The 71731-nt window shown below is 42.0% G+C and overlaps 1 protein-coding gene across 2 annotated transcripts; it reads left to right on the top strand.

The window, feature by feature from the left end:
• Window positions 1–19515: 19515 nt before the first annotated feature.
• On the top strand, window positions 19516–65009 carry LOC126267841 (trypsin-1-like). Of its 2 annotated transcripts, XM_049973146.1 has the most exons (7): window positions 19516–19609; window positions 24024–24097; window positions 26019–26110; window positions 36312–36453; window positions 49774–49887; window positions 60634–60783; window positions 64722–65009. In XM_049973146.1, the coding sequence occupies exons 1-7, from the start codon at window positions 19558–19560 to the stop codon at window positions 64899–64901; spliced, it is 804 nt and encodes a 267-aa protein (XP_049829103.1). In that variant the 5' UTR covers window positions 19516–19557; the 3' UTR covers window positions 64902–65009. The 2 variants fall into 2 exon arrangements, with proteins under 2 accessions (XP_049829103.1, XP_049829104.1); XM_049973147.1 differs by lacking the exon at window positions 49774–49887 and having other exon boundaries at window positions 19537–19609.
• Window positions 65010–71731: the final 6722 nt, after the last annotated feature.

Below are 71731 nucleotides of genomic sequence, written 5' to 3'. Positions count from 1 at the left end.
TTTATTTGAATTAATTATTGTCTACAGGAAGATCAGTATTCCACTACTTCGCAAGAATTATTCTTCCATAATTCTAAATATATGGGATTTAGCATTACAGTTCAGAAAGATGAAAGAGCTAAATATGAACCTATACTACATAGTGCACATTCAACATTATTTTGTTTTTTGTTTGCAAGTCATACATAGTACTACTATCATGAACCCGGATTATTTCCACGTATTTTATACTGTCAGTAGAACTTCTGTGTTTATACTGAACTCGGAAATAATATAATCAATATTTAATAGCATTAACTGCGCGAGAAATTTGTAGATTGTTGTAAAACTGCTATTCCATATTTACTACAAGAGGAGGGAGAATTTTCTATAACACGCAACGTAGAAGGCTCAGTGCCACTGCTGTCAGAGTGTTATTCAGCGAATCCAGCGCTAATGAAGATGCATGAACATTCCACCACAAATCCCTGAATCTTATGCTCAGCCCTTCCATTTGTCCCTCTTTGTGTAGTACTTTGAAGATGCCAATTACGTTGTGTGTTCCGCGGCCTTACCAATTTCCAAACAAGTATGGCTCATTCAAGATACTGAACACGTCAGATATTCATTTCCTATCTTAAAGTAGCGTCGGCTTAAGCTGATTTACTGCCTGTCTAATTTCGATCCTTTGGGTTTCTGACGCTTTGTTTACGAGCTCTAAGGTTGACCTCTCACTTTGTTGTGACGCCGCCACGTGCTATAACTACGATCCTCAATCGTTGTGGCAGACACGAGATCATGAAGGATATGCTCATGGGAACAGTGATGAAGCTCCACCCTACTGACTGACATATGCCATTTGACGTTTTTTTAAGGAGGACCCTGGACGCTGAAATCTCCATTGCGTTAAGATTTCCTCACTACATAGCAACCAAACACATATTTTGTCCAATGGTACTCAATACCACAGCCGCATTTGTTCGCTATTCCGCTGTCGCACTGCGATTAATATAGTGACTTATAACATGTATGAGGTCGTTGTAGTAGATCTCATAGAATAGGGTTCGTCTGAAACCACTCAGTATTCAAGGCGTCTCAAAGAGCATTTAAGTGATCCTTTTAATTCGAGGTTTTAGTGATTTCTGAATAACTGTAGCCTCAAGCAACGGCATGAACGACACCAATCCAACGTGCAGCACCTTGAACCATGAATGGAAACAGATGTAACATCAACTGATGTATGAACTTGTAACGGGTAGAAAGAATTTATAGTATTTGGCGTCACGGTAATAAACTAAGACAAAAAATAGACGCACCACGAAGGAATTATCAGATTAGGACGGAAGTAGGTAAATGTGATGTGTGTGTGTGTAGACAAACAAATGACTACGATTTAAGAAAAGTTAGATGATTAATTCAAGAGAAAGACCTTCAAAATTGGGTAACTTAGTAACGTGATGGTCCTATTCTGGCCCTTGTGCATGCTATTATTCTGCATGGAATTGATTGACAGAGTTGTTGGATGGGATACAGTGCTAAATTCTGAGCAACGGGTGCGTTAGATCGTCAGAATTTCGAGCTGGTTTTAGGGTCCTGCCCTCCAAACCTTCTCCACTGGTGAGAGATGTGTCGACTTCGTTGACCAAAGGAGGGTATGACAAGCACGAAAACAAGCAATAGAAACTGTCGTCGTCTGTAGGTCAGCATTACGTCCCCGAAAAGTTAGCGGAGGATGACTTGAGATGAACGCTAACAGCTGCCGGTGTGGCCGTGCGGTTCTAGCCGCTTCAGACTGGAACCTCGTGACCGCTACGGTCGAAGATTCGAATCCTGCCTCGGGCTTGGATGTGTGTGACATCCTTAGGTTAGTTAGGTTTAAGTAGTTCTAAGTTCTAGGGGACTGATGACCTCAGAAGTTACGTCCAATAGTGCTCGGAGCCATTTGAACCATTTTTGAACGGTAACAAGTTTCGGCCTAAAATGTCGTCGACGTACCGCTGTGTTGCTATGGTGCCGTCGATATAACCAATGAGTCTTCTTGTGAAAACAAATGGCACTCCAGACCATCGCTGTTGCTTGCCGGACCCTGTGGCGCTGCCGGCCTGGGTGACCGAACGGTTCTAGGAACTACAATCTGGAACCTCGCAGCCGCTACGGTCCCCGGCTGGAATCCTGCCTCGCGCATGGATGTGTGTGATGTCCTTAGGTTAGTTAGGTTTAAGTAGTTCTAAGTTCTAGGGGACTGACGACCAGAAGTTAAGTCACATAGTGCTCAGAGCCTTTTGAACCATTTTGAACATGTGGCGCGCCACGGTGACGTTGGTATCGCACGATTGTGCAGGGTGTCTCCAGACACGTCTTCGATCTGGAATCTCATTTACTGGAGTAGAATTGTCTTCAGTGATGATTCCCGCTTCGAACTGAGGCCCGATGACCAGCGTTAAGCCGTTTGTTCCTACTTCAAAGAGATACTTAGTGCGATTTTCCACTGTGAAACGGTTTTGGGAAAAGGCGTTTGATATTTTCGGATTTGGTTTTTGTCATCCTTCGTTTCAATGCCATTATGATCACAGAGTGTCTGGACAGATCGTTTTCATCCTTTCACTGATTTAATTTTTCAGTTTTTTCTGTCATCGACGGACAGAGTTTTTAGTTCGAGTTCGTTAAAAGCGCCAAACATGACCCTCTTTATGCTGATTTTGGCATCCTCTACTTTTTGTTTGTCTATGAGGCTTTGGCTTCGTTCAGATTAGATTTGAAGTTCTCTTTGTACTCAAAGTAATATTCTGACACTACTTTCGAACGACGGTTTTCCATACCTCATAACCTAGCTCAGCATATATCTGTGAAAAGCATATTGTACGATGCTCTTGAACTTTGTTCATTGATACTCATCATTGTTAGGATGACAGTATCTGAAACTGAGTCCGCCTTGATGCAAAACACGTAGTTATTTATTTTCCCACACTAGTTTCGGCGACAAATATCACCATCATCATAATATAGTAACACATTATTAGATTCTGACTGTTCGTTTTTTGAAATATAGTCTTCTACGGATAATATGGAATCATGCCATAACTTACAATAAATAAGGTAATATTACCTTATTTATTGTAAATAAGTAAATTATTTATTGACATTATTTATTGTAAGTAAGTAAATAAGGTAATATTACCTTATTTATTGTAAGTTATGTCATGATTTTACGAATTATTCTCGCTGTTTTTCGCCTATTTTCTGTGCTTCTTTCTGTTGCCGTTTTTTATCAGCGTACATCATGTCGTCTGCAACTGTGTGAGCGGCTGTTAGTAAAAAAATACTAAACGGGAACTTAATATTTCGGCATATACACTTATGGTTGTGGTAATATTGTGGAATCCAGTTTCGGTGTGTACTGGGCTGTTAATTAGTCATTCGTGTACTCACTTCCTTTGGATGGCATGTAGCTGCACACAGAGAACCAAACTTTCGCACTCTGTTTCTGATCCAGAACATTACGCCATCTTGCTGTTCGCGTGGGTCACAAGAGGTGTATCGCATGTGGCGAGAAAGGCTGTAGCGGGAATTAAGACGACTTCTGTTCCTTATTTATGTCTCTGCAAGTGTGATGAGGCAGTGGTTCTTTTGCTTGGGTCTGCTTTCTATTATGTGTCCTTGGTCAGTTCTCTCACAGCGGTAAAAAGTGTTTTGTTGCAAAGTGTTGTGTTTTTGTTTATTACATTCTTTCCTTTCACTATGGCCTTTTGTATGTAGTAATTTTCTTCTATTGTTAGTTGTCGGTGTAGATTGTTGCTGCTTTTCAGAATGTGTAGATCGTTTTCGATATTAGTGGGCTGGTTCAATTGGCTCTGAGCACTATGGGATTTAACTTCTGAGGTCATCAGTCCCCTAGAACTTAGAACTACTTAAACCTAAGAACATCACACACATCCATGCCCGAGGCAGGATTCGAACCTGCGACCGTAGCGGTCACGAAGTTCCAGACTGTAGCGCCTAGAATCACTCGGCCACTCCGGCCGGCATATTAGTGGGGTTTTGGTTTTTGTTCATTACATGATCTGCAAAAGTTGAATGTATGCTGTCACTCTTTAGAGCTCTCATGTGCTCTGTGTGCCTCTTTCGGAAGTTTCTGCTTGTTTGTCCTATGTATTGGGCCTGACAGGAGTTGCAAGTGAGTTGATATATTCCAGCGTTGCTGAACTTGACTGAGGTTTTTCTGATTGGTCTTAGCCTTCTCTGAACTGACCAAGGACACAGAACAGAAAGCACACACAAGCAAAAGAACCACTGCCTCATCATACACAGAGACTGATGACCTCAGTTAAGTCCCACTTTGGGTGGCTGGATGTATGTTTACAGAAAAACATACCCATACGGAAACAACAGAAGTCCCAAAAACACAGGAGACAAGCGCAGATGTTACGCCTCATTAAACACAACACAGTAATGTTACGAGGCGGGTCGGCAATGCGAGGTGTGGAAACAACTGACACGACGTTACCTAAGCGAAAGAGGGTGGAAGCCGTTCCACACCGGCCACCGTGGAAGTGTTCAACATACGTGTCGAAAGGCACAGAAAACCTTAAGTAAGCGCAGCCCGAAAGCGTATAAATACTTAGCTGTTTTGTACTAAAATCACTTGTGTTAGTATCGCAGTTCTACAACTACAGGTATGTGACGGTCGCGGCGTCATCCGGAATGCTGCCCGAAGTCCACAGTTCGACTCGGTGACCGGTTAGCCCTGTGGTGAACCACTGCAAGAAGCCGTAAAGAAGTTATTTTGGAACTTCAGGCTGTTTGTGTGGCATTGCGTGGCTCCCCCTGCCCCCTGTGGCTCCGGACAACTTCCAAGAACGTCGCTCGATGTGACGACCATCTGCATCCACGACATCCCGGAACAGCACTAGAGAGACCATTTCACAGTTGTTTGCAGCACAGGTTGACCACGGAATGTTCAGCTGTTATGACGTAGTTTATGCACTGCATCAAGTTAACGCATTGCGCCCGCATTCTCAGCGGTGGAAACAGTAACTCATTCAACAATTTTTGGAGAAATTCCAAAATCTCAAGAATTCGAAACTCGTTTTTCAGCCCCAGCGTCGATATTGGCGAAGAGCAACAGCACTATTTCAGATGTTCTGATAAAACAGCTTTATGACTGAATCTGTGCTCCCCTCATCCACTCTTGTGTTGACTGTCCCATATGTAATGCATGCTGATGCTTTTGTTTCAATCCTACGTTGCTGTACCAGCACCGTCACCTAACAGCAACACATGGCACTAACACTACTAACAACGTAAGACTTGTACCGCACATTCCGAACATCGTTCCAAAAACGTTTGATATCTATACGGCAAATAATTTTCCGTCCACACTGGCTCAAGTAGCGTAAGTTTAATTATAACCATCCTGCATGCAAATCTTCAAATAATTGATATAGAAGGTTGTACATTTGAAGACTTTCAAGTCCTATTTTAATTTCAAATGCAGAAATTTCTATCTGTCCTTGTAACCACGTCGTTGCAGTTAAGTTGTAGGAAAAGAACCGTAGGTGGAGAGCATTACATTGGCAGACTGTTTTGAGAAGGATGTGGAACTGAAAACACGAAGAAGGGCGTACAATTAAACTTTGGAAAAAACCGTCAGATCTCTCGGTGTATTTGGTTGATAAAGTGAGGTGTCGTTGCGATAATGTGCTGAGGTTGGGAAGGGGCATGGAGGAGGTGCATATTGATACGAGCGCGGCAGATTCTGAGGTTACATTCTTAAGGATTGGTAGTTGGTGTCAATTTGTAGAAGGTATAGATAGTATAGAACAGGAGAGGGGGCTGGGGGGAGAGTTAACTGACATTGAAGGCAAGGAGGAGTGCGTGGTGTTTCAATATGTGGAAGGAGTGACAGAGTTTTGCAACAGTGTAAATAATGTCGACAATTACATACTAAATGATGGGTCGAATTATGACACTTTACGTGTGGAGTGTAGTGAAACGTTGCAAACCACATAACGGCCAGTTAATAGTAGTTTAATCAATTGCGGAATTTTTCCTTGCCCGATTATTAAGTGCGGTTTCCACGTTAGTTTACGTTGAGGGCTAGTGTGAGGTATTTCAGTTTGTTCATCAATTTGACAGAGCGGCTGTAGGTTCCATAGAATTGTTGGAATGGAACCTTTGGGTGGTTCGTCCTAAAATTATTGCATGGGCATGGGGAATAGTTGAACTTCAGTTTACATGGTTGTACCACGAGGTAAATTGCCTAAACGAAGTTCTGGGGATATTTGGAATTTATGGAGGGTGGAGCAGATGTTAGAGACGTGGTATTGTCGGTTTACTGCAGGAGGTGGGCAAGGGGATGTGGTTTAGGAACGTAGGGAATATATAGGAGGGGAGATAGGACAGACTTTTAGGAAGACTTGCAGCGGAATAATGGAAGTTACTTGTAGCTGATACAAGACCCGACGCCTCCTTCTGCCGGGGCAGCCAGCTTATAGCGTACAAAAGAAACAGACAAATAACTAATTGATGCGTCGCAGAAATGACATCATAGTTGATAGCGAACTGGTAGAGCACAAGATACAGTATCTTCGGCCACTTTTCTGAATAACAGTAATAATAATAATCACCACGCACAACTTCGCACATAATTTTCAGTCACTACTTATTGCAATGGCGAGCAACACTGTTACGTATCTGAGTTTGCCAACGAGCGTAAACATTCCATAGTGGCCCAAAATCTGTCGATTTTCATCGATCGGGAAGGGGCCACCGCATAGTATGCGACCGATGTCATTTATTTGCCTGCAGCCGATATACCGTAACTTTCTTCCACGTCATCTATTCACTTTTCGGTGACTTTACAAAATGGTTACCTCAAGAGAGCCGTAGAGAACTCTGCTCTGTATTATGATCAATCAATTTGTAAATATAATAGAACGATATTACAAATATCATGAACATGTCGTTAGAGCTGAGACAGTCTAAAACTCTTGTAAACTGAAGTTCATCACAATAACTGGCATTTCAAAAAGTAAGTATCCACCTGAAATTATAAAAATTGATCAAATAGTTCCAGTTTGAGGGCCTTGCTGTAGCGTATATGCAAAGTCGCGCAAATCCGAAGCGGGTATATAACCACCTACTTGTAGGCAAGGGATTATTGTGGCGTTCGTGTCTTTACGACGTGCGTGTCATAAATGAGGAAACGTGAACTATGGCAACATTATTACCAAATGCATTCAGGCAGGATAAACGTGCTGATTCTCTTCTTGCCTGCGAAGGACAAACATCGGTAGTCATCCATCTGAGAATGTGGAATGTGTATGGGGGCAGTGTTGTCACTCATCGTCCCAACGTCGCAAGAAGCTGCTGGAAAAGTGGTGCTCACCCTGTTCTTTGATTACCGTGGCCCATTGCTTATTGATTTCAGGGAACCTGCTGTCTCCATGACTGGGAAGGGCACCCATGTGATTAGCATGCCTTTGGTCGCTTAAAAATGGTCGACGGTTGTTGTCTCACGAGGATGTGTAGCAAGCAGTTACTGACTTTTTCACATATCAGGGGGCGAGGGCATGGTGTTTTATCAGACACGACGAGTACCTTGAACCTGGTACGACGGTGGGATGCTTGCCTCAGTGCTCAAGGTAATATTCTGTGACAAATTTTAATATGAGTCAAATCGTAATTCATAATTTTAAGAAGGTTGTACGTTTCAGAGTTTAGTTATAAAGAATTGCACAAATATTTTGTCTGTTGACTGCAATCGTCTCTACGTATCTATTAGACCTATACTTTATCAGAGGATAAGCTGAATCATAAATAAATAAAAATTTCGGTTACGAAAACTATTCCAAAAATTAAAAGTGAAGATGTAACAATTTGATTCCAGTTAGTACATTAATGTGTAGAAATGGATAGGTCCAGTATCTCGGCGAATATATAATTCAAAATAGGAAAAAATTTGGTCCTCATCAAACATGTATTAGTGGATTAAATGGTACCAGAATTTCGAGCAGCACCCTATAAAATCTTGTGCATCTTTTTTTTTAAATTACGGTTTCTCTATACATCATTATGTCAGATTGCCCAAAATGTTTGCAAATTGTTTAGAAAGTATTACGTAATAACTGTGATAAACTGGAAAACAGTGAAACATATACAAAGAAAATAGCGTGTGAAAGAAGTGGGCTGTAGTAATAAACGTCTATTGGTTTGTAGCTGCTCTAGTCATCAATCAAGTTGTAAGAGGTGTCTAGGAGACGATGGTAATGGTCGTCAGTACCGGTCTCGTCTCGTGGGTAGCGATACTGCCAGTGTTACCCTCACCTTGATGTTTTCATACGCTATGGCGGGTTGCATAGGTGACAAAACAAGTATCTCAGTCGGTGTGCTTAGCGCTGTGCAGAGACCAGCAGCAGAGGACCGCCTTGTTGCTGTGTGTGGCCGGAGAAGGTGGTAGGACTTGGCAACTAACAGTGTTACATTAAAAGCACTGAGTATCCACAAAGTCAGAAATGGCTACAGTTGAACTACAGAGTATATAATGATATATTTGGTATCAGCAGAAGCCGTAGAACTCAATAAAACTGTCATCATTTCTGGTTTACAATTTTTTTAAATTAAACATTTGTAGTAATGTTAGTAATATGTAGATACATAAACAAAAGATCATGATTGCAGCTACATGAGTGGCAAGCTTGGTTTTGCGTTCTGTACTAAATTAAGCAAATTATTTATAATATTTAATTCAGCAGCGATGAAAACAAAGAATTCTGCACATGCATACTATCACTTACCTTCTACATGTTGACAATGCAGTAGCGACCATGATGTAATAATTTATTTAAACACCATTTGTTATGGTCGTGCGAATTAAGAAACGTACGTCGGGACACATAACACCGCAACAGGAGTAGGTTTGGTGACATCCGGTCACAAAATATTAAAAGTAATGAATTAAAAGGGTAAAAGATAAATATTTAGATATGGGGCAGGATCAAGATATAAAAAAACTTTGATTTATGAAAACATTTATTAATCATATAAGATGCATACAAATCATTTTAAAGACACAAAGGAATTAAAGACATTAGCTGGCAGTGGGCACTGATGTATATCAGTTCGGTAAGCTGAAAATATGTGCTGGACTGGGATTCAAACCCGGGTCTCCTCCTGACTAGGTAGATGCGCTGTCCGCCAGGCCATCAACAAAACAGTGGTCACCACAACTGCACGGACTGCCCTAGAACGCCTCCCATCAGGACCAAATTCTTAGTCTCCACCACATACTACTGATGCAGTGCCCCTGCTCATTAGCCACATTACTCCCCTCACCTCGCCGCTCCCTGTAAGAAACCGACCTTGTCCAAAACGACAGACAGCATATATGTATGATAAAGGCGATGATTCCTTCAGCGCGGAGCTTGAACTCTTACGGGAATAAGACACATGTCCCGCAATTCATCGAGGCATGTTCGGTTCCAAGCTGGCACATCTCGGACTACGATCGTAGTACTGCCGAGTTCGCTGAATTGGTGCGCCACACACTGTCCGACACTGACCCGGCGTCCTAAGTGATACACAGTCAGTTTCGGTGAAATGATTCCAGCAATTAATAAAATCATTTGAATGCATGGTGTCTGTTCCTTCGAAAGAACGGAAACCACGCAGATCCAACAGCTGTGAAACTCTGCTGATAGCAGTGATCCCCTTTCAATGCACATACAGTTAATCAAAGTTCGTCTTCGGGGTTGTCTTGGATTGCAATATTTATCCCTGAATTATAACAGCGGATTTGGGTTCACGAAACTATAACAACATTGTGCAAGCTCTGCACCATTATACGACATCATGATCACTGTTGTAATAATCCATTTGCGCATACCATTTAGTGAAAACGACAGGAACTGTTAGTGTTAGGCTGGACTAAAACTTGAAAGATATACTACATACAGTAATGTATCAAACATTTCTGTAAATTGTGGCTAGATGATAATAGTGAATGAAGGTAACGTGGCATGAGGCAACGCAGTTATTTCTTTGATGTGGAATTTATGGCTATGTGATGCAAATTATTCAACTTCTTTACTAAACATACAGCGTCACTTTTTTTTCTTTTTTCATCGAAACAGCGCAACATGTAACAGTTACGTAAATTTTACAGTATTTCGAGACGTGTGCGTTTTCGACTCCATCTGTACACGAAAATATTTTCCAAAGATATGGCTTAGCACGCATTGTTACTCTGTACTATGACACACTCTTTTAGCATATGGTACCTCAGTGTCTGTTTAGTTGTTTATATCGATGGATGACATTTTTTCTGAATTGTATATAACTAGATACAACCAAAAATTAACTTCTACTGAATTCTGTAGAACTAATCTGCCTTTTCTTCGACTAACAGATAAATTTTAGATATATATGATGCGATATAATAACAATACTGTCCATCAGCCTTGTGTCTGCGAAATTTTCGAAGTGAAAATGAAACTCATGACTCGGGAAATGTGACACGAATAAACATGTACCTAGAATAAAAGAAAAATGCCACCAGAGAAATGAGATACAGGAAATATGTGGGATACTAATAATGAATTTTCTACTTTTCAGTTTTATTCTTTTTGCCATGGCATAGGATAAGATTCTTTTGTGTATATTTTTCTACTAATATGTGTGACATTGCGGACTAATTGTTTTCTTGTATTTACATATTATGCAACATAATAACACGCATTGCCTTAGCTTAAGGAATTTTCATGTTGAATTTGCCTATTACACTCATGTTATATATTGAATTTCCTTAGAATGCATATTTGCTGTATAAATTCTTACTAGAGGATGTGGCACAATTACTATAAAAGCTATGTAAAATATAGCACTGTAGTGAGCTCTCATAAGTCATAAAAGGTCTGTAACAAGTCATGAAAGACGTGCAAGGAAGATGCAAAGAGAATAAAGTAAGAAAGGAAGGTGTACAAAATACACATGAGCGAAAAATTGGTGACAAAGTTGAATTTGAAATGTAATGTTTAGGTAGGTCAAATGCGAGAAATGATTAGATAGGGCGAATATGAGAAATGATTAGATAGAGCAAAGATTTCAAATGGTTAGGTAGGGCAGTAGAGCCAAATAATATGAACCTATAAGAATGTATGAAATATATGACAGAAAGAAGCAAAGAAATAAGGGGAATAGTTGAATTTGTTGGACGTTTGATGAAATTATGAGTAAACTGATTAAGAGGTGCACAAACTAAAGGATCAAGATAGCATGCTAATTACTGACCATGTTAGGTATAATGCCGACTGTTGTTTGACTGACTGCATAAAATGTTCATTGATGGGAACCTTGGTTACTCCCAAATCCATATTTTCCTAATTATATATTTGTGTTCTCCTTATCTGTGTGTGTGACCACTATGTTTGTGTGTTTATTTCTTGTGTGTGATCACCATCCTTCTAAGTCTCTTTGTACCTTACACCCTGTACTTTTACTTATATTACTGATGAACACATGCTTATGTATTCATCTGAAAAGATTTTGAATTTTCTATAGGTCTTTCTGTACACATATAATAACTGTTTCTCACCATACCTATTTCTGTACAGTTTCAAATGATTTATTTGTCTCATATTTCTGTAATTTATTATTGTACTTGCCTTTTTTATCGACGTAGAAATCTGCTGTTACCATTACTCTACATATGCAGTCCATAAGCACTACTATGTAAAATGTTATTACACTTGTCTTAACATAGGTAACTGTATCTTTTATTGTAACGAATTGTAAACGATTGATCATTCACCACAAATTAATGAGAATTTTCAGGGCAGATGAAATATGTTTAATGATTATATACTGAAAACCTCTGTGCCAAATGTTGACATATTTCACCGATACAAGCTGTAATTGACATTTATAAGGTACTCTTCGGTACTACAAGATGGCTTTGAAGTTATCAATGGAACTGCAGTCTGCTTCAAGTAGATACTACCACATATTTTACTGTTTGTGCATGTGTGATGTTGTCAACTGAGAACTGTGCTTAGTGTCACTGAGTCGTGAATTTTGTAAATAATTTTTGTTTGTAGTTCCTTAACACGTATTCTTGTAACTCTTTTTTCCTCTTTGCACTTGTAACATGTTTTGTATGTTTCTATCCATAATGTTTAGAATTTTGTCCTCGCCCCATTTGGTTGGCATGGTTATTTTGAGTTTTGTAAGTTATCGATGTGCACGTCAGAGAGAGAGAGTGCAAGTTATGTTACTGTTAAACAGTCTTTGGTCTTGTTGTGGCACAGTCTTTGCCTCTGCGCATCTTATACCTTCTTAGTTGAAGTGTGGAAAGTGACAGACGTATTCAGTGGTGCTCTGTTGGCTTGTGACTGCATGTGTTAGATGAAGTAAGATTTATTGTAAAGGACAGCAAGGATGAACATGATGTGGATATTGCAACACGAAGAAATATAAAGTTTGAGTCATGTTATTACTTTTGAAGAGGAGAAGTTTGAGGTTAGACTGCAGCACTGCACAGCTAGTTTGTTGGAATGATTATCGTTAGCCGGTTAACTTCCTCAGAGCTAAGAGAAAAACCACCCCACTTCCCTGAGTCATGCATTAAGATATCAAGTGATTAAGCTGTTTGGTTCTTGTAGAAAAACTTTGTTAACATTGTACCCTTTTCAAATCACTGTTCACTTTGTTAAGCATAGCATTGTTCAGATTAATGTTATGTGTAGGGACGACGCGAAATTTTACTACTCTTTTGACTACATGCTTCATTCTAAAATCGTTGTCTAGGAATATCATTTCATAGAAATAGTTACTCTCCCCGTACCACTGTTTAAAGAAGGTCTATCATTGATCACTACCACATTGCACAATGTAATATGCAACAGTTTGAATATCGTTTGGAAATTTTATTTAAAAAGAGAAACCTAACTTCGTCACTGTCTGTTGCTGCTTGCTGTTGTGCTTCCGAGAAATGTGCTAGCGTTGTCAAGATGTGTGGTAGGTAATAGTTTTGAATAGGGTCAGTTAGTTACTTCTGTTGCATATTTAATGTAAAGACAAATTATCTTCACACCAGTTACGGTTCGTTTCAAATTAGGTTCTATTTAGTCAAAGGTTAGCTTACGAGTCTAAGGTGGATAACAGTTTGTGGGTACATAATTTTGGTAATATGTAGATTTTTTTATGGAGTGGGAGGTACATTTGGGCTAAGATTCAAACAGAAAAATGTAGTGGTGCTTAATCTTTCTTACAATTCAGCTGTGTAAAAACCGAATCAAGTATTTAAAATTGTTTCAAAATATATTAGTTGAAAATTTTAGCAGATTCACGCTTCGATTTAAAACACATAAAACAGAATTGGGGGATTTTACAGATAACACAAGAGTTATATCATTAATCTGAATAGAGAAGCAGCAACAGGAGAAAATGTTAATAATGTTTTTCAAAGAGTTAGCAATTGCTTTTTCGAAATAGATTCTCCATTACTTTCGAAAAAATATAAATTCAGATCTGTTCAGGAAACGCAATAACTCAAGAGTTACGGCAGCACATGGAGTCTGTGAATGGGCTAGAATGCTCAATATATTTGCTAGTGCATGATGATGAGAAGTTGAGTAGGAAGAAACACGTGATTGCTGGAACTTGCATGTTACTGAAATCAAATGGCTAGTATTAATGTCATTTCCTGAGAGTGGCAAAATGGGACAGTCAACTGTGAAACAGGAATAGACTCCCAATAAAAACAACACTATAATTTTTAACAGGATAGTTAGAGAGAAACTAGATTCGTACCAATCCTAAAGTCGTTGCTTCAAGAAGTAAAATGGACAATTGACACTTAACAACCAAGAAACCCGCAGAAAACTTTACAAATATTTCAGTGAGCTTTTGTACTGTCCAAGTTTACAGAAGGATTCACACCATAAACTCTCCTAAAATCACTCCGGATTCAAATGCTTCCAATGAATAGGAAATGCTGGCAAATTAAACGCTTAATAACAGAACATTGTCATAGAACTCCCGAAATCAGCTGTCTCAGAAGTATTAAAAATATCGTATTGACCATTCAAAAGATTTGGTACTCCGAAGAAATTACGGATTAGCGGAAAACAGCATTGGTACAACCAATTAAGAAAGACGGAATTATAGAAGGATTATTCTCCCTATTGTATAAACAAAATTCTGACACATAGACACTCTCTTCAGCACCGAGCACAGCAACAACATGAACGCAAAATTTGTCAGTGTAAAGAAGGTTTTGTATCAAATACATCTTGCACAGAACCAATTTTTTTCTTGAAACCCAAAAAATTTAGAATAAAGAATTAGTTTGTACTTTTACGTATTTTAGAAGAGATTTCAAATTCTACAAGAACAGGTTCTGTACATCAAAATACTGCAATTATTGCTGAAACTTTAAATGATACAAAAAATAAGGTGCAATTCAGGGAAGATATTTCAGAACATTTAAAAGCTAAAACGGGAATGAGACAATGTGATGTACTCTCTTCATTAGCTCCAACTGCGTCTTTGGAAATGTGAAACAAGATTTACATAAGCTAAAATTGACGAAAGAATCAAATGAGGAAGAACCAATATTATGATAGACTGCACAGTTTTGCAGGCGATCTAATGATTATATGGCTGGACACTCAAACAGCACAAAACAAATAGAATGTGGGGAAACCGGCACAGAAGAAAATCGAAACATTTCGAATGTGGTGCTACAGACGAATGTTGAAAATTAGGCGAACTGCTAAGGTAAGGAATGAGGAGGTTCTGTGAAGAAACGTAAAGGAACTTGTGGAAAACGCTGACAAGGAGAAGGGACAAGATGATAGGACGTCTGTTAAGACGTCAAGGAATGGCTTCCATAATATAGGGTGCAGAGGGCAAAGATTGTACAGGAGATTGGAATGCATCCATCAAATAATTGAGCATTGAGACCAAAAGGTTGACAGAGAAGAGGAATTCGTGGCGGGCCGCATCAAACCATTCAGAAGACAGATGACTAAAAAAAAAATCTACAGTTGCAGTAGAGCTATCGTACCAGAATGTCTTTCTAGGGCTAAAACACCGATTTTAAACAGAAAATGGACATTGAAGAGATGAAAAGGAGAGAATGTAAAGGAATCAGGAAGATGTTAGGTCTGAATTATAATGCAGGAGCAACATACATACTAAGGGTAAATAAATAAATTTGAAAGTATATAAAAATTTTGAAGATATACAGCGTATCACAGCGGTCTTAAAAATGCACCATCTATATTCGACGAGCATGTCCAAAATTTGTAGAAGATTTTAGAAATTTCAGAACATGAAAACACACTTGGCCCAATTGACAGGGGGCTCCAATTAGTTGACAGTGGATGCATAACATCCACTGAATCCTACTTTAGTACTAGTGCAAACACTGATGCCATCAACATTTGACGCCACAAAAAAAAAAAAATCTGCAACAGATCATAAACGTGAATAACGGATACTCATTTCAGCTTTTGAATCAACCACCTTGCATGATACCCCATAAAGATATGACAAATATCTACGCTTGTGTAGCCTAATTGCAGTTTTGTTACACACAGTGTCATTTTAGAGCCAGTTTAGATTTAAATTAACTCAGGTGGCGAAAGTCATGGGATGTCTCCCAAAATCGTGTCGGATCTCCTTTTGCCCAGCGTACTGCAGTAACTCTACGTGGCATAGGCTCAACAAGCCGGTGGAGATCCCATGCAGAAATATTGAGCCATGCTGCAGTTGTCGCCGTCCGTAACTGCAGAAGTACTCCTGATCCACGACTATTTGCAGAATGTTCTTCAAACCAATGCCGAACAACTGCGGCCCAGTGACAATGAGCATTGTTATCCACCAATAACTCCGTCGTCGTTTTGGAACGAGAAGTCCATGAACGACTGCAACTGATCAAGTAGCCGAACATACCATAGGACCCAGTCGATTCTATGTAAACACGTCATCAGGTTGTACAGTGCTTTGCTGACAACTTGGATCCATGGCTTCCTGCGGTCTGCGCCATACTCGAACCCTATCGTGAGCTCTTCCCAACAGAAAACGGGACTCATTCGATCAGGCCACGACTTTCCAGTCGCTTAGTGTCCAACCGATATGGTCACTACAGCAGGAGAGGCGCTGCAAGCCATATAGTGCTGTTAACAAAGGCACTCGCTTGGGTCGTCTGCTGCCATAGCCCATTAACGCCAAATTTCGCCGCACTGACCTAACGGATACGTTCGTCGTGTGTCCTACTTCAGTTCTGCGTCTATTTAATGCAGTATTGCTTCAGTGTTGACACTGTCAACTCTACGCTAATACCGCTGCTTTCGGTAGTTATGTGAAGGCTGTCGGCCACTGCGTTGTCTGTGGTGAAAGTTAATGCTTTAAATTTGGTATTCGCGGCACACTTTTTACACTGTGGATCTCGGACTTTGGATTTCCCTAACGATTTCTGAAATGGAATGTACCCTGCGTCCAGTTCCAACTACTATTTCGTGTTCAGAGTTTGTTAATCCCCGCCATGAGGCCATAATCACGTCGAACACTTTTTCGTATGAATCACTGAAGTACAAATGACTGCTCCGAAAACGTGCTACCCCTTATACCTAGTGTATGCGATACTACCGCCATCTGCATATGTGTATATCGCTACCCCATGAATTTTGACGCCTCAGTTTATATGTCTCACACTAGAATAAGGGATATATGCGCTGTAGAGATTGCAATTGATAGCATCGTCACCTTCAGACCACATTAACAATAGATTACGCTATTTTTTTCTGTCTTGTTTATTACCTGTGCAAGAAGCAACAGCAGCAGTGATGACATTCTTCAGTACTGTGACTGTGGATTCTTTAAAGTATATATGCTGTGCTTGCTCTGTTGGAAGAGCATTGCGTGCTTAGTACAATACCCAAGCTCGATCTTTCGTAATTACATAGCGAATCAATTGTGAAGTTGTCGCCTCAAGCATTTCGTTCCTCCAGCATTGTGGGCTAGTAGTCCAACAGTGTTGTGAAGAAGTTTCTGCGGAGATTGAAAGGAATTCACAGGAATCAGTTTGACATTACTACCGGTGAGACCACAGTGAGCCGTTTGCCTTTTAGAATAGTAATTTGGATTGAAAGTATCGTTTGTCGGTAAAACTACAGTCAAAAACATTATTCTACCACTATTCGCCTATAAGCACATTTAAATCTGAGGGCACCAAGACGCTTGGACGTATAAATCGCTTCATATAACACTCAAGTCAAAGTTTACGAGCACATCGTGCATCGAAGTGTGCCTAATTTTGATTCTGGTTATTTAACGATGATATTTCAGAGTAACTCTATTTGCTGATTTAAAATATGGGTAATATTTAGTAATTCACATTTAATTATTAGTGTCACAAATTAATGCAGAAAACCCAGAGAGATTGTGGTCATACATAAAGCACACCAGTGGAAAGAAGCAACAGGGAAGTCACTGATGACAGTGCCACTAAAGCAGAGTAATTAAACACGGTTTTCCGAAACACCTTCACCAAAGAATATGAAGCAAATACTCCTGAATTCCAATCAAGAACAACTGCCAAAATGAGAAACATAGAAGTAGATACCCTCGGTGTAACAAAGCAGCTTAAATCACTTAATAAAGGCAAGGCCTCCGGTCCAGATTGTATACGAGTCAGGTTCCTCTCAGAGTGTGCTGATAAAATAACTCCATATTTAGCAATTACATACAACCACTCGCTCACAGAAAGGTCCGTACCTAAAGACTGGAAAATTGTTCAAGTCACACCAATACCCAAAAAGGGAAGTAGGAGTAATCAGCTGAATTACAGGCCTATATCACTAGCGTCGATTTGCATTAGGGTTTTAGAACATATACTGTATTCCAACATTATGAAGTACCTCGAAGAAAACGATTTATTGACATATAGTCAGCACGCATTCACAAAATATCGTTCTTGTGAAACACAACTAGCTCTTTATACTCGTGAAGTAATAAGTGCTATCGACAGGGGCTGTCAAATTGACTCCATATTTTTAGATTTCCAGAAGGCTTTCGACATCGTTCCTCACAAGCGTCTTCTAACCAAACTACGGAGTATCGCCTCAGTTGTGCGACTGGATTCGTGATTCCCTGTCAAAAAAGGTCACAGTTCGTAGTAATAGACGGAAAGTCATCGAGTATAACAGAAAAAATATCCGGCGTACCCCAAGGAAGTGTTATAGGACCTCTTTTGTTCCTGATCTATATTAACGACATAGGAGACAATCTGAGTAGCCGTCTTAGATTGCTTGCAGATGATGCTGTCATTTACCGTCTTGTAAAGCCATCAGATGATCAAAACGACTTGCAAAATAATTTAGATAAGATACCTGAATGGAGTGAAAAGTGACAATTAACCCTTAAAAAGAAAAGTGTGAAGTTATTCACATGAGTACTAACAGAAATCAGCTAAATTTCGATTATGCGATAAGGGCTGTAAATTCAACTAAATACTTAAGGATTACAATTACAAATAACCTAAATTGGAACGATCACATAGATAATATTGTAGGTAGAGCAAATCAAATACTGCGATTCATTGGCAGAACAATTAGAAGGTGGAACTGGTCTACCAAAGAGATTGCTTACACTACGCTTGTCCGCCCTATTCTGGAGTATTGCGGTGCGGTGTGGGATCCGCATCAGGTGGGACTGACGGATGTCATCGAAAAAGTACGAAGAAGGGCAGCTTGTTTTGTATCATCGCGAAATAGGGGAGATAGTGTCACAGATATGATGCGTGAATTGGAGTGGCAATCATTAAAACAAAGGCGTTTTTTGTAGCGACGGTGCCTTCTCATGAAATTTCAATCACCAGTTCTTTTTTTTCCTCCGATTGCGGAAACATTGTGTTGGCACTCACCTACATAGGGAGAAATGATCATCACTATAAAATAAGAGAAATCAGGACTCGCACACAAAATTTTAAGTGCTCGTTTTTCCCGCGTGCCGTTCGAGAATGGAACGGTAGAGAGACAGCAGGAAGGTGGTTCATTGAACTCTTTGCCAGGCCCTTTATTGTGAATAGCAGAGGAATCACGTAGATGTAGAAATAAAACTGCAGTGATAAAGCCTACAATCAGATGTCTCTTATCTGCATTAGGCCTCCAAGACATCTATGGACGTAACCGCGAAGGAAAGATGTAGGAACCTCTTCTGTGAGGTTGGTTCCTTATCTCTGAAGACGTTCATGAACTTCGGAGCCAGATGGCTTCATATATAGAGATATAGGAAAATGATAACCTCTTTTTTTAACATGTCTGTATTGCCTTAAGGCTATTACTAGGATAATAATCTTAGCGTGACGAAAGAAGTCCATACAGACCTCATTAATTGATGTTGATGGAAGAACAAAGATATGATTACTCGCTTTTATTAGCGAAAATACGTTCTTGTTTGCGTCATTTCTTGGTTGTTATTTAGAAGTATGGATAAGATAAAGCTCATATATTAATGAGCACGTATAATTTTAATTCGTTAGTTTCATAGAAACGGCCGACCACAGAAGCAGATAGCATGACTCCTTTGTTTCTGTTCCTTTTGTCGTCGCTGGTAGCTACCACTTGCGGTATGTAGAACTGGTGGTAATAAAGGTATTTCCTGTGTTCTGGTAATATGTTTGCCTAAATTAGCGATGTGGAACGGTTCTGTCTTCCAGCTGAGATTATGTGTGGAGAGATTCCCTGCAGATTTTCATTCTATCTTTCGCTGTTTCTTTCTAGGTTTTATTTGTACATTTGCCATACATACTCTTTCCTTTCAGGGTCTGTCTCTCCATTTACGTTCCTCTGTGGTTCTTAAAATTTTAAGCGCTGTCCTCGTAGCACTTCCTTCAAGTTTCATATGTTAAATTCGTAAGTTACCTCCTTATAATAACAGTGATTCTTTCCGTGTTTTATTGAATTTACGCTTGTTAGTGAGTCCTTCTCGCAGTCATAAGTAAATTGAAATCCTTCATTATGAGTATTTTGTAGTTACAATCGGTCTAAAAACGAGTTTCATGCAGTCTTCAACGCTTAATTAGCGTTTCTGTTTCGGTACAGAGACTGTAACCTTTTCAACTTTCGCCATATTTACATTATTTTGAAAAAATGAAGTTAAAATGGCAATACCGGAAAATAATTGACGTAAAGTAAATTTCTGGAATACATATGTCTATGTAAAATATTTAAAGGTTAACACTGCAAGATTACAGGTTAATGTAAGTATGAGATAAGCCATTGCGTATGTGAAACTACGGTGTATTAATAGCCGATGTAACCGCCAGAAAGTTGAATGCAAAAGTGCATGGATTGTGTAGTACAGGTGCCGGATGTCAGTTTGTAGGATGGAATTCGATGCCCGTTGCACTTGGTCGCTCAATACAGCGCCGGTTAATGCTAGTTGTGGATAACGCTGGAGCTGTAGTCCGATGATGTCCCATATGTGTTTGATTGGAGACGGATCTGGTGATCGGACGGATCTGGTGATCGAGCAGGCGAAGCCGACATGTAGATTCTCTGTAGAGCATATCGGGTGACAACAGCGATACGTGGCGGAGCATTATCCTCTTAGAGAACACCCCCTGCAATGCTCTTCGTGAATGGCTGCATAACGTATCAAATCAACAGACTGACATACAAATTTGCAATCAGGTTGCGTGAGATCAGTTCCTTGTGTTGCGATTTTTTTCTGTCAGTGTATTTGCATTCTACGTTAACAGTTTATCAGGAAAGTTTTTCTTCCTATTGCCTGCCTTCGTTTTATATCCTCTTCACTGCCATAGTTATTTATTTCCCCACCAAATTACCTGAAGTCATCTGCTAGTTATATTATCTCACTAGCTGAAAAAGAATCGCTTTTGTTGGTCTTCATATTCATTTATTTTCTGAGAATGTTTCACATCACTCGACTGCTTCGTAAATGTGAACATTAAAAGAATCTTTAAAATGTTAGCATATCAGGCTTTATAATTCTCTCGAATGCTCAAAAATGACCTCAAACATACTTAAATTTATGTAAGTATTGACAATACCCCTCTGCGATGGACTTCATCTACATAAAAACAAGATAATAGAACCTTCTTAATGAGTCAGAAATGTACGCGTCCATGCAACACTCATGGGACTACGGGAGTTGGTTATATAGGGTGTTAGAAATACAAGAACAAATTTTTTGATAGTTGAAAACTTAATGTGTACCCTCTTCAATGTGTTAGTTGTTTTTCCTTCGTATCTAACAGTCCCCACTTCAGCATTTAACCTGCTGACCAGGGGAAAATAGGTTTAATGGCTTGCTCTTGCCACACATACTTATAGATACAGAGCAACCTAAAAACATGCTGCTCCTGATAGCTACAAGTATCATACGTGTTAGTCTGCAAATGAAATAAGTACTGATGTAATGTTGTTCAGGTCACCAATTATACCACACACTATATAGTAATTGTAGGGACAAATTAATGATGTAGAAACGGAAGTGTTGGTAGGAGAATATTTGTATTTCCATGACTTTGGGTTGGCATCACTGTAATGAGCAGAGAACGGGAGATGGATAAGTTAAAAACCGGATAAATTATTTTCTGGAATGATTTTACAGCATGGTCAAAGTTGTATGAATCGCGGAAAACTGCATAAGTTGGTAGGGCAACACAAAAACAGTCGAGCCTTAGTGACTGGCGAGCAACGTCCTGGCCGGCCAGGTGAAGGGTCAATCCCTTCGCTTGGAACCCGCATTGATGTCATTATTCGTGAACTCCGACATTTTACAGTTGAAAATATAGAAAATACATTTGCAGTAAGTGTCGGCATAGCGTAGTTAGTAACAACCTCAAATAAAGCAAAACAAGAAAAAGGTGCGTCCCGAGAGACTCAGAGCTTGTACATACTTTAAACAAAGTTATGATCATATTTTAACGTGTGGAGAAGTTTAGGTTACCCATTTTAATCAATGTCCAAAGGACAAATAATTTGTATGATAATGGTTCAAACAAGAAAATAAAGACCTCTTTGCATCAGATAAAGAAAACCTAGTTCGTCATTGGTAGGAGAGTATTAATACTAGTGTGGATAATGTTGAGAAGTAGTAAAAATCTCATTTCTTAAAAATTCACAATGTTAGTTCTACATTAGTTGTCTCTTTTATTACTGCTTGTCCTTCGTATATATAGATATTTCCCATCCTAATTCCCTCAACATCCCATGACCTAATGCTACTACCATCTTTGCCATTGTTTTATTTTTGTTAGTCATCTTATAACCTCTTCTCACGATACTCTCCATGCCGTTCAGCTGATCTACCAAGTAATATGCCCACTCTGACAATATTACAATGCCAGTGGCAAACCTCAAAACTTTCATTTCTTCTCTCTGACTATCATTGTTTTTCCAAAGTTCTCCCTCGCTTCCTTAACCGCTTTCTCTGTGTATAGTTTGAATAACATGGATGATAGTGTTGTATCTTATTTCAGGCGTTTCCCAACTGCTGGTTTCATGTCATTCGGCTCTTAACATTGGAGTCTGATTTTTGTAAAAGTTGTAGATAACCTTTCGCTCACCACTTTTTATTCTTGCTACCTTCCGAACTTCAAAGAATGTAATGATGTCATCATTCTCAAAAGAGTTTTGTAATTCGCAGTTGTTTCACATGTAGGTTTGTCATTTTTCAGTCTACCTTGTAAGTTAAGTCATAGGATCAATATTACATGTTACTGGAATGCAATCTGATCTTCTCCCAGGCCAGTTTCTCCCACTCGCTCCATTCTATAGATAATACAAGTTATTTGATACCCACGACTAATGCTTGGTAATATTCACACCTTCCAGGTCACGGCTTGTTATTGGTAACTGTCTTAGATTTGATATAAAAAACGAAAACTCTTTGTACTCATATTTTATTTAGATTATAGCTAAGACCTCACACTATTCTTAGCAATCTGTGATCATTAAATTAGACTGTATAATCAAATCTTCACCCTTTTCTTTCCCCACCTGCAAATGACGTGCCGACGAGGTGCAACAACTGCGATATTGATATGAAATTTTTAGAAATATAATGGAATCCTAGGAGGTGATTTTATCCATTTTCTTTCCTAAAGAGATGGGAACCGCCAGTCTTCACTTTTGCATCACTCATTCGATGCACAGATGGGAGAAAGACAGTAGTAAACCACTTAAACAGCTCTGGCAGAAATGCATGAAGAAAGCAGTGCAATATTAAAATGACTTTGTTAATGATATTTACTTTTTACTTAACATTTTTTCTGCCTCTTGCTGTGTCGGAGTTTTTTGATTGCGCCATCACAAATATTTATGTAATAGCATATTTGGTATACCATTTCTAATTCACTTCGGATTAGCCAAATGAGCAAGTGTGGATATTGGATTCACCAGTGGGTAGTAAAAGCAGAGCAATATTGAATCTTAGTATGGATCAGTGCTTCCTTAGCATGAAAATACGAGTACCATATATATACCTGTTTAATGCTCTCCAATTAGTTGTATATTTTCTTTTGAGACGGTATTTTACCTTCAAAAATAGTGAGAAAAGCAAAAGCAGCCACTTTTTTTTAAATACGTGGTGGTATAATGTGAGATAAACTATTGAGTATTTAAATTACAGATAACTCCCTAATACCATATGGCATTCTATAACCTTGATGATGCGGACGCTAAGAAGGGGGAATAAGAACATGTCTGCTATCCATATTTTATACACATTATTGATCAGATGAATATTTTTTGTTTAAATTTATAATTTTTTACACTTATACACATTTTTGTTTCCTTAAGAATAAGAATTACTCTCGCAGAAATGATATATCCTTGCAGCATATGCCTTATATCCTCAACTTATAAGTCAAATGCACGAAATGAATTAAGAGTCCAATGCTTTTAATTGGAAACATCTTCATGCAGTCATTTGTTCATGTGCGGATCTGTTGATCATTATAATCTGATTGCGCAGAGAATAAGAAAATAAGGTCGTGTGTTTTACTGTTACAGGATTACCTCCAGGAGATCATCAGTCAAGAATAGTGAATGGCACAGACGCTGCAGACGGCGAATTTCCTTTCGTGGTAAATTAATATCGAAATTCTCAAATACAAGATTTGTAACGGCACATTTATTAGCATCGCTGAATTCCATTGTAACTACGGAGACGGAACAAAATCGCAACACCAAGGAGTTGTGCGACATTAACGAAAGTTGGCGCGTGTTTTTCTATTTACGAAAGATTATATCTACTCAGATTTCGCATCAGAGTGGTGCTAGTAGCGCCACTATGTAAACACAAATCAATTTTGCTGTAAATACACACCGTAGCGGCCGTGAGCGTTAGTTACCTATGAATTTGAGGTGATGAGTTAATGTTAGTCAAGAATGCCTTTAAAGTGACAAAGACACCATTATCAACACATTACTGAGATTGAACGACGTCGTGTAATAGGGCTACGAGAAGCTGGATGTTCCTTCCGCGATATTGCGGAAAGACTTGGCAGGAATGTGGCGACTGTACATATTTTCTGGCATTTTAGGTTATGAGAATGTACGGTGGGAAGAAGACTACCGAGAGAGGAGACCATCGTCTTCGGCGTGTGTGTCTGGCACTTCGTACTCTATCTGTACCAGCAATCTGAGCAGCAGTTGGCACCATTGTGACATAACGAACTGTTACAAATCGGTTACTTCCACCGCTCCGAGCAATAAGCCCTGTAGCGTGCATTCCACTGACACTGACCACTTCAGTGAAAGCTGATTGGAGAGGAGCGTGGAGTTCTGTTGTATTTTTGATGAAAGCCGGCTATGGCTCGGTGCCAGTGATGGCCGTGAGTTGGTTAGAAGAAGGGCCTGCAGACAACCTGCCTGCGTGCTAGATACACCTAGATTATGCTCTGGTGTGTGATTTCGTATGACAACAGGAGCACTCTCGTGGTTATAGCTTCCATCCTGACTGCAAAGTTGTGCGTCAATATGGCGACTGAACTGTTGTGCTGCCATTCATGAACAGCAATCCAGGGGGTGTTTTCTAGCAGCATAAAGCTCGCCCACATACGGTTGTTGTAACCCAACATGCTCTACAGAGTCTCGACCTATTTGCTTGGTCTGCTCGATCATCAGATCTGTCTCCAGTCGAGCTTATATAGTACATCATCGGTCGACAACTCCAGCGTCGTCCGCAAACAGCATATACTGACGGATCAAGTGGGAAAGCCATAGAACTCTGTCCCAGAAACTAACATCCGGAACCTGTACAACACAATGAACGCTCGTTTGCATGCTTGCATTAGCCATATTAATGTACCAGCATTGCTCATTTGGAGTTGCTTATCTCATGTGTACAATAACTGGTGCTTGCAACGTTAATCACTTAAATATGTTACCTATAAGTACGTATTCCCAAAATTTCATTACTGTTCGTTAATTATTTTGTGGTGTTGCGATTCTTTTCCGTCAGTGTCTTAAGCAAGTAGAGAGTATGATAAAGAAAAAACATTCTATTTAATTTTTCCGTGGGTACATACTCATACAAAGGCCTTAGTAGTGCCCAGTGTAAACTGCAACAAATTTCTAGGTGTTCGTAACCATATTCTGCTTTTCTTTCTCAGAGTGAGCAGGTCACTAATCATGAGCAATAACAGATGCATTTCATTTCGTTTGATTTCTGCATCAAAGCATTTTAGATGGTGTTGTACTACAAAATTTTTACCGTATGATTATTTTTTTAAATTTTTTGTTGATGGAATTAAGGCAGTTCGCTGGACATACACATCGTTCATTTAGTATTTACGCCCCACATATTTCTGCCGAACTTGAGTTACATAGTAAGTGTGACATATGCATAGATGGAGCTAGTCTTGAATTCAGCAATGGTAATGAAACTCTTGAGCGGAATCCAGTTCAGTACAGTACAGCACGTCGATACGGGGTATGAACTAGTTGAATAAATTCTGACAGCTGAATCGTAGAGAGCAGCTAAAAGCTTTTCATCTGTTGCAGGTTCAGTACGTTTATCTGCTTGGGTCACCGGAATGCGGCGCCTCTGTCATCAATGAGTACTGGGTGATGACTGCAGCCCACTGTGTATACCTGTAAGCAACTGAAAAACTATATGCATGTTTAAACTGTAATTAGTGAAAACTGGCATTTTAACCGCGTTCATCGTGGCAGTTACTTTTCAAAAATATTCAGTAAACTAATTAATAGTTCTCCAAAGTCTAGTCATGTAGCAGTGTTAAGATACCACGATGTTTTTTTTTAAATTTTTTTTAAGTCCTTAGAACCAGCAATGCTGTTAACCAGTCGCTTTCTGAATTATTAACACACGTGCAAACACTAACAGTCCCAACTTCTCACTTATTGTGCATATACGATGACCAACAGAAACGTGTTCAGTGAAATGAAACTTAATTTGAAGAACTGGTGTCTATAAAATTATAAATTTACAACATAAGAATACAATTACAAAGGTACAATATACATAATTAAAGAACATAACAATACAGATAACATTTGTAGTAATACAGGCTTTACAAAAGAATAAAAATAAACATATACATCAGTGTTATAGGAATTATGACATAAGTAAATACATAAAAGATCAGAATAACTTTCGTAACATAAATTTCACATATGGGCATTAAACGAAAACAGAATAAATAATGTCTAAACATCTTTACAAAGTAAATAACATATTATAAATGCATATTATGTTTGAGGATAACAGTATTCCTCATCATAGTGAATTTAGCTAAGTATTAGAAAAATTCTATAACATAAGTCTTATCAGATAAACATATAAAGACAGGAAGAACACAAATACACAAGGTAAACAGACACATAGTGGAATAACACAAAGGGCAGGTCAGGGTTTGTTTTCACTGTGACATTTGGTACTGCAAAACTTCATTTCATAGCTGTTTCCTCTTATTTCACTTTTTAAAAATACATTGTCAATGCATTTCTTCCAATTCATGACAACTCATTCTCTTATATAACCTACCCCCTCTTAAGCTAACTTAAATCTACTGAGCTCGGATGCTAAACTAAAGGACGGGTCAATGCAGCAGCACAAAACAATTAACACAAACAGCAATGACGAAAAATGAAAATTGGCAAAGCAAGCAGCAATAAATATAAATTAGCACAGCAAATGCCTTAGAAAAATTTAATGAATGTCTATGCTGATAAACCTCTTACATTATTTGCTTTCAAACAGTTGAGCAAAACTGAACGTACTCAGACATTCACTAAACTGACACACAAAACTGTTAGCGCAACGCATTCTGATTTTTAATAATCCCTACAAAAGAATGGCCCTGACTAACAACAACCTATGCCTTTCATGAATCGCTTACCTCACAAAATTCTTCATTACTCGAACTACTGCAATACAGCGAGCGCCAATACTGCCAGCTAAGTAAAAGATTCAAACTACTGAAGTCACTAACTACTGATAGGCGTAGTTAGCAAGTGAAAGATTTTGATAGAGAACAAACAATGTATTTACCTTAATAGCGTTCAAAAGTCATAATATATATATATCAGTTCATGACATCCAGACTTACAAATTTACTGTCTCTGATGGACACACGTCCAGATCATCCGCTCTCAAAATTCCGCCATCTCTCTCCCCCCATCCACCACTGCTGGCGGCTCACCTCCAACTGCGCAACGCTACTCGCTGTTAACAGCCAACTACAATAGCGAACAACAATGCAAACCAGCCACAGACTGCACACAGCACAGCCAGTGATTTTCATATAGACCGCTACGTGGCGTTACCAATATAAAAACCTAAATAGCGTACTTACAGTATCACCTTGGATCACAGACGACATGCAACGTTCGTTCCATTGTACGTCACCACCAGCTGCTCGCTGTACCCCACTGCCTTGAGAGAATGGCCCCTGTGAGAGCCTCTTCAACTTCTTGTATGAGGTGTCCAGGCGCATACACTGTGATCGCTATGTGATCCTTCTTACCCATTGATCCTTCTTACGTGCTACCATTTACTTATAGGGCGAAGTTATTCGCCGTACTTTCTAGTTGTTGACAATTACAGACTCTCATAGTCTGTGCCTACATGTCCTTACAGGTTTTCCAATAGTTGAGATACGTCTCCCTGGCTCAGTTTCAGATTCAGTGGGAAACAGCACTTCGCACTTGTTGAAAAGACGGCTGATTATAGAACCTACAGTTAAGTCGACGAGTATAGGTATTGCATTTTCTACAGAGGAGAGTATCCATGAGAGATGACAGTACTGTAGGTATTTTTGCTTCTATTAGTGTATGTTCCAATATATCCTATAGTAGTTCATAAGCAGGAACCTCAGTGGGACAGTCCAGTCCACTCCTTCCTGAGACATTAAATTAGGTCTTAAATCTTTCGTTCAGCCTCCTTTCTAGAAGACCCTGATTGGTGTGTCTACGTTTAGTGGATCTGTAACCTTATCCGGCTATGTCATCTTCCTTGTCTTAGACTAAATGGCTGTTTTCGTTCGCGCTTCCCAATCAACTACAGAAAAAGGACCCATCTCTGAAACTTTGTTCTTACTGTCTGCCCGCATCTCGTGGTCGTGGGGTAGCGTTTTCGCTTCCCACGCCCGGGTTCCCGGGTTCGATTCCCGGCGGGGTCAGGGATTTTCTCTGCCTTCTCTGCCTCGTGATGGCTGGGTGTTGTGTGCTGTCCTTAGGTTAGTTAGGTTTAAGTAGTTCTGAGTTCTAGGGGACTGATAACCATAGATGTTAAGTCCCATAGTGCTCAGAGTCATTTGAACCATCTTACTGTCTTCAAATAAATGCACGAGTCTTAATATTTTCTTGTTTCTAAACTTGTTTCCATGAATAAATAAAGAATATTTACCTGTGTTTCACAAAAATATTCCGGGCATGAAAAATTCGCTTAATAAATCTGCCTTTAGATGTCAAAACAGACAATATGGAGTGTGAGGAGTTCTACGGAAGCTCCAAGTGTAGCCCGAACTTCAAAGCGAGATGCCTTTAATACTTTCCACAAAGTATATCTCAAAATCTGTAAGAAAATCCTAAGAGATTCTGGTCGTATGTAAAGTACACCAATGGCAAGACGCAATCAGTACTTTCACTGCCCACAACAATGGTGATGTTACGATAACAGAGCCACTAAAGCATAGTTACTAAACAGGGTTTTCAAAATTCCTTCGCGAAATTAGAATAAAGAACAACTGACAACATGAGTAACTTAGAAATAGATTCCTCTGTGTTGGAAAGCCGCTTAAATCACTTAGTAAAGAGAAGGCCTCCAGTCCTAATTGTATACCAGTCATCTTCTTCTTAGAGCATGCTGATACAGTAGCTTCACATTTAGCAATCGCATTCAACCGATCGCTTGTTGAAAAATCAGTACCTTGAGACCTTGAGATTAGAAAGTTGTACAAGTCGCACCATTGCCCAGGAAAGAAAAAAGGGGCAATCCGCTAAATTACAGATCGTCGATTTGCCGTACATACAGGGTGTTACAAAAAGGTACGGCCAAACTTTCAGGAAACATTCCTCACACATAAGTAAAGAAAGGATGTTACGTGGACATGTGTCCGGAAACTTTTTTTTTTTTTTTTTTTTTTTTTTTGATGACTGGTTTGATGTGGCCCGCCACGAATTACTTTCCTGTGCTAACCTCTTCATCTCAGAGTAGCACTTGCAACCTACGTCCTCAATTATTTGCTAGACGTATTCCAATCTCTGTCTTCCTCTACAGTTTTTGCCCTCTACAGCTCCCTCTAGTACCATGGAAGTCATTCGCTCATGTCTTAGCAGATGTCCTATCATCCTGTCCATTCTCCTTATCAGTGTTTTTTCACATAGTCCTTTCCTCTCCGATTCTGCATAGAACCTCCTCATTCCTTACCTTATCAGTCCACCTAATTTTCAACATTCGTCTATAGCACCAGATCTCAAATGCTTCGATTCTCTTCTGTTCCGGTTTTCCCACAGTCCATGTTTCACTACCATACAATGCTGTACTCCAGACGTACATCCTCAGAAATTTCTTCCTCAAATTAAGGCCGGTATTTGATATTAGTAGACTTCTATTGGCCAGAAATGATTTTTTTGCCATAGCAAGTCTGCTTTTGATGTCCTCCTTGCTCCGTCCGTCATTGGTTATTTTACTGCCTAGCTAGCAGAATTCCTTAACTTCATTGACTTCGTGACCATCAATCCTGATGTTAAGTTCCTCAGCCGGCCGCGGTGGTCTAGCGGTAGATTCTCGCTTCGCGCGTCGGGCGACTAGGTCGTGCTCTTAGTTCCGCCTCTACCGTAGCGCAGCGTGTTTTCCTGCTGTCAGTTTAGTGCCGTGTTGGTCTCCGTGCGCGTCGCATCGCTGGTTGTCGGCTGGTGTTTGGTGTTCGTGCGGCCCTTCCTGTCGCGGCGTCGTCTCTCGCCGTGATGTCCACCATGGTTCCCACGAAAGTTCTGCGTACAGTTACAGTCAGTTTTACCTTTGACAAATCCACGCGTCACGTCCAGCCCGGTTCTTTGGAGATACATGACTGGTTAGTCGATACAGTTAAGGTCACTACTGATCAGGTGCATACCGCATATTTCGACAGCGAATTATATGTGTTTTTTGTTAAGTTTCTTGACCCGCTCCAGGTTGATAGGCTACTTTCTCGTCATGGTTCTCAGGTACCCTTTACGCACCGTGATGGTTCCACTAGTATGGTTCTCTTGGCAAATGCAGAAGTGATATATACGAATGTTCGGGTATTTAACCTTCCGCCCGAGGTTGACGACTCTTTTCTGAAGTCCGTTTTGCTTCCTTATGGGGACGTACGCCATATTCGAAAGGAACGCTGGTCTGCTCAGCACCGCTTACAGGTATATAGTGGTATTCGGTCGGTGGAAATGGTGGTCAAAAAACCTATTCCTTCTCACCTACAGGTATGTGGTTATAGGGTCCATATCACGTACAGTGGCCAGGAAGGAACATGTTATTATTGTAATGAAACTGGTCATTTCCGTACTAATTGTCCGCGACGTGTGGTGGTATTAAAACCTACATACGAACAGCGTAAAAAATTGACTTTAGCTGATCTTCTCCCGCAAGGATCTCGGACTGAATCGCTCACTGTTACTGAGGGACGCAGTGATCCGTTGCCCGACAACGGCCGTGATTTTCCCCCGTTGTCCTTGAGTAGGGATGTTGCTGCCCTTAATTCCGATGTTCCCGCGCTGATTTCTCACAACAAGCGTCGGCGAACACAGGATGATGCGGCTGATGAATCTTCCTTATTGGCTCGCCCTTCCGATGGGCCTCCGGTAAAGGACTCTCTTTCTCAGTCGGAAATCGTGGATGAGGAAGCCACAGGTGCTATCACGCCTTTGCAGAAGCTCCCTGACACCTTATCTGACGTTGTTCCTGCTACCGCGGCAGCCTCTTCGGAGACGCCCGTGACGGAACCTGCTTCTGGTTGCCACGTGTCTTCTCCGGTGCTCTCTGACACTTCTCCTATTGACTCTGTTTCGCATCCCCCTTCTGGAATTTCTGTCGCCCCCTCTGGGTCACAGCCTCCTCCCATCAAACAACTGATTGATTCTCCAGAGCCAGTGGATCCCGTTGTTATTCACCAACTGTCCCACCGTGAACCCATGTCTGCGGACGAGTGGGATGTAGAGGCCTCTCTCTCGCAATCTGACACGGAATGTCTACATGATGCTCCTACGCAGCCGAACGCTGCAGCGTCGGCACCGCGGAGCCGCAGTCGAATCCGTAAACAGCCACGGAGAGCCGCGTCACGGCCGAAGAAAAAGCAGTGGGAAGATGAGGGTTCTGTTTCGTAGTTTTTCTCTCTGTGGTTCAGCGCTTGTTTCTGGTATGATTACTTGTATGCTGCTCCGTCAGCTGACGGCTCTCTACCGATCTTTGTTTTTCTTTCTAGGTTGAAGTTCCATGCAAGCATATACATTTCTTACTCTGAATATTAACAGAATATGTTCTGAGCTTCGGCTCGCCGCTTTGCGACAGTTTATCTATCAGTCTGGGGCAGATGTTGTTTTTTTACAGGAAGTCCTATTCGACCAGTTTCCCATTCCTGGGTTCTCGACGTTTTTTAATGTCGCTTCCGAACTTTCTACGGGCACTGCTTTGTTTTATAGAGAAGGCATTCCGTTGATGAATTTCGAAGTACTCGACAGTGGAAGGGGGATCGGGTGCACTTTTTATGATCTCAGTTTACTCCTTCTTTATGCCCCTTCTGGTTCGGGTTGTACTACCGCACGCTCGAGTTTCTATAAAGAAGAAGTCATTTACCTGCTTCGTAAATCCCCGACAAAGATAATTTTAGGTGGGGACTTCAATTGTGTTCTACGGCCGGTAGATCAGTCTCCTAATTTTAATTTCAGTAAAGAACTCGACGACCTTGTGCGCTCCTTGCACCTGCGTGACGTGTGGGTTTCTCGCTATCCTACACTTGTGCGACATACCTACTTTACTCCCACGTCTAGCAGTCGCCTCGATCGCTTTTACCTTTCCGATTCCTTGTGTGGGCAACTTCTGGCTGTTGATGTGATACCAGCCTGTTTTACTGATCATTGCGCTGTAGCCGTTACGTTTAATTACGAGCGACAACCGGTAAAATTGTTTCGTCCTCCTTGGATGCTCAATATCGCGTATTTGCAAGATACCTCCCTTGGTATCGTCCTGGAGGACGTTTGGACTCGTTGTTCTCGTACTATGGACCGGTACCCGTCTATCGTGACATGGTGGACACTGTATGCAAAACCTCACATCCGTAGGGCTCTCGTGCGTTTTGGGGCTGCGAAGGTGGCAGAAGATCGACGAACGCAAGAATTTTACTATTCTGTCTTACGTCAACTGTACGATAGTGCTACGCATGCTCCCCTCCGGGTTACTGATATACAGCGCATCAAAGCCAAATTGCTGCAGCTCAAACGCATTCAAATGGAGGGCCTGCGGACGAGGTCTCAACCACGTTCCCTTCTACAAGAGGAACTGACGTCACTCTACCATCTAGTCCGTTTACGGTCGCGCCGGAAACGTGGGTGCCTTGCCTCCCTCACAACCGCTGACGGCCGCGTGTTCACCTCTCACCGTGACATTTCTGACTTCGTTTACACCTATTTTGCTGATCTGTACGATACTCATGTCCCGGCGGAAACCTCTCTTGACGACTTTACCTCCTTGCTGCCTCGCGTCGTCACTCCTCAATTCAACGACGCCTTTCTGCGTCCCTTTCAGAAGGATGACATATATGATGTTGTTGCAGGATCGCAGTCCCGCAAGTCGCCTGGATTAGATGGTATTCCTAAGGAGTTCCATGTTCAATTTTGGCCGCTCATTGGTGACACCTTAACGTCAATGGTAAATGAAGTGATGCGGGGAGTCTCACTTCCTGCTTCTTTTCAGGAAGGCAGAATGGTCCTCCTCCCGAAATCCACAGGTCGACCTGCAATTGATTCCCTCCGTCCTATTACTCTCCTTAACTTTGATTATAAACTTGTCGCTCGAGCAATTAATATCCGTCTCTCTAAGCTGCTCGATACCATTATTGCCGCCCACCAAAGCTGTGTGCCTGGACGCACGATACTGACTTCCGTTCTCGAATGTCGCGATGTAATCTCGGTGGCGGCTGCCGCTAATATCCCAGGGGCTTTGCTTTTTCTTGATTTCCAAAAAGCGTTCGATCGCGTCAGCCATGATTTTTTATCGAGAGTGCTCACCGCTGTCGGCTTTAATAATGATGCTCGACAAGTCTTAACTAATCTTTTTACCGGTATCAGTGTCTTGGTGATTGTGAACGGTCACCCTACCCCCCCGGATATCGATCAGACGGGGGTTACCCCAGGGAAGCCCCTTATCCATGTCACTTTTTGTTCTATCCTTAGAGCCCTTACTTCGCCATCTCACCATGCAATTACGTGGCTGGAATATATTGGGGGAAATTTTTGCAGTCCGTGCATACGCCGATGACGTCATGGTTTTAGTACGACATGCCGAGGATATACCGCGGCTTAAGGATACCTTGGATTCATTTTGTGGTCTTGCTGGTGCTCGCATTAATGATCGCAAATGCACGTTCCTGCCGTTGAGAGGCTTTGATCATGTCGTCATTCCTTGGGCGACGGTTGTCGATCGCCTTAAGACCTTGGGGATCATAGTGGATCGTAATCCGATCAAAATGGCGGCACTAAATTGGCGTGAGGTTACGAGTCGTGTTCACGGGGCGATCCTTGAACATGACCGCCGTTCCCTTAGCCTCCTTCACAAGGCACGGGTTTTAGAGACCTATGTCTTCAGTAAAATATACTACGTTGCGCAGGTCTTCCCGCTTCCCGCGATGATGGCCCGCAGGCTGAAACAGCTGTCTAGTCGATTTCTGTGGCGCCGCCATGTCTTCCGTGTCCGGTATGAAGTTGTGGCCAGGCCTCGGAAGCTTGGAGGATTGGGTCTTTCAGATATCAAAGTGAAGACGTCCATCTTATTTGCCCGCCGCAATGTTTTAACCTGTACGCGGGCTCCGCATTCAGTCACCTCTCGTTTACTTTCCCGCCTCCGGCCGGCCAGTCTGACCCCTCCTGTTGATGTTGGACGGATTAATCCTAAATTGCGGCACATTCGTGAATACTTTGTACTTGTCGGTATTCTGGGTGCTGATATACTTTCTATGACGCATATAACTACCAACACGCTACAAATCCGTTGGGGTACAGCATGTTTCCCTTCTTCTGTTGAACTTGCTTCCCCGTCAACGTCATGGAAAACGGTCTGGTCTCATCTTAGTCTTCCCATTTTGCCGATGGAGATTGTTTCAACGTGGTATAAGGTCATTTACCGTCTGATACCTACTGGTGATCGTCTTTTTCGTATTGGCCTTCGTCCGACTGATCAGTGTGAGGAATGTCATCAAACTGACACCTTACTTCACAGGCTAGTTGCTTGCGGACGGGATCATTGGCTCTGGGTCCGCCGTCAATTAGCTTTTCTTACTAGAGGGCCTGAAACCGCATTCCCAGACGACATCTTCTTACATCCGGACATCTCTTATTTTCCTCAGACGAAAACGAACACGATTGTCTGGCTCTTGGGTTACTATGTCCATTACGTCATTGAAGGCGGTAATGACCCAGATCCCCGCGTTTTTCACCATTATTTGTCAACTGCGCATTGGAAATGGCAGCGGTTACCACAATACCGAACGCTTTTTGCGAATATGCTTTTTCTTGTGTTTAACCGTCAAGGGGTTGGTTAAGTTCCCCTGTGATTCCTGTTTCTTCCCTGAGCTCGAGTCCCCTCCCTTGTTGTATTTTTTCGTAATTTTTTTTTTCTCTCTCTCTTTTGCATGTATATATATACACCCAAAATTCATACGGGTGGGGTAACGGGTTGGTCTTCCCCTTCAGAAGAAATATTTTATTTGTGTTTCACCTAATTTGTTGATTTTCTTTTTGCAGCTAATATTAAATGATGATTTGACTATGGTTGTCTGAATTCTCGTGAAATATACCAAGTCAATCTGATAATAAAAAAAAAGCGGTTGAGGCGCTCAGTCCGGAACCGCGGGACTGCTACGGTCGCAGGTTCGAATCCTGCCTCGGGCATGGATGTGTGTGATGTCCTTAGGTTTAAGTAGTTCTAAGTTTTAGGGGACTGATGACCACAAATGTTGTCCCATAGTGTTCAGAGCCATTTTTTTTAAGTTTCTCGCTGTTCTCATTTCTACTACTTCTCATTACCTTCGTCTTTCTCCGATTTACTCTCAACCCATACTGTGTACTCATTAGACTGTTCATTCCGTTCAGCAGATCATTTAATTCTTCTTCACTTTCACTCAGGATAGCAATGTCATCAGCGAATCGTATCAGGTTTCATATAGCCACCGTTTCTTAGGTTTATGTCGTTTCCCTAAATTACATCAGGCAAATGTTCTGATGGTTCCTACTACCTGTCCCATCCTTATCAAATCAGATCCGTAAGCATGTAAATGCCTAGACATAAGAATACGTTACTTTTGAGGGATTTAAATTAATAGACCGACATGTCTAATATCCTTGCAAAAGTGATGCATGGATGAATAAATTGAATAAAACTACTTCTACTACTACTGTTAGTACTACCAAGCTTGTGCGTTATAGTGCATGTAGTTTACTCTAGCAAAATACCAAGTTTAGTGTGGGACGCTAAAAGCGTTCGTGTCTCCAAGGTGATTCCATAGGAACAATTTGGAGCTTGTAAGCAAGACTATTTAGAGATTTGTTCAGGAAGGTTGCGCAACTCATATGCTAATGTTACAGCTCCGATGTGGAAAACATGTACATCCGTCCTGGCACCAACGACGGAAGAGATGATGAAGCACCAATGATCCATGTCAGTGAACGAGTCGTTCACGAGAATTTCAGTAGGGTGAGCCTAGAAAACGATATTGCGCTGTTGAAGGTAAATATTTGTCTCTCCGCCTCGCGATCTTAAGGCTTTCTTTGAGCAACTGCCACAACTGCTCAGCATTGTTTGCGCGCGCGCGTGTGTGTGTGTGTGTGTGTGTGTGTGTGTGTGTGTGTGTGTGTGTGTGTGTTTGTGTGTGTGGGTGGGTGTGTGCGCTGGCGCGCATGCACGGACGCGAGCGGGAGCGTGGGGTTCATGTGAAATGGCCAGGGAAGGAAATCACCACTCTTACGTAAGAACTGTAATATTGTAATGTAATGATTGATGTACGGCACCAACAAAAGAGCATCTTATTCCTGTGATATGCCTGATTCATGTCTCTGGCTACAAATCAGCAGTACCGGGTGATCAAAAAGTCAGTATAAATTTGAAAACTTAATAAACCACGGAATAGTGAGGATAGAGAGGTAAAAATTGACACACATGCTTGGAATGACATGGGGTTTAATTAGAACCACCCCACATTGCTGGACGCATGAAAGATCTCTTACGGGCGTCATTTGGTGATGAACGTGTGCTCAACCGCCACTTTCATCATGCTTGGCCTCCCAGGTCCCCAGACTTCAGTCCGTGCGATTATTGGCTTTGGGGTTACTTGAAGTCGCAAGTGTATCGTAATCGACCGACAGCTCTAGGGATGCTGAAAGACAACATCCGACTCCAATGCCCCACCATAACTCCGGACATGCTTTACAGTGCTGTTCACAACATTATTCCTCGACTACAGCTACTGTTGAGGAATGATGGTGGACATATCAAGCATTTCCTGTAAAGAACATCATCTTTGCTTTGTCTTACTTTGTTATGCTAATTATTGCTATTCTGATCAAAGGAAGCGCCATCTGTCGGACATATGTTGAACTTTTACATTTTTTTGGTTCCAATAAAACCCCATGTCATTCCAAGCATGTGTGTCAATTTGTACCACTTTATGTATATTATTCAGTGATTTATGCAGTTTTCAAATATATACTGACTTTTTGATGACCCTGTATATCATATGTTTTAATGTACGGGTTTCAGTCAAGTATGCTGGACTGCTAAATTGTTGAATCTACTGTGCAAGGAGGACACTTCCTTGCTTGCAACAGACATTAGTTACAAAAACTATGGTAATGGGTCACAAATAACTCCATTCAACTTAAGTTATTGGTAAGAATGCGTGAAAACCATATTTCTCATTCAGTCCCACACTGACGAATATTGGCGTTAAAGAGCAAATATCGGTGAGATGTTGTAAGGCAGATCCAGTAAACTATCTGAAATGTTTGACTCACCTATAATAATCAGTAATAATTAGAAGCAGATCCCGCAAAGTCTGTCATCACGAATGAAGGCGCCTGTCTCTGATGCCCCGATACCCTCATCTCCATGTACACTGTCTAGTCATATTAATGTGACCATCTGTCAAAAGCCGCAACAACCATCTCTTGCGGACCGCTTCGAGACTTACAGGGAAAGAGAGAAAGAGACTGTGGAAGGCACGGACAGGGATGTGGAGCCGTGCCGATTCCAGTACCGTGCCAGCTGCGCTAGATTTTTCGGATAAGGATCCATGGCGAGAACAGTCTGATCGGGATGGCCCCACAGATGTTCGGTTGGGTTTAAAGCGTGGAATTCTGGTGGCCAAGTGAGTACGATTAACTCATTGTGGTGCTCTTCGAACCACGCACGTACTCTGCAAGACGTCATCGTGCCGAGAAAAAATAAACTACATGTGTGGGTAGACATGGTCACCAAGAATAGATGCATACTTGTGGTGATCCATTGTGCCTTCAAGAATGAAGTATCACCCATAGAATGGGACGAAAACATTCCTCAGGCGCTAACGCTCCCTCCTTCGGCCTGGATACCACCGACGATTATCGCAAGGTGTTTGCTTTCAGTCCGATGGAGCATAAAATTAGATTCAGCTGGAAAGGCTGCCTGTCGTCACTCAGTGGACGTCCAGTTGCCGCACTGTCGTGCAATTCCGGCCTCTGTCGCCAAAGTACAGCAGTCCCCATGGCTGCACGAACCAGGTGCCAGCTGTGCAGGCCCATACACGGCAGCCTTCGTTGACGAGACACTGTTGGTAACCCCTTGGTTCAACAGTTGCACGTCTATGTACTCGTTACGCATTCTCCGCACCCATCGTTCGCCCCTGTTATCTATGGCCCGTGGTGCACCTGAGTTACCTCGGTTTCGGTTGGAGCTCCATTCTGCCATGAACTTAACCACGGCGATACGCGAACAGTTCACATACCTAGTCAACTTGGAAATGTTTCCACTGAGAACCAATGACCTTGGCCTTTTGAAAGTCAGATAAACCACCCAGTTTCCGAAATGCGACAACGAGTGAACTGTTTTCCCCGTGCCGCCTGCCCGCTTTATACAGGGTGAAAAATATCTAAACCGACAAACTCTGGGAGGTTGTAGGAGACATCAAAACAAATATTTTTCCCTAAAGTCATATTTTCCTATGAGGATTATTTAAACCACTGGAGGACGTATTACGCTGTTTAGTTGTTAGAGGCCGTATTACGATCTTGTTGTTGGAGGGTTTATTTCGCTCTTCAGTTCTAGGCAACTGCTGTCCACCAGTGTAGTAGTGCATTGTCTCTGTTTACTAATGGAACAATACACCTGGAGTGAGTACACTGATATGGTTGGTGCGTGCTAATTAGCGCACCACAACGGACGAGCTGCACAGCGCGGTTTTCAACAACAGTATCCTAATCGCCGTATCCCGCATCATACTACCTTTGCTGCTGTGTACCAACGTCTGTGTGAGACCGGGTCATTTAGGAGATTACCTGGGCAGGGATCCCGTCGCACGGTAAGAACGCTGACATTTGAGAAAACTGTCTTGCAGCAAGTGGAGCGGGATCATTCAATCAGCACTCGTACAATTGCACGTAACATGGAGATGAATCAGACGAATGTAAGAACACTCCTTCGAGAGCAGTTGTTACGTCCATTTTACCTACAGCGTGTCCACAACCTGGAACCAGTTGATTATCCACCAAGAGCACAGTTCTCGCCGTGGTACCTGGAACAGAGTGAAATGCAGCCTACATTTCCATCCTCTGTGTTGTTTACCGATGAAGCAACGTTCGTGCATGAGGGAGTCTTCAACATGCACAATTCGCATGTTTGGAGTGAGGATAACCCGCATGCCACAGTTACTAGCGCTCGTCAAGTGCGGTTCTTCGTTAACGTATGGGTCGGTGTTGATGGGGACTGTTTAATTGGGCCGTGTCCGCTACCTAGGCCATTATATGCCAGTCACTATTACAATTTTCTCGCCAGAGCATTTCCAGAATTGCTGGAAGGTGTTCCGCTCCCTAAAAGACAACGCACGTGGTTCCAACACGACAGGGCGCCGGAACATTTCAGTCTTCATGTGCGTCGATTCCTGGACCGACGGTTGCCATAAACGTGGATTGGCAGAGGTGGTCCTGTACCATGGCCTGCTCGATCCCCAGATATGTCCCCTCTGGACTTTTTTGTGTGGGGAGAGATGCGCAACCTTGTTTACGCCACTCCTGTTGCATCATAATGGGATCTGGTTGCCCGGATAGTAGCAGCAGCAGGCACAATACTCCTGGGGTTTTTGCCCGTGTCAGACAGAACATAATCCGACGGTGCATCTTTTGTTTACGTGTCAATGGAGGAATTTTTGAAAATCTACTGTAATTGAAATTAAGTTGTGCTAATGTGTTGTCTCTTGGTCGTAAAAAATGGATAAGTGTATGTTGGTTTAATTAATTTGCCGCCAGAGAAATCTTCCTCTACCGGTTTAAATACTTCTCATAGGAAAAAATGACGTTAGGGAAAAATATTTGTTTTGATGTCCCCTACAACCTCCCAGAGTTCGTTGGTTTAAATACTTTTCACCCTGTATACCCCAATTACTAATGCTGTCACCTGGCGAATGTGTGTGCTTACTGCACATTGAAGTCAAATACAGCACTGTTCTCGAGTGGCACTATAGTATCACACTAGTGACTCGCGAGAAGTTAGTGTTGAACACATTTACCAACAAAATGATCTCAACATCTAATTTTTCCCTAGAAAATTAGAATATCTTTAACACTTTAGTTTAACAGTTACTCGGCGTCCTATTTACGACCGGTCAAATCACAGTTCAGGGACTAAAGTCCTAGACAAACAGCAAAATAAAATGAGAAAAAGACCATAAGCGATTGATTTGGGTCAAAGGTTCATTATGAAAGAAGACGAGGCGTCTGTGTCGGTTCTTAAGTATCGTCCAGGACAACTCAACTACTACAGTATCAACCATGTTTAATCTAAATAGAGAAACGTCTGTGATGATCTAAACACACAAACATTAAACTTACAGTCATAATACAAAAAGGTGTATTTTAGCGTCTGCCATTTTTGGATCTGGCAAACTAACCTTAGTTAAATAGCCAAATAACCAATATAATAACCACATATTTAGCATATCAAACAAACAAACAAAGTACGCAGAAAGTAATGATCTGTTTGTGATGTCTGCTCATTTAAAGCGAGTTTACACAGTTTTTTTTAAGCCTGCACATAGACTTTACGTCCTGGTGATTGTATTATTGGCCACTTGAATTAATCAGTGAGCTTACGAAAAAACGCTTCTTACATCTGAGTATTTCTGATGTAGGACCAGACCGATGTTAAAGGATTACGCAATATTGCCATTATACACTGAGGTGACACAAGTCATGAGAAGCAGTATGCAGATATACAGATGGCGGTAGTATCAGGCACACAAGATACAAAAGGGCAGTGCATTGGCGGATCTCCGATTTGTACTCATGTGACTCATGTGAAAAGGTTTCCGACGTGATTATGGCCGCACGACAGGAATTAACAGTCTCTAAACGCGGAGTAGTAGTTGGAGCTAGACGCATGGGATATTCCATTTTGGAAACAGTTAGCGAATTCCATGTGTGCCGCGGATACCACATTAAAGGCATTTCCTCCCCCCACGGGCAACGCTGTGGCCGACGACCTTCGCTAATTGACAAAGAGCAGCGGCGTTTGCGTATCTTTCATTTTATATGTCGCATGTCAACAAAATTACACGCTTTTGAGCGCAGTCACCTTTTGAATCAATATCATGAAAACATGGATCATAAAAATGTCCACAACTTGCAGAAATTTTGCTAACAAAACCACTCCAAAACTTCAATGGCTTCGCCTCGTTAATGCAGACAACTAGGGTGCTCAAATTTTCTGTAGCTTTGTTAGAGTAAGTGAGACTTGAATCACGAAGAAAATAATACTCATTAATAGGCGAAAGTGGTCGTCCGCAAATCCTCAAAACAGCAGAGAATTGATCTACATTGAGTTTACCACCTCCCGTCCATTCGAAAGAGGAACTCAGCTGTCAAGACTTTTTCGCCCGTCTCAGTAGCTTGATACCTGCTACCTCCATTCGACATTGACCTATGTCTACCAACCTCCGTCCCGTCCCTCCAACTGGTGGTCGAAAGTTGTCGTTAACATACATGCGGTAGTTACGTAGGTACATTCGGAGAGAACTTTTCTTCGCTTTAGTAAGAGCTGTAAGTTCCTTGCGGCTTTTGAAAGGTTCTCCGTGACGCACAACAACTTTTTTTGTAGCGTCACCCACTGCCATTTTTCAAGCATTTCTGTGACATGCTGGCTAAACGGACGGTGATGAAGTGCGCTCCTCCTCTTCCGGTGACTTAACTTTGGAGAGTAACGGACTGTTGAAGAATACTCGAGAACAGGTCGAGCTAATGGATTACAGAAAACTTCCTTCGCATGTGCAATAAATTGTCTTACATTTATTCTGATAAATCTGAGTCTAGACTCCGCATTCTCCTCGCACAGGTGATTGATTCCAGCAACCGCCAATCACATAGATGAACTATGCCGAATCTTTTCGTCCATTTATATTTCTCCCAACAGCCGCAATCGCGTTTTCTCTGGTGTTTCGGTAGGTATTGATAAATTACTTTTTGCATTGTGTAACTGGAGTCAGCTCAAAAAACTACTGCTAACCACGTCTTTGACGCGACAACCAGAGCCAGGGTAAAAGCAGCGTGAAGCGTCTGTAATTAACAAAATGATCTTTAATGCAGAATCGAAGTGCCCATAGGACATAGTGGTTCCAAAGCAGTCCAGCACGACATTCGGTCTATCGATGCGTATTAATAGAGACAGCGGATCAGTAAGAATAATCAGTATTCCAGAAGTGACTGCGTAGTGCTACTGCTCTGCGCTGTCTGCTATCGCTATGCGGAAGTCCTATTCAGTTGTTGTTGGTTTGTTGGTTGTTGTTCCTATTTCTCTGTCCTTGTTAACAAACATCGATAAAACGAATATTACACAAGACTAAATTGGAACCGCTCTATCGAATGGGCAAGTAAAATTTTCCTTTCAAAACCATTTTGTCTGTAAAGGGGAAAAAACCAACGTTTTCCGTCGACACTGGGCGTCGCATGAAAGACATTATCAGTAGTATTTCTTTGGGCTAACAGATCGCAAAAACAAATTGCAGATATCTACCGAAACAACAGAAGAAACGTGCTTGACGATTCTTAGCAGAGACGCCCTATATACAGTATATATACAAGGTGGTCCATTGATCGTGACCGGGCCAAATATCTCACTAAATAAACGTCAAACGAAAAAACTACAAAGAACGAAACTTGTCTAGCTTGAAGAGGGAAACCAGATGGCGCTACGGTTTTCCCGCTAGATGGCGCTGCCATAGGTCAAAAGGTTATCAACTGTGTTTCTTTTTTTTAAAATGGGAACCCCCATTTTTATTACATATTCGTGTAGTACGTAAAGAAATATGAATGTTTTAGTTGGACCACTTTTTTCGCTTTGTGATAGAAGGCGCTGTAATAGTCACAAACATATGGCTCACCATTTTAGACGAACAGTTGGAACAGGTAGGTTTTTTAAATTAAAATACAGAACGTAGTTACGTTTGAACATTTTAATTCGGTTGTTCCAACGTGATACATGTACCTTTGTGAACTTATTATTTCTGAGATCGCATTCTGTTACAGCATGATTACCTGTAAATACCAAGGGCGTAGCGTGAGAGGAGACTTTGAGACTTAGTCTCCTCTGTATTCCTGCATAAAAAAGATGCAATAGTAATTCATAACAAAAATATAAATAACTTGATACTAAGAGCTATAAATGTGCGAAGACATCAGTTTTGTAGCCCGCGCCGCACCCTGAGTATTGGTGTATCTGCCTGCTTGACTGCTCCCAGTCTCTGCCTCCCTTCCCTTACCTGCCTGTGTGCGCCTGCGCGCTTTAGTGGCATTCTCGGCTCCCCTCTACTTCCCCTCCTCCACGATGGCCGGTGCGCTGCACTTGCTAGCAGGTATCGAGACTTGTCTCTGCCGCTTCCATGCTGGCTTTTAACACGGAAGTGAACAGTCGCGCAGTTGGTGTTGATAGTCATTCTTGTGTCTTTTTTAGGATAAATCCAGACAACAGGTTCCCCTGCCTAAAGAGTATCTCTAGCAGTTCAAAAAATACTGAAACAATCACTCACAAGACAGATTATAACACTTCAAAAATCACACATACCAGATGTCACAAAGAAAAACAAACCATCGGAAAGAGTAACATGGGGCATTTCACAGACTTAACAATCCTCCATCAAAACATGCAATCAATAAAAAATAAAATACAAGCATTAGAAGTTGAGCTCCAATCTTTGAACTGCACAGTAGTTTGTATTACTGAGCACTGGTGTAGAGACACAGAAATCCAACATGTAGTATTATCATTGTATGAAAGGGCAAACTCTTACTGCAGAACTACTTCAAGGGGTGGAGGATCATGCATTTATATCAGAAAAGGAACACAGTTCAAATCTAGACATGACCTCAGTACAGTAAGTGAAGACAAACACATTGAAATATCAGCTATTGAATTATCAGGGCTCGATATCACCAAGAAATTAATCATTTTGTGTGTGTATAGATCTCCCAGTGGTAGTGTGGACACTTTTTTCAATAAATTAACAGAAGTTCTAGATAAAGTCTCAAGTACAAAGGTCAACATAATTCTGTGTGGGGACATAAACATCAACACTAATATCATAAATGAATCCAGCAGCACCTTCATAAATATCCTTCAAAGTTTTGGCATGTCCCTATTGGTCAATAGTGCAACAAGGGTTACTACAATGACTGCATCAGTAATTGACCATGTGGCCACAAATATAGACAGGGAAAAATGTGATGTAGCTGTAAAAGATCTCGGACTATCAGACCATCTCTGTCAAATAACAACAGTAAAATCAGGCATCGAATCATTCCCTAAACTACAAGCCTATAAACGACATCTATCAGAAATCAAAATAAAAGATTTTTCAAAAGAACTAGAAAAACAAAGCTGGGATGAAGTGTATAAGGAAACCAATGTGAATATGAAATTCTCCAAATTCTCCACATTGTTTAAATTGAACTTTGAAACAGCATTTCCAAAAGTATGCATGACTGTATCAACATCTCACAAAAACAGATGGATAACAGCAGGTATTAAGAAGTCCTCCCAAACACTTAAACACCTCAGTTCCATGAAAAAGATTCACAATGATCCAGAATTCTTAAATTTCTATCATAGATACAAAAAGATTTATAGGAAGGTGCTGATTGCTGCAAAAAAGTCATTATTAGTGGTGGTGGTTGTGGTAGTGGTAGTAGTAGTTGTTGTTCTTTTATTTGAAGCATTTTGTTTCATTCGTTTAAATTATTGTTTATTGTACTATTTTGTCTCCCTATAATAACTGTAGAGTCTCCCCAACCCTTACAACCACGTTACGCCACTGGTAAATACCACATTAATGCAATAAATGCTCAAAATGATGTCTGTCAACCTCAGTGCATTTGGCAACACGTATAACGACATTCCTCTCAACAGCGAGTAGGTCGCCTTCCGTAATGTTCGCACATGCATTGACAATTCGCTGACGTATGTTGTCAGGCGTTGTCGGTGGATCACGATAGCAAATATCCTTCAACTTTCCCCACAGAAAGAAATCCGGAGACGTCAGATCCGGTGTACATGCGGGCCACGGTATGGTGCTTCGACGACCAATCCACCTGTCATGAAATATGCTATTCAATACCGCTTCAACCGCACGCGAGCTATGCGCCGGACATCTATAATGTTGGAAGTACATCGCCATACTGTCATGCAGTGAAATATCTTGTAGTAACATCGGTAGAACATTACGTAGGAAATCAGCATACATTGCACCATTTAGAATGCCATCGATAAAATGGGGGCCAATTATCCTTCCTCCCATAATGCCGGACCATACATTAACCCGCCAAGGTCGCTGATGTTACGCTTGTCGCAGCCATCGTGGATTTTCCGTTGCCCAATAGAGCATATTATGCCGGTTTACGTTAGCGCTGTTGGTGAATGACGATTCGTCGCTAAATAGAACGCGTGCAAAGAAATTGTCATCGTCCGGTAATTTCTCTTGTGCCCAGTGGCAGAACTGTAGACGACGTTCAAACTCGTTGCCATGTAATTCCTAGTGTATAGAAATATGGTACGTGTGCAATCGATGTTAATGTAGCATTCTCAACACCGACGTTTTTGAGATTCCCGATTCTTGCGGAATTTGTGTGCTACTGATGTGCGGATTAGCCGCAGCAGCAGCTAAAACACCTACTTGGGCATCATCATTTGTTGCAGGTAGTGGATGACGTTTCACAAGTGGCTGAACACTTCCTGTTTCTTTAAATAACGTAACTATCCGGCCAACGGTCCGGAAACTTGGATGATGTTATCCAAAATACCGAGCAGCATACATAATACACGCCTGTTGGGCATTTTGATCATACATCAACACGATATCGACCTTTTCCGCAATTGGTAAACGGTCCATTTTAACACGGTTAATGTATCACGAAGCAAATACCGCCCGCACTGGCGGAATGTTACGTGATACCACGTACTTACACGTTTGTGACTATTACAGCGCTACCTATCACAAAGCGTAAAAAGTAGTCCAACTAAAACATTCATATTTCTTTACGTACTACACGAATACGTAATAAAAATGGGGCTTGCTATTTAAAAAAACGCAGTTGATATCAGTTTGATCTATGGCAGCGCCATCTAGTGGGCCAACCATAGAGCCATCTGGTTTCTCCCTTCAAGCTAGACGAGTTTCATTCTTTGTAGTTTTTTTCGTTTCATACATATTTCGTGAGATATTTGGCCCGGTCACTATCAATGGGCCACCCTGTATATTGCGGGTCAGCTGCCAATCTGTTAGCTAGGTGCTGGTAATTTCTGATTTTCTCCACATTTTGTAGCAGTTTTCTAACTACGTCATCTGCGGACTGTATCTACTAGGCCTTTTGGTGGTTTTTGTACTGTGTGAAGAGTAGCATTCATATCATACTATATTGAGTTTTTCCCGAACGACAATCAATTAAGAACCAAGCAATTATTTTGACTTGCCAGTCCATTCGTCTATCAGTTGAGATGTGGCGGATGCAAGTATTCTGTATACTTCAAGACTTTACGGTATTGCACTGAATCTTTGCTGGAAATCAAGAAGCACCACATCAATCATGCCTCCACTATCTACTCGTAAGCCAAGAGATAAATCTGGGTGCAGGCTGAAAACGAGTTAGTTATTCAAAAGGTTTGATTCTGTCCTGACATCTCTGTTACACACTGGCACAGTTTGCGTGCTTTTTCCTGATAAACGACAAATTTCGTTGATCCTAGATGAACCGTTTCTAGAAATAGGCTAGAGCCCGCGTGCATGCGGTATGAGTTATAACAACCACACTTTAAGATCCAAGATCCAGAGCCTTTTTCATTATCAATTGACTTGGGCTGATCTTTAGTTCAGTGGTAAGTTATTTGTACATAAATTGTTTTCGCATCTGTATTAGGGCTGCATGATTGAACTTTTCACTGATTTTCGGTTGTCCAAACTCAGAATATACCATTTTTAAATTTTCGTTTTATATCTTTTATTTTGATGTTATAATGATGAACGATAATCTGGAGAGACTGACTGATATTACGTACGACTAAATCTTGTAGTTTATTTGACCACTCGGTAGTTAATGTCTTCCACTTGAATTCATTGAACGCCTCTTTCATAGCTGTCATTACAGATGACCTTTTTTCAGCAGCTAAGTTTCATTTGAATCTAAACTATAATTTCTCTGAGCAAACAAGCTCGCCAGAAGCAATAAAATGCAGTTTCAACTGGCAAGTTATGGTTCTAGTGTTTTATTATGGTTCTAATGTTTTATTATGGTAGTGTAATTTTCTCTACTTTCCCCTGTAATGCCATGATCCGACAATGTGGGATAGGTCACATTTAATTAATGCATTTGAGTGTAATGAAAGAAATTAATATTTATTTGCAAATTAACTAGACTCTCCATTTTCAACATTCTTCACTGTTCATTTCGTATCATCAGAAGTTCTATTGTCGGGCTGTTGCGTACAGGTTCATGATCCCCTCCTGCAGCTAGTGCAGATTACTTTTGATTTGTATTTAGGAGGGAAGTCTAAATGTAATTCAAGTACCTCGCGAAATTTTATTGAAAAGAAAATTAAAGATTTGCCCTACAGAAAATACATCAATTTACGACATCATAGCACATTCATATTTACAGATAATTGTTAACTTCAAATATCAATACAATTTTACTACCCTTACATTGCAATTCCTACATTAATTTTATCCAATATTAGGTTCATCCCGAAACGGCATGTAACCACGAAAAGGTTTAAGGTAATTTGTTATCTACACTCATGCTCATAAATTAAGGGTAATGCTGACAAATGATGAAACAACACTCTTGTGGGCGCTTTTCGGGTTTAAATCATCTCGGGGTATGACCATGCGGTGCATTTGACCTGCGGTCGTCGCACGGTGGCGCTGGCAGCAGTCCACATACGCTGAGGTAGCGAGTAGGTGTGCAGACGTATTCAGACGTCCTAATGGTGATTATGTGTTGAAACTGGCTCAAAGAACACGTATTGATGACGTTATGAGGGGTAGAATACTAGGGTGACTGGAGGCTGCTCAAACACATCAGGTCGTTGCACGGGCCCTCCGTGTGCCACAAAGTGTGATCTCAAGATTATGGCAACGATTCCAGCAGACAGGAAACGTGTCCAGATGCTACAGTATGGGACGTACACAGTGTACAACACCACAAGAAGACCGATATCTCACCATCAGTGCCCGCAGACGGCCACGGAGTACTGCAGGTAGCCTTGCTCGGGACCTTACCGCAGCCACTGGAACAGTTGTCTCCGGATACACAGTCTACAGACGACTGAACAGACATGGTTTATTCTCCCGAAGACCTGAAAAGTGCATTCCATGGACCTCTGGTCACAAGACAGTCCGTAAAGCCTGGTGTTAAGAACACAGTACATGGTGACTGGAAAAGTGTTCACGGACGAGTCCAGGTATAGTCTGAACAGTGATTGTCACCAGGTTATCATCTGGCTTGAACCAGGAACCCGATACCAACCCCTTAATGTGCTTGAAATGGACCTATATGGAGGTCATGGTTTGATGGTGTGGGGTGGGATTATGATTTGTGCACGTACACCCGTGCATGTCTTTGACAGAAGAACTGTAACAGGTCAGGTGTATCGGGACGTCATTTTGCACCAGTAGTAGCCTTCTCGGGGGTGTAGTGGGTCTCACCTTCCACCTGATGGATGATATCGCACGGCCCCACCGAGCTCCCATGGTGGAGGAGTACCTTGAAACAGAAAATACCAGGCGAATGGAGTGGCCTGCCTGTCTCCAGACCTAAATCCCATCGAGCACGTCTGGGATACTGTCGGTCGACGTATCGCTGCACGTCTTCAAACCCCTAGGACACTTCAGGAGCTCTCACAGGCACTGGTGCAAGAATGGGAGGCTATAGCCCAGTAGCTGCTCGACCACCTGATCCAGAGTATGACAACCTGTTGTGCGGGCTGTGTACATATGCATGGTGATCATATCCCATATTGATGTCGGGGTACATGCGCAGGAAACAGCGGCATTTTGTAGCAAATGTGTTTCGGGGCGGTTTTCTCAACTTATCACCAATACCACGAACTTACTGATCTGTGTCGTGTATGTTCCCTATGTGCCTATGCTATTAGCGCCAGTTTTGTGTAGTGCCACGTTGTGTAGCACCACATTCTGCAATTATCCTTAATTTATGAGCATGAGTGTATATTCGATGCACTATTGGAAACAAATACAGCAACATGAATATTAATAAGAAGTCTGCACAAACTTGTAAAACTGAAAAATTTTTACTTTCACAGCTGGAGCAGCCCCTGTCATTTGGCCCTAAAATACAGCCAGCGCTTCTGCCAGAACCATTTGAACAGACTGCAGCTGGAACAGAAGCCACCGTTGTTGGGTGGGGAATGACAGAGGTAAGTTAACAAATGTGCTACCAGGAAGGTGTGCGACTGCTACGGTCGCAGGTTCGAATCCTGCCTCGGGCATGGATGTGTGTAATGTCCTTAGGTTAGTTAGGTTTAAGTAGTTCTAAGTTCTAGGGGACTGATAACCACAGCAGTTGAGTCCCATAGTGCTCAGAGCCATTTGAACCATCTGAACCAGGAAGGTAGGACCATGTAGTGACGAAGCAGCCAGTCAGCATTAATATTCTCGAACCCAACAGAAAAAAGACATATGAAAATTTGTCTCTTAGCACAAAATGGGTGTCATTAACTTCGAAGTGTGTCTTTCATTGTGAAAAGGGGTATCGCTCCGGAAAAGAAGCAAAAAATTGGATCGCAATAGATTGAACACTATGTGTTCGGGCGTCAACAAGAATAAAATCGAGCAACTTGAATAAAATGCAGAAGATGCATGTGCGATATCGGAAAATGCCTCTGAAAGTGATAACCATCATCATCATCATCATCGTTGTCGTCGTCCTCGTCGTCGTCGACGAGCGGGCTATCTGGCCTTTTCCAGTTTCACAGTCGTTATGTGACGTACCACACTACGGCTTTCTGAGGGGTTTAGACGAAGACAGGTATCGGAAGAACTGAAGATTAGCAAGGACATTTGAAGACCATTACTAACAAACATTACAGTAAGTGGAAGATCTACGTCACACAGATTGGCTGACCAGTAGAAGGTGATTCAATGTGACTGATGAGCGTGACACAAATTGACTGAAGAGCACAAAGCAACAGAAACTGACAAACCACTGATCGAATCCCCTCCATTATACCTCATGACTGAAAGTATTGGCAAGGCATATGGTGAAGTGGACCGCTGTATAACGCCTAAGTGAGCGTTTTGTTAACCAGCTCGCGCAAAAGGTGGGAACAGCTGATATTGTGACTGTCTGACCGGTATATGATCAGACAACTAAATACGACGCTCATTACGGTTGGTAACACCTAACCTGTCACTCAATACCTCGGAAAAAATACCCATGTCTAGCAAGACATGAGCTTGACTGGGAGGTAAGTGCGCCACATGTAAGCCCATACTACAAATATGGTTATTACATGGGCTCATACCCTTAGAATGGTGGTACAAACGGAACTTCATTTCTGAGAGAAATCCAAAGTAAAATCAGTTGCATGTGTAATTTAACAATATTACATTTCTGTAAAAGATAGGTGCTGAGACCCGCCGTAGGCCAAGAAAACTCTCCAATGGACAAGAAATGCGTATGTGGCCAATGGAGGGAAGAGCTTCAGCATTAACGGTCCTGCAATGTGTGCCGACGAGTTTTAAATTGGCGAGCTCACAAATGTGCCGGTATCTGGAATACCAACTCTACAGCCGGACCATCAAAGCATGCAAGGGCTCACGATTAACGTAAGAGCAAAGGAAAGAAAGAGAATTGTTGGTTATCACTTAATGTTGATTACACTGTCGTCGCAACACTGAACCCATACCACGCCGGGCCGTCCTGTAGCGTGGCCTGTAAGGAAGTTCCTTGCCGCCGGGCTTTTCATTCGAGGGGAAAATGTCCCTGCCGACCACAACGATATCAACGATCTTTAACAGCCGACACCTTATTAGCGGAACCCACTCCTGAAGTAGAGTTGGCAAAAGCTTCCGATGAAGACCTCTCGCAAACTCTTCTTTGGTTGGCTTTCTTAGCCCCCTCACAAGAGTAACCAGACCATCCAAGTCATGATAGGTCACGGGTCTCTCACTAAACGGAACCCTTGAACGAATCTCCGCCTTAAAAGCTTGCAAGATAGTGTCAACAACCACATATCAGACAGCTGTAGGTCAAGAGCTACGGCTGCCGTACGTACTTCACAAATATTGTGAACTAGACCCTCATGTCCCTTCTGATCCTGAAAGAAATAATAATTGACTAGGTCGCTCTTTATCTTAATGGACAAACTCTCCCTCAGAACCTGCACCAAGCAGTTCTTTTAAGGACCCCATTTTATCTGAATGCGACCCAACCATTTCGGCCAGGGACCCCTGGCACAAAGCATAGATCAGCTGGAAAACTGTTTCCACGGCATCTTGAAAAACTTTGGCTTATTCCTTTAGTTTAACGGAAAACCACAAAAAACTAAGAAACCACTGCTGTGTGTCAACAGTGAGGCGTTCTACGCATGCAGCACACTCAGTAATAGATTGGGTAATCCGACGGGAAGTATCTCTATACATTAGTTGATGGGGAGAGTTCTTGACATCTGGTAACTTTGACTTCCCTGTAAAGGTGCTCAAAGCAATCTCTAAATTGACCGGCCCTGTTATAAAGCCGGTCAATGTCAGGTTTGATCTGAAGATCAGTAACCCCCGTTGCTAAATCTTCAGCCCGTCATAAACAATGCACAGTTTGCGCCTGCATTCGATACGCTTGGCCACGAGACGGAATACTGCTTTTTACGAACTGAGTGGTTTGTTGAAGCTCAGAAAACCAAGCGGCACAAAATTCAAGGGCACCGCCCCCTGTCCTATCTGCTCCGTCCTCACCTGGACTGGCGCCCCCACAACCGTACGAGGTCGTGCCCGTAGTTTGGGAACAGCTTCATCTTCTGTCAATCCACGGGTGCAACACTCATACTTATCCTCTTCCTTCCTCAAACAGCCCGCTCCGACCACGACTCTAGACTCCATTTGGAATGGAACGCACCTGTGGCCCAAATTACAAAACAACAGCAATTGTGTCTAAACAGAAAAGATACAAAAGTATAGTATTAAACTGTATCTAAACGTAGTAACACGAATGAAGCCCAGTAGATTTCAGTACTTCACTCAAAAAAACAAAACAAAAAAGTGCGCTTCCTGCCAGAATAGTGCGCAATATCAGCGTCAGGCTGTCTGTTGTAGGAAGGACAGAACAGAAGGGAGAATGAACATCATGCGTGTTGTGAACTTTCTCTTTATTTTAAGACAAATCAGTAAGTTAGATTTATTAAATGCCTACTGGAAAAACACCTCCAGTTCCGCTGACTACTAAGAAACAGAATAATTTACAATCATTAATTTGTACAAAATTGATTAATAGCAAACAGATTAAATAGTATAATAAAAAATTTTGCAGTACAATAAAACAGGTAAAAATTCTTTCTCGAAAAAACTGTAAAATTTACAATCCAAAATAAAAGTATTCCCTGCAATAAAGCACGATATAAAAAAAATCATTGTATCGCCGGATACCAGAGGGGCGGAAAGCACACAAAGAAAATAACCAGACAGAATTGGAGTTACGTATTGGGTCTTGCATGACACGAATAGTCAGTGAGAACCTGCGTGAAATTAACAGGTCTTAATCTGCTAGTGTATGGCCAGTCCAAATACCAGTAGGGTATTCAAGGAGTAAGATTAATAACCATTCAGCTGGCCGAGTCACCCTTCCAAAAACACATCTAAGTAAATAAGTATAGTAATTACTCAATTAGTAAATTTGACGGTTAACAACTCAACAATTTAGATGAGCTAGAAAAAAAAATTTAAAAGGAGACCGGTAGCAGGCGCGCAATGATTAAGGCACAAATCAGTACATCGACATGCTATACAGCCCCGTCTTGGCAAGGCGTAGTCCGCTCAGAAAGATTAAGTGGTGCGGGGACGACTGCACCCGGCTGGCCGTTCGTCGGTCACGAGCTTCGCTCAGTTCGGACACCGCGGCTGCTCTATCAACCCAGTCAGATTTCATCCGAGTTCTACAAAAATAAACACAATTGTTAGCCTAATTAACTGAGAAATACAGAATTTAGTACAGGAATTGTGCCAGGCCACCACTACGTCGCCGCACGATAGTCAAAATTAAAGCAACAAGGAAAACAAGTAAACAATTCTTCACTGAGTTAATGGAATCAGATCAATGAAATTTGTTAGGTATATATGAAGATGATATCTGTTCTTTCGGAGATGTCCGAAAAAGCAGATAACATCTTCATATATATAGGTAAGGCTCGCTGGCCATTTGACCATCTTCTGTGCGGATGCACGAACAGTGCCCGAACTCTTACGGGAATCGGTAAAGCCGCGAGTAATGTGTGTAATGGGCAGGGGCTGTCGCACTATCCTCTGTGTCCTCGGCGGCTCAGATGGATACATCGTCTGCCATGTATGCCGGAGATCCCGGGTTCGAATCCCGGTCGGAGCACACATTTTCAACTGTCCCCGTTGACGTATATCAACGTCTGAATGCAGCTAAGGGTATTCATTCCATTATATTAATTTAATTGTAATTACATTTGTAAGATAACCAAAATGTAAATATAGTTACCGAGAAGTAGTTCGACTGCCAACCAGAAATTGTACAAAACTAGCACCATTTTGACGAGGGGTAAAAAAAAGTAACCGCCATGTGGAGCAGAGCACTAAACCACAAGCTGTAGTTTTCAGCTGGTTAAGAACCCCTGAGTAACAGCAGACGGAACATAACCTTTCGAATAACTTTACATATACAGTAAGGTAGTAGTACCAAACGCAATGTACAAATTTTTGTATGTCCGTCCTTTTCACTGGAGTTCTTGAGGACCACGGCCGTTCACTATGGTAAGAAAATGAAACGCCTACAGCCGCCCTTATGATCTTATTTATTGTGTAGCTACCAGTTTCGGCACTCCAGTGCGCCATCTTCACGCCTGCATGCATACGCAGTGATGACAGCGCTATCAACTTATCAACCGTGAAACACAAAGACAGATTAAAAACAGAAGGAGAATCAAGCGAATTTACATTAATCATTTGATAGAACAAAGATACATCCATTCGCACATACCTAAGGTATACCATAACGAATTTTCACTCAATACATTGTACAAGTATGTTATTTATTAATAACTTCATTAAACAAACATTCTATGATTATCATTAGCCAGTCGGACATACATTATCCGCACTACCCTGACATAACCTACTGAAAGACAAAACAACTGTATAAAATGATAAAGGTTTGGCGGAGACAACAACCTCAGAAATACGTAAAGCGAAAAATCATGATCTACGTGTCGTGTCAAAGTATAAAATGTTGAGTTGTAATCAGCTGAGGGGGATACCTATGTCATTGCATAAAATGAATGTCCAAGACGTGTTCAAAAATGTTCAAATGTGTGTGAATTCCTAAGGGACCAAACTGCTGAGATCATCGGTCCCTAGACTTACACACTACTTAAACTAACTTACGCGAAGAACAACACACACACCCATGCCCGAGGGAAGACTCGAACCTCCGGCGGGAGGGGCCGCGCAATTCGTGACATGGCGCCTCTAACCGCGCGGACACTCCGCGTGTCTCCAAGACATGTCAAAGTACAACATACAGCACCCACCTCAGACCACAACGTATGTAGAACATATGAGAAATCTCCACACGAAACAACATTCACGTGCGAATGTTACGTACTCCCATGAATCAATCACACACAGGTACACTCAGTAGCCTTGGAGGATGCTGTGCACCATAAATAATGACTCAACAATATATATACATGAAATATTACAAAAGCTTTCTCACTAGTAAACCACTCAAAAAGTACTCTTATGTACTAAACACAAAGAAATAAAATGACATCTAAAATAACATGTACTTACGAATAAATGTACTGAACCAGTACACACCTTGATCTTTCCATCACATTAAAACCAAAAGTCATTATATCCATGCAATTAAAATTTCAAAGGAATAGACCGGCCATACATGTCGTTTAAAAGACAAACCACATTATTAACTGACCAGTAAGGAGGCCACATAACGTGCCAGTAATTAAATCATAAGTAAATCTAAGATGTCTATATGACTATAAATGCGTGACAGCAATCTATAAGTTGGCAATACATACACTATTACAACAAAAACACTGGCAATGCCACAAGTCGTATCTAGCGGAACTTAAGTGAGGGTGGTGAAAATCCATGTAAAACTGAAGACAGGTACATACCCACTGATGCGTCACATATGACTATACTAATTACAAGTTAAAGAGAAGGAGACATTCAAACATATCTAGTTATAATTCTAGGGCCAACTTACACAGTTCTACCACCAAACACCTAATTAGAGGTCAAAGACAGCAGCGTTCACGTCAGCTAGATTCCTGACCAGTAAACAACTCATATGTATTAGACACAAGTGAACACACAATAAATACAATGAAATTTAAACTGCATATACTTATGAGAAAATGAACTGTAAATAGTACTCACCTTAGTCTTTCAATCGCATCAAAACCATTACATCCATGCAATCACGTTCCAAAAGAACCATACTAGCCATATATATCGTCTAATAGACAAACCACATTATTAATTGATCAATGATGAGGCAACACAACATGCCAATAATTAAATCCAAATTAAGGCCAATACTTGTCTTTGATGTAAGACTATGAACATATAACATCAATCTACGAGTTGACAATACATGCACTATTACTACAAAACACTGGCAATGCCAAAGTTCTCTCCAGTGGAACGTGAATGAGGGTAAATGCAAACCCATGTAAACTTGAAAAAGAGTGCATAACCACTAAATACGTCACATACGACTACGATAACTGTATGTTAAAGAGAAGGCTACGTTTAAAGATATATAGCTATAATTCTAGGGCTAACACACACAGTTCTATCACCAAGCATCTAACTGGAGACCCATGGCAAAAAATGGTTCAAATGGCTCTGAGCACTATAGGACTTAATTTCTGAGGTCATCAGTCCCCTAGAACTAAGAACTATTCAAATCTAACTAACCTAGGGACATCACACACATCCATGCCTGATGAAGGATTCGAATCTGCGACCGTAGCGGTCGCGCGGTTCCAGACTGAAACGCCTAGAACCGCTCGGCCTCCCCGGCCGGCGACCAATGGCAGCACATACACATCAGCGTATGCTATTACCCGAAAAACCCTCTAAAGTTCGCTACAAAATACTTATCACGTACGAATTCAAGCGTGAGCAGATAACCCAAACTGAATCCAGTAACAATTTATCTTGAAACAACAAACTACCAATGTGAGTGGGTAACAGGCAATGCTAAGACCGTCAAGAAAGGACGGAAAAGTGAATTTTAATAGGTATTGGCTGGAAGGAGGGATGAAGAAGGGAGAAGAGAAATAGTTATAGTAACCGCACAGGCACAAGACATATTGTAATAAACACCCAACAACCCACAATTAAAAATGCTGTGCAGTTAATATGAGAACAAGCAGAGACTCGAACAATCACGACGCTTTATCGAGAAAGCAAATGTCAATACCGAAAAGCTCTCCACACTCACAAGCCAAATGCGCACGAAAAGACCTATAACGCTGAGGTACTGTCCTTAGTTGATGCTGAAGAGGTTATCACGATCCATATATGTGTTTAATCAGTGGCCAAAATAACTGGTTTACGCAGACTGTCTACAGAACGACAAAAAAACAATGTATACCAGTGGGTACAACTCAAATAAAAATCATTAAATGAATACCAGAAGTACCTCTAACTGTGTTGTCAGCACTCCAATTATCAACTGCCGACTGACAGGAGAAACAATCAAAATACAACGTCCAAAGATATGAGTCAGCGAATACTCAAAGAAGTCGGTCGACATCAAACCTGACAGGGAAAGTTTGTTTGACTACACCCCGTTTTTGGATTTCATTGTCTTACCTAAATATGTCAGTTACGATATTCCTTGTAGATGGCTTTGTTTTGGATTACTGATATCGATAGTGAGACACTAGCAGTCTCCGGAACAAATCTGCCAGGGTCCTTAACAACAACACCCAGCAAAATCTCGATGTGACAAATGCTGCCAGTCCTGTTAACGGTGTTGATTTAACTAATCCCGAAAATGCAGAAAGTAATTAAGTGCTCTACTTCCATTGTACCTATGGCTTTAACGTCATTGGATGACTTTCCTCCATCATTGCTTGAACTGAAAACTCAGAAGAACCCTACCACAGGTGGTGGAAAAAGTTCCATAAACCTTCGGATAAGCATCGCATGAGGTGTCTCCAACGTGAATTCTGCCACCGCCTCGCTGGTTGGAAAACGGATCCAAGGGAGGACGAGATCTCCGCCTTCTGCAACATAAGTCAAGATGGGCTGCTATCTGAGCTCCGAGGCACTCCGCAGTGACGACCAACCATCCCATCCACATGGTGGATGGCTGAATTTACGATACCCACAGCATGGTGGAAACCCCGGCCGATGCATGTGAGGCTCAGAAAGAACTGCTCGTCCATGACCTTACGCCTGATGAACTTTAGGATGGAACGATATTCTGGCGGCTGTTGCTGCTCTCAGACACTGATCATCTCTTACAACCTCTCACATTACATCTCACGCAGATGTCCGTAGGATCCTCCGGTGGAAGCGTGGGCAGCCGGCTCCCAGTTCAGACAGCATCTTAAATGAATACCTCCGTCAGCTCCCGCGCAAGCCACTGTTCACCGACATTCTCGAGGTGTCTCACAACTGGCTTTTACCCCTCACAGTGTAAGCAGGCAGAACTGACTGCCACCCCCAAGCCCTCAAAGGATCCTACGATCCCTACCTACAACAGGCCCGTTAGCCTTCTGAATGTCTGGCGAAGGCCCAAGAAACTTTAATCCTGCACAGAATTTCCCAGCCTCTGACGTCTGGGACGATCCAACCGGAACAGTTCAGTTTCACTTCCCACCTGATGGCCGAACTACACGTTCTTAGGATCACAGAACACATCAGCTAGGACTTTAACTCCACTATGTAGACGCCAGTGGTTTTCTTGGACCTGTAAAATACTTATGAGAGGATTTGGCAGGACTACCTCATGTACAAAATGCTGACACAGACGACTATCCGATACACCTGTATCAAGGTCGTAGATAATTTCCTCAGTGACGGAACCTTCTTGGTTACTCAGCAAGGAAAACGTTCGAGCATAGATCACATGTAGCCCTCAAGGCACTGTGTTGTCTCCCATCCTCTTTAACATTTGCGTTAATGACATGCCTGTCATCCCTCACTGCCAGTTGGTGCAATACGACGGCGATACTGGGCTCTATACGATTGGCTGCAGCACTGACTAGCTTATTCCTGGTCTCCAGAGACGGGCGGGCGCAACAGTCACCTCATATCGTTCAAACAAGATTGCCTTCCATGCCGCCAAAACTACGACGGTCTACTTCACCAAACGGAACCCTATCCTCCGCAACAACATCACGACTGTGGCCATTCTTGTACCGTAGTCCGCAGATACCAATAACCTAGGTGTCCAGATGAATAAAAAAGTTCTCCTCCATCGACATACGAAATACGTCATTTATAAGGGACAGAAGCCAATAAAAGCCTTGTGCCCGCTCTTCAACAGCAGGAAACTGACCTAGGACACGAAGCTCCGACTTTAACACACGGTTGTTCACCCTTCCCTCACCTTTGGCCCCTCTGCGTGGGCCATGTTTAGTGCCTCCCATATGCGTACTCTACAGTGCCTGTAGAATAAGGTGCTTACGTAGAGTGCATGCTCCTCCACTCACGAGGACTGTTACTCTGCATGAGGAGACCAACATTGTCCCTCTAAAGGCGTCCATTCGAGAGAAGGCAAGGCGCCTCTAAGTCGACCCCCTGTACAACACGGCCAGTGGGTTGCAACATATTGGCACCACGACTTCTCGAGACGGCACTGCCGCGGTCCTCTTACCATCCTCGAGGACTCGGATTTGGACCATAGCTAACGAAAGCCAAGGTATGGCCACTAGTAACTTTTGTTTTAATGCGGCCACTCATTCTGTGCACTCCTTGATGCGACCACGACTCTAATTACCTTTGCAGTTGTATCACATCTTATCAGCAACCTTGAACTTACGGTGTCGGAGTGTGATCTTGGACTTCAAGTCCTACCGCCACACTTTCTACGTGCAGTATAATGATGTTATTGTAAGACAGAAAAACATTACTAGGCCACCAAGATATTAAGACAGATCTACACCGGTGACGCTGTACCGCAACCAGCAAAACAAAGAAAAGAGAAAAAAAAAGGAAGCAGTCTCCAGTGGCGGACACTCGCCTGAAGATGGTGAAAATGGCTGAACGGATCCCAGCCGAAATATTGTGGCAATAAGTAAGCACGATCCGGTTGCAGTCCCGAAAGCTCATAGAATAAGCAGCAAGGCGTTTGCTTGTCTATTCCGAGAAAGCGTGACATTTGTATAGTACCTGTGTATACCAGAATACAAATGTGTGTGTGTGTGTGTGTGTGTGTGTGTGTGTGTGTGTGTGTGTGTGTGTGTGGGTGGGTGGGTGGGTACGTGAGGGAAAGGAAAAGAGAGCACAGTTGAAAAACAGATAAAATGCAGAATGATATTTTCACTCTGCAGCGGAGTGTGCGCTGATATGAAACTTCCTGGCAGGTTAAAACTGTGTGCCGGACCGAGACTCGAACTCGGGACCTTTGCCTTTCGCAGGCAAGTTCTCTACCAACTGAGCTACCCAGTCACGACTCTGCAAGGTTCGCAGGAGAGCTTCTGTAAAGTTTGGAAAATATGACACGAGGTACTGGCAGAAGTAAAGCTGTGAGGATGGGGCGTGAGTCGTTCTTGGGTAGCTCAGTTGGTAGAGCACTTGCCCGCGAATGGCAAAGGTCTCGAGTTCGAGTCTCGGTCCGGCATAAAGTTTTAATCTGCCAGGAAGTTTTAGATAAAATGTAGCTCACGTAAATCTCTGTGTAGGTGGGAGTTGAGAGGTAAGTAAGTCATTACCTGTTGCAGGCGTACCCTCCCACAAACGCCCTGCAGAAAGCTGACATCGTGGTGTGGTCAGACGAGGACTGCCAGCAGGCGTACTCGGGCTACGACTACCATCCGCTGCCGTCCAACATCTGCGCCGCGCTGCCAGAGGGCGGCAGAGGCCAGTGTAACGTGAGTCGTCTACCTCTCCTTCCACCGACTTCTCCTACAACGTTATGCGGCACGCCTGGCATTAAACAGCGACTCGCTTAGTATTTTCAGAGTTTACCAAATCATTTGGGAAATGGAGAAACATTCCACACATTCCGGTGACTTCTTGGTTGCTACTATTTCCCTACACTGCTACAAACAAACTTTTGGTTGGATTTTCAACGAAATAGACAGTCGGTGTGTAGTATTCCTCAGTCATCAGGACCGTTTGTGGAGAGTTAAGCGATGACTATACAGCAACGGTGTTGTGATTGCTGCTTATTAAAATAATTTGGTCTTGAGAACCATTCAATGCCATAGAGGAATTCTTGAACAGAAATAAATAATCAATTATAAACTTTAAACGGTCGTCATTCAGGCTTAAAATTATTTTTTTTTTTTTTTTTCGTTTTCCCTGCAATTCTTTTTCTGTTGACACGTTCCACTTCATGACGTTTATCGTGAATACGGTCTATGGATCATGGAATTAACTAGCTCTAGACGGGTCTGATGTCTCCCAGACTTACTGGAGCGTGTTACATCACGGTGGTCTACTACTGTAGCTAATAAATCTTACAGTTTTTCTTGGAAACATATCAATACAATGCGAGCTTGTCACCACAAATATTTTGAGAATGGCTCAAGATATCGAAAGAATAAACTTACTCTCTGACCTTGTATATTAGAGTGCCCCATTGCCCTTCTTATAAGATCGGGTAACCTGCTGCCCAACATATAAAACATGAGTTACTCCAGTGCTCACACTACCGTCAGACTTTACGCTGACATGTTCACATGTAGCCAACACTTCAAAACGAAGTGTGTTGGAACATATCTAGAAAAAGAAAAATTATGTTAAATAAACAAGCAAGGACGATTCCAGTGACTGTCTACTTTTTATGGCAGTACAATCCGTACGTAATCGATAAATTTCTGATATAAGATGTGGCATACCCAACGTGATTCAGCAGATTGAGAGTCAATATAACATGGAGAAAAACACGTATAATAAGTGACTTGAAATACAAAGCAGCTCCTGAAACAAATTAATAGTTCTACCTAAGTTTAAAGAGAGTTTGTTTTGTGTCATCATAACAGTCCTCGCAGCTCGTGGTCTATTGCTTCTAGATCGCTGGGTCCCAGGTAGGAGATTTTCTTAGTCGCGGACTGGATGTCTGTGTTCTCCCGATGATTTTATCTCATCTTCACCGACGTGCATGTCGCTAAAATGATATCAAACAGAAATATTTTCATCAATCGGTCGAACATCAGCAGAGGAAATCTCCCAGCCACACCACAATTCCATTCCATCACAGCTGTGTAATTCTTGTTTTGTATGTTGATCCCAGACCATCTGACTAGGTTCTCAGAAAGTAACCGATAACAACAATAAAGCGGACTACAGCTTCTGTGGTTACTATTTGCAAGTTATTCTGTGTGGGCAACTGCTGTGACAACCCAGTCACACACTATGTGATCAAAAGTATCCGTACACTACCAAAAACATACGTTTTTCATATTAGTTGCATTCTGCTGCCACCTAATGCGAGGTACTCCATATCAGCGACCTCATTAGTCATTGGACATCGTGATAGAGCAGAATGGGGCGCTCCCGGAAATCACGGACGTGGTCAGGTGACTGGGTGTCACTGGCGTCATACGTCTGTACACGAGGTTTCCACACTCCCAAAAAAACGGGGAGGGACACGTATAGCACAAAAGCGTACAGGCCGACCTCGTCTGTTGACTCACAGAGACCGCCGACAGTTGAAGAGGGTCGTAATGTGTAATAAAAAGACATCTATCCAGACCATCGCTCAGGAATTCCAAACTGCATCAGGATCCATTGCAAGTAGTATGACAGTTAGGCGAGAGGTGTGGAAACTTGTATTTCATGGTCGAGCGACTGTTCATAAGCCACACATCACGCCGATAAATGCCAAATGATGCCTCGCTTGGGGTAAGGAGCGTAAACATTGAACGATTCAACACTGGAAAAACGATAAGTGGAGTGACGAGCCACGGTACACAAAATAGCAATCCGATAGTAGACTGTGGGTATGGCGAATGCCCGGTGAACGTCATCTGCCAGAGTGTGTAGTGCCATCAGTAAAATTCGGAGGCGATGCTGTTATCGTATGGTGGTGTTTTTCATGGAGAGGGCTTGTAGCCATTGTTGTTTTGGGGTGGCACTATCACAGCACAGGCCTACATTGATATTTTCAGCACCTAATTGCTTCCCGCTGTTGAACAGTAAATCGGGGATGTCGATTGCATCTTTCAACATGATCAAGCACCTGCTCATAAGGCACAGCCTGTGGTGGAGTTGTTACATGACAATAACATACCTGTAATGGACTGGCCTGCACAGAGTCCTGACCTGAATCATATAGAACACCTTTTAGATACCTTTGAGATGTTGTGGAACGCCGACTTCGTGCCAGGCCTCACCGACTGACTTCGATACCTCTCCTCAGTGCTGCACACCGTGAAGAATGAGCTGCAATTCCCCAAGAAACGTTTCAGCACCTCATTGAACTTTTGCTTGCGAAAGTGGAAGCTGTCATCAAGGGTAAGAGTAGACCAAAACCATATTGAATCCCAGCGATACCGGTGAGGCGTCACGAACTTGTAAGTCATTTTCAGCCAGGTGTCCGGATACCTTTGATCACATAGTGTATTCAACATCCATAAAACTTCTGAAAATTACTTATCAAAGAAGATTTTGGCAGTGAAATATGATAAAGTTAAGTATGCTAATGAAGCAGAAATTAACGATGTAACTCAAGTTAAAATCTTCTGGGTTATTAGGACGCGTCCTGTTTCTTCTGAAATGTTCGACGTTTCGACCCCTCTGCAGGGATCTTCCTCAGGATCTTTTAGTGTTCACTACTGCTAGAACACTGTCCGATGACGTTGCCTGTAAAGCCAAGCGTGTCCGTATACTCCGTAATCCAGGCGAATGTCCGCCCGAACGTGCACAGCACCACGGACGTAGGGAGGCAGAGGCAGTATTGTGCTATTGGGGACATTCGTCTGTTTCTGTGTGACCTACGGTACCAATCTATGGCATCATGGCAGTTCAGGACTACGTAAAGCCGGCCGTTGTGGTTCAAATGGTTCAAATGGCTCTGAGCACTATGGGACTTAACTTCTGATGTCATCAGTCCCCTAGAACTTAGAACTACTTAAACCTAACTAACCTAAGGACATCACACACATCCATGCCCGAGGCTGAATTCGAACCTGTGACCGTAGCGGTCGCGCGGTTCCAGACTGTAGCACCTAGAACCGCTCGGCCACCCCGGCCAGCGGCCGTTGTGGTCGAGCGGTTCTAGGTGCTTCAGTCTGGAACCGCACAACCGCTACGGTCGCAGGTTCGAATCTTGCCTCAGGCATTGCTGTGTGATGCCGGCAAGAGCTTGCCCCGTTATTAATGGGAATTGCCTGACCTGTGCCGAGACATCTGGTCCCGCATACCTCCGGAATCTTAGCAGGAACTCATAGAATTCTTCTCACGCAGAATCACAGCTGTATTCCAAAGGACGAATGACACCCTATTAAGCACATTGTCATAATGTTTAGGCTCATTAGCTTAAGTTCAAGAAGAATGGGATATAAGTACGGGTCGATTTCTCTCTAATTCTTTGTGTTCTCAATAAATTGATAGACTTTCTCCAAAAGAAGCATTGTTCGTACTTATCCGTCATTCCTCTAGAACTAACCCTGCGTCCCTTCTATAATGGTACCGCTGATGACTGTACTTTTTCAATACACTACAATGTAATTAAAATTGAAACCCATTCTCCTCGACCTTCTTGCAGTATTCACACAATTTCTGAATCGCAGTCTTGCTCCTTTAATCGCATTACATTACTGCTGTTCATGCAACTTCTTGATTATTGTAATGTCTTTTGCAGGGAGATTCTGGGAGCCCTCTGATAGCAAATGGCTATCAAATCGGAATAGTCTCATGGTCCAGGAAACCTTGCGCTTCTAGAGGATCACCAGGAGTTTTCACAGAAGTTTCTTATTACGTGGACTGGATAAAAGAGAAGACGAGCAACTCTTCCACAGCTGACAAAATTTCATCAAGTTAGTCCATACACGCCCTAATATAAGAAACTGCGCTTTTATTTGGATTTAAAATGTGTATAATGTTTTCAGTTGCTTAAAATAAAACGAGAGAAACCCGCTTTCAATGTCAATTACGTTTTTAGACAAGCTGCATTCGAATATTCGGAATGTTGTTAAAATAATGAAATAAAATTTAGAAGTGTGGTTTTAATTGTTTATTAAAGGAAATAGCTGAAATTATTTCCGCATTTCTAATTCATTTTCAAGATCTTATGTCGTTGTATACCGACAACTGTTTCACAAATGTTACTCAAAAATAAAAAATTCATAAATATTAGCTTGCGACCCCAAATTTATGTAAAGTGCTTGGCAATATTGGGTGATTTTTTTAATTGCTATAGTCATCAGTGTTAGTGTACGCCGAAAGTCAGACTCTCTTGAAAAATTACAATCATGTTTGTGGTGATGCCACGCTTTCATGTCTTATAATACCTATGCTAAAGAAGAAATGATTAAGTTTCAGTATTAAGATCAGTTACATTCCCAAAATATGCAAATGTGATAATTACGTAATTCCAAAATCACGCAGAACGACTGCCCACGGCTTGTAAATTAATAAAAATTCTAATTTATATCATTATATTCCTGAAAGTGCCCACAAAAATCTTATAATAAATTATTTTGTGACTCAGTTGCATTGGAGAAGGTCTCGTTTGCGTAATGGACACAACAGATTGCGTGTGATGACATTTATACATCCGAAGACCGTTATCAATGTCAACTTATAATACACTCCTGGAAATGGAAAAAAGAACACATTGACACCGGTGTGTTAGACCCACCATACTTGCTCCGGACACTGCGAGAGGGCTGTACAAGCAATGATCACACGCACGGCACAGCGGACACACCAGGAACCGCGGTGTTCGCCGTCGAATGGCGCTAGCTGCGCAGCATTTGTGCACCGCCGCCGTCAGTGTCAGCCAGTTTGCCGTGGCATACGGAGCTCCATCGCAGTCTTTAACACTGGTAGCATGCCGCGGCAGCGTGGACGTGAACCGTATGTGCAGTTGACGGACTTTGAGCGAGGGCGTATAGTGGGCATGCGGGAGAACGGGTGGACGTACCGCCGAATTGCGCAACACGTGGGGCGTGAGGTCTCCACAGTACATCGATGTTGTCGCCAGTGGTCGGCGGAAGGTGCACGTGCCCGTCGACCTGGGACCGGACCGCAGCGACGCACGGATGCACGCCAAGACCGTAGGATCCTACGCAGTGCCGTAGGGGACCGCACCGCCACTTCCCAGCAAATTAGGGACACTGTTGCTCCAGGGGTATCGGCGAGGACCATTCGCAACCGTCTCCATGAAGCTGGGCTACGGTCCCGCACACCGTTAGGCCGTCTTCCGCTCACGCCCCAACATCGTGCAGCCCGCCTCCAGTGGTGTCGCGACAGGCGTGAATGGAGGGACGAATGGAGACGTGTCGTCTTCAGCGATGAGAGTGGCTTCTGCCTTGGTGTCAATGATGGTCGTATGCGTGTTTGGCGGGGTGCAGGTGAGCGCCACAATCAGGACTGCATACGACCGAGGCACACAGGGCCAACACCCGGCATCATGGTGTGGGGAGCGATCTCCTACACTGGCCGTACACCTATGGTGATCGTCGAGGGGACACTGAATAGTGCACGGTACATCCAAACCGTCATCGAACCCATCGTTCTACCATTCCTAGACCGGCAAGGGAACTTGCTGTTCCAACAGGACAATGCACATCCGCATGTATCCCGTGCCACCCAACGTGCTCTAGAAGGTGTAAGTCAACTACCCTGGCCAGCAAGATCTCCGGATCTGTCCCCCATTGAGCATGTTTGGGACTGGATGAAGCGTCGTCTCACGCTGTCTGCACGTCGAGCACGAACGCTGGTCCAACTGAGGCGCCAGGTGGAAATGGCATGGCAAGCCGTTCCACAGGACTACATCCAGCATCTCTACGATCGTCTCCATGGGAGAATAGCAGCCTGCATTGCTGCGAAAGGTGGATATAGACTGTACTAGTGCCGACATTGTGCATTCTCTGTTGCCTGTGTCTATGTGCCTGTGGTTCTGTCAGTGTGATCATGTGATGTATCTGACCCCAGGAATGTGTCAATAAAGTTTCCCCTTCCTGGGACAATGAATTCACGGTGTTCTTATTTCAATTTCCAGGAGTGTAAATCAACCATTATTAGAGAACGCTTTAAGAGAATTAAACGTATATGTTCAGTTTACCGAAGCTGGGATATTTGGGGAAGCAATAGAAATAGTAATATATATTTTTATAAAAGTTACATTCTGTTCGTTGGTAAGCGCATCAACTGAAAACGATTGGAGCGATTTGGCTGATTAAAAGAAAGTTCATAACAGTCTGAATAATTATTCAACCACAACGTTATTTTCATTATTACATTACATATATTTCCGTTATTGTATTATATATTTACCTTAAAAGAGTCACGGTCGAATATCGAGCAGGTTCGCTATCGGCACCGTCGGATCCAGATTATAAATTAATGGGCAATTCACCACAAGAAATGCATTGACGTTGTGTACACAACAGTTCATGAAAAGACCAACTGCGGAACAATTACAAATTTGTTTTTATCGTACAATGAATTGATCCCATTGTTCAAAATTGCACGGGACCGCTTGCCATCTGATTACCACAGATTGTATTTAGAGCCGATAAGACGCCTGCGATAGAACACACAAGACGTTTCAATGCACCAATAATTGCTGAAGTCACCATTTTTATCGTCAGTGAAAATCTGGAACCCCGTGATATCGTTCTACATCGCCGGAACGATCAGCTGCAGCGTTTGTACGAAACACGCCGATCATATGAAGCCTTACGACATCCCACCATGTTTTGGCAAGGCTAAAGCGATTATCATTTTAAGATCAAGATTATAAATACTTTTACAGGTGAGTAGCAAATTTATATTTTTGTAAGAAGATTAATTCATGTCAGTGACACAAACATTCATTTACAGGCGCCGAAACGAACAAAAAATACAGTTCAATGACCTATTATTCATATGGACTGATAGCTCGTGGTAATGAGGACAATCACATATTGAAATGTCTATTTCACCAATATGCTGTCAATACGTACGTCGAAGTTGAAACAAAGCGATTGACAAACATCAGAGTGAACCAGACAAAACTCTGTTCCCAAAAGTATATTCACCTTCGAGATGTCATCAATGCTGACGAAAACGCACAGAACGTCGGCCGAATAACGATAGCGACATATGCACCAGCACGCTCAAGATACCATGTCTTACGTTTGTGTAGAATTCGCAGCAGATATAAATTTGTCACGAGTTATTCCCTGGCCAATTACCCATCAATCACCATGCCATCACTTCGAGAGTCTTCAAATCGCTGATTAATTTCATTGTGAAGCATCGCGTGATAGACGAGACGCACTGCTGGATGTATTCCGTGGAGTGGCAGAAACGCGTATTACCACACACACATACACAGAGGCAGAAAAGCGTATTACCACACACATATACATATTTTCATTTGGTTGATTGAGAATGTAAGACTGAATATAATCTGCGATGTGATATCGGCGGAAATTCGCCATGGAGAAGAAGGTCCAGGTTTGTATGAGGTTGTTACTAAGACGTGGTTACTTTAAGCAATAATTCATCGTGTATTGTCAACGGAAAATGTTCGAAGCGTTATCCACAGGCATTGATAGAAGGAACCATCATCGAAAATGACGGTTATACACCATATAGTTGCCGATCTACTGCGGACAATGAAAGATCAACAAATGTCGACGTGAATCAACAGTACACTGAAGTTATAATCGTTGGATTGTTCCGTATTCGCCATTACTCTCGAAGAAAGGAAATAACAAAAAATATCATTCGGTTGACATAAAGTTCTTCAATTGGTACTTAAATTCTGGAACAAAATCGACCACATTCCAGACACATAACACAATTCCAGTACTTCAGCATTGTAATGCTGATAGTATTCATCTCACACGTAAAATTTCCCATCGGCGTAGACTACTTCTGAATGTACTCCTCTTCGCACTGAATACTCGTAACCACAACAGATACAATAATCACTCAAAAATACCTGTCCCAGCTATCTTGTCCACCCAAAATATCTCTGGAACAATAACAGCTATTGGAAAACGACTTTCACCGGTATCAATCTAGGGCTGGAGCCATGAATGTACATATTTGGAAACATTCTAAAACGAAAGCATATGTGTTTTTTAACACAAACTTATGTTTTTAAAATGGACCTCCTATTTTTTTTCAGAAATCCATAGCATGACAAAGCACATACACAATGGCGTTGATTGCATCGCAATATTCCCATTACATCCCGAGATATTAAGACGCGAAGTTGACGCTTGAAACACCCGACATGCGCTGCTAGTGCACGTCCTTAGGATCAGGCGTGAACCCCATGCTACCCGTAATCGCGATGTGATTGACATGCGTAATCACACTTCCATACTTATCAATATGTCTGAAACAAATAATAACGTCGAAATTTTGGCAAGTACATCATCTTTTTGGGACTCGATAGTCAAGGAGGCAATTGAAATTCGCTTGACGTCGAATTTAATTAATAGAGGTAGTGGTTTCAACCTTGACAAATCATGGAATCCGGCACTTGCTGTAACAAACTCATAAAAACGCTGTCAGAGTGTAGCTCACAATGATATATCGAGATGCCAACACAGTTCGACTGTGGAGTCATAGATGTATCTTGCGCACTATGCACGTCTTTGCCGCCGACCAACGTCTCTGGTGCATTTTCATCTGTGGCTGCATGTGCAGTTGCGCGGTACACGAGTGTAAAGGGACGAAGCGAGCAGTGGAGCGGGAGTCTTGCGGCTCACGCTGAAGATGGCTGAACGTTACACGGCCGAAATATTAGAAGAAGGAGAATTCTTGCGGTTGCACACCCGAAACTTAATGGAACAATATGGACATCTTCTGTTGATCGTGGCCAAAGTAATATTAGGCCACTGTTTTGTTGAGGAAGAATAATGTGATTAACGGCGTAGGAAAATGCTTGAAACGTCTTTCAGGTCGCAGAGAAATTTATTAATGAATCACGTTGAAGCCTAGGAAACAACACCCGTACTTATGAAACCTGTGAATCGAAATCATAGCAACATAGCAGAAGCAATCCAGTAGTGGTTCCATTACTGTAGGCTTCTCTAAAAATTAAATTTAAAATATCTACATCAGTTCCTAGACTGCTCCAGACAATCTGCACAGATATTACATAAGGAAAAACAAGAGGTCCCCTCGGAGTAGCCGTGTGCTCTCCTCTTCCTCTAGATTTTTATTCTCAATTCTCCTTTATCAGTTTATGAATAGGAAAGCAACAAGAATACAGGAAAAGTTGACACGCCACCAGCTCCTGTAGGAGCCACACCATGCAAGACAATGACGTCAATACCCCACAGTCACTTTGTCCATGATATCATCATCACGCGACTTGCCACCCCTCCTTTTAAAGACGCCATCATGTTCGTCCAACACCCCATCCCCCTCCGTGGACAGAGAGAATAGGCTGTTACATCATCTGTTTTTAATACACGAGTGTCTCACATTTGAAAAAAAAATCATTGTAAATTTACGTGGTAATCTGAAACGCTTTAGTTGAGTTTTATAAAAGACGTTAGTCAAAAATTAATAGACATAAATACAATATGGTTACAAGAATAGTCTCTTTCGGTGATCTATGAAATGTAGACTGGCTTACACGGAGAATTCCGCCTTATTTGTAGGCAACCAACCGTACATGAGCGGCAGAGGACCGCTCTTTGCAGGCGAACCAGAAATCACCTTTTGCTTGGACAGAGTTTCGCATCAAGTCAACAACGTGGTACCTATTTAAGGATGAGATTCCAGCGCAGCTGAAGATTAAAAGGTGGAACAGTCAGCTGGCTAAGACATTCACTTTAAGTGGTTTATGGAGTCAACGGAAGAAGAAACAAGGATTATTAGCCCTTTGCTTTAACCCATGTCCCACCTCACTTGTTACTCGTTAAAGAAAATTTGTGTATGATATATTCTCCCAGTACCTCATTTAAATAGTCGCTTGTGATTAACAAACAAACTAAAGCTATAAAAATGTAAAGTATTCGGAGTAATGTGCAGTGCTTTCCGAAACGGAATGTTTGGAAATCATTTAAGAGAACCAAAAGGAAATAAAGCAAACGTATAGGAACTGCTTATCAAGACGCGTTGAGAAGTAGAAAGCAATGAATTTCCGACTTATTCGTGTAGTATTTCATCGGATCTGCCATGTCGCTTTAAAACACTCCAAAAAACATTCACATGTTCCGTTAATTACTAAGTACACAGTATCAATAATGTATTTTTTGTGGTACAAACCCACTTAAATAGTTTACAGCACACTATCCAGTGATCGTTTGGTCGTTGGAAGATCGTTGGAAGACGTTCTTTTCTTAGTAAGTTATCGAAATATCAGGGCGTGGTAAAAATTAATGCCTCGGATTTTTTTATGTGAGAGCTCATAAACCCTTTTATATAAAACAAACGTTATTAACTTACTAAATCTTTATTCTTCCTGTCTTCATATTTATTTCTCAACACGGTCATCCTGTTGACGACACATTTCTCGTGTCGAGAGACCAGTTTGTTACCGCCACTTTAGAATTTTTGACGTTGTCCACAGAGCCACAACCTCACCTCTGCTTGCACCGCTTCGTGACTATCAAATTGAAGTCGTAAAAGGTAATCCTTAAGTTTTGGAAACAGACGAAAATTGGGAGGCGCAAATTTGGGACTATAAGCAAA

The sequence above is a fragment of the Schistocerca gregaria genome, chromosome 4 (assembly GCF_023897955.1).
Source record: "Schistocerca gregaria isolate iqSchGreg1 chromosome 4, iqSchGreg1.2, whole genome shotgun sequence".
NCBI classification, from domain to species: Eukaryota; Metazoa; Arthropoda; class Insecta; order Orthoptera; family Acrididae; genus Schistocerca; species Schistocerca gregaria.
Note: the sequence above shows the minus strand (reverse complement) of the source record. Positions and strands in the feature narration are given on the sequence as shown.

Excerpts from the sequence above, each read along its gene's own strand:
- LOC126267841 (XM_049973146.1), top strand. The coding sequence starts at position 19,558 with ATGACTCCTTTGTTTCTGTTCCTTTTGTCGTCGCTGGTAGCTACCACT. Across the intron at positions 49,888-60,633 it reads TTGGGTGGGGAATGACAGAG|GCGTACCCTCCCACAAACGC; the intron begins GTAAGTTAACAA and ends TACCTGTTGCAG. Across the intron at positions 60,784-64,721 it reads GCGGCAGAGGCCAGTGTAAC|GGAGATTCTGGGAGCCCTCT; the intron begins GTGAGTCGTCTA and ends TGTCTTTTGCAG.